Here is a 71,805-nt window from a genome sequence, read left to right as displayed (position 1 = left end):
TCCTCTAAAAGGACACAATAAGCTTAGTTAGGTCAAAAATGGCATAATTAGCTACATAAGCTCAAAAATGCCATTTTTCTTCTTATTTAGCCTATTTAGTCCATTTATGACATAATTTAGCCTATTTAGTCCAAGAAGAAGAAGAAGAAGAAGAAGAAGAAGAGAAACAAGAAGAAGAAGAAGAAGAAGAAGAAGAAGAAGAAGAAGAAGAAGAAGAAGAAGAAGAAGAAGAAGAAGAAGAAGAAGAAGAAGAAGAAGAAGAAGAAGAAGAAAAGGAAAAAAAAGAGAAAGAAGAAGAAGAAGAAAATCAAGGAAGAAGAAGAAGAAGAAGGAATAGGAAGAAGAAGAAGAAGAAGAAGAAGAAGAACTTCTTCTTCTTCTAGTCTTCTTCTTCTTCTAGTTTTCTTCTTCTTCTCCAAAATGAAGTTAGCTCTAAGTTAGCTCTAATATGCTTAGTTACCTAGGTTAGCTCAATAATGACCTATACTAAGCTGCTTTATATCAAAAATGGCATAATATGCTTAGCTCACTCAAAAATGGCATAATTAGCTAGGTTAGCTCCATTTTACCTAAGTATGCTTACTTCTTATTCTTCATCTTCTTCTTCTTCATTTTCCTCTTCTTCTTCTGATTCTAGTCTTCTTCTTCTAACTTTCTTGTTTCCCTTTTTGCAGATTTAATTCACTATATGGAAGCTTGCATGGATGGAGTGCTTGTTTCCCTCTTCTTCTTTTCATTTGTATCGATGAAAAATGTGGAACTTGTTATATGGATGCATGGAACAATGTGTTGGATGAACATTGTGATATTACTGTAATATGTATGGATGGAACTGTGTTTCTTATGTATGTATGTTTTCATGGATGGAGCTATGTGTTGGATACATCATATGTCTGTTGTGCCTCTGGAAAAAAATATGTATATCTATGTGTGAATTCCTGTGAAATTAAATGGATTCAAATAAAAACAGGGGATATATAGCCTCTTTGTCGTCTACTAGCAGACGGTAAAGAGGACACGTGGCAGCTACCTGTATAAACTGGGAACACTGGCTGCCTATTTGGTCACTTTGTCGTCTGCTGGTGGACGGCAAAGTGACCAAATAGGACTGGCAAACAGGGCCAGCTATGTCGTCCGCCAGCAGACGGCAAAGATTCAAACTTCTTTTCCGTCAGCCGGCGGACGGCATAGCTGGCCACGTGGCAGCTTCTCAGTGATGGCCGAGCTGAGCTCTTTACCGTCCGTCAGCGGATGGCAAAGAGCGTCGTTAACCCCCTAACGGCTCTCACCCTACCCCACTACTGTCCATGATTTTTTCCGTCTGCTGGCCTCGGACGGCGGACGACACAATCCTTTGCCGTCCATTTCTAAGAAGCAGACGGCAAAGAAGGCCTTTGCCGACAATCATTCAGATGGACAGTTTGCCGTCCGGCATGTATGCCTTTGTCGTCCGCCATGGCGGAAGGAAAAGAAGCTGATTCTAGCAGTGTAAGAGGTGTAAACCGATCGTTGATAATCCCCAAGTGCAAGGAATCATCATAGAAATTCCCAAAGGTGGAAGTGATAAGTATGGAGTGTCGAACCCACAAGGAGCTAAAGGTAAGATCAATATTCTCTCAAGTCCTATCTGCCACCGATACGACTCTACGTACACCAAATGTTTGCTTCCATCTGGAAACGAGAAATAAAACTACGTTGTGGGTATGAAGAGGATAACTTTGCATGATATCGGAGAACTAAAATATAAAAATAGGTGTTGTTATCATAAAGTTTGAATATGATACTATATATTATAAATGGCAAGTGTGGAAAAATGATGGGTCGGTGTGTGGAATTATCCTAGGCAATTGTTAACAAGATCCATAGTCGTCATTGCAATTTTGTATGAGGGAGAGGCATAAGCTAACATACTTACTCTTCTTGGATCATATGCACTTATGATTGGAACTCTAGCAAGCATCCGCAACTACTAAAGATCATTAAGGTAAAACCCAACCATAGCATTAAAGTATCAAGTCCCCTTTATCCCATACGCAACAATCCCCTTACTCGGGTTTAAGCTTCTATCACTCTAGCAACCCACTATAAGCGAATCATGAACGTATTGCAACACCATACAGCAGGAATCCTTCATGTGTGCGTGGCATGGAAGGCACCATTGGACAGCACCAAAATAAAACATACAACTCATACCAATCTAGAGCATCAATCAACCCAAAGACAAAAGAACTCTGCTCAAAACATCATAGGATGGCAACACATCATTGGATCATAATATGTGGCATAAAGCACCATGTTTAAGTAGGGGATTACAGCGGGGTGCGGGAGAGTGGACCGCGTAAGAGAGATGAGGATGGTGATTGATACATCTCCAACGTATCTATAATTTATGAAGTATTCATGCTATTATATTATCAACCTTGGATGTTTTATATGCATTTATATGCTATTTTATATGATTTTTGGGACTAACCTATTAACCTAGTGCCCAGTGCCAGTTTCTGTTTTTTCCTTGTTTTTGAGTTTTACAGAAAAGGAATATCAAACGGAGTCCAATTGACGTGCCAATTTTTGACGATTTTTTATGGACCAAAAGAAGACCCTGGAGTAAAAGAGTTGGGCCAGGAGAGTCCCGGGTCATCCACGAGGGTGCCCCCCCCCCCCCGGCACGTGGGCCTGCCTCGTGGACACCTCGGGCACCTCCTTGACATGAGACCGACGTCAAAAATTCCTATAAATACAAAAACCTCGGAAAATTAACCTAGATAGGGAGTTCCGCCGCCAGAAGCCTTCGTAGCCACCAAAAACCAATATAGGCCCTCTCGGGCACCCTGCCGGAGGGGGCCTTCATCACCGGAGGGCATGGAGGAGGATCCCGGAGGGGCCATCATCACCATGAAGGCCAAGGACCAGAGGGAGAACCTCTCCCCATCTAGGGGGAGGCCATGGAGGAGGAAGCACAAGGGGGAGAACCTCTCCTCCTCTCTCTTGGTGGCACCGGAGTGCCATCGAGAGGGGAATCATCGCCACGGTGATCGTCTTCATCAACATCACCATCATCATCATCACCCTCATCTCTTTTACGCGGTCCACTCTCCCGCATTCCGATGTAGGGTGTTGCAATACGTTCATGATTCGCTTATAGTGGGTTGGTGAGTGACTGAAACACAAGCCCGAGAAAGGGGGTTGTTATGTATGGGAATAAAGAGGACTTGATGCTTTAATGCTATGGTTGGGTTTTACCTTAATGATCTTTAGTAGTTGCGGATGCTTGCTAGAGTTCCAATCATAAGTGCATATGATCCAAGTAGAGAAAGTATGTTAGCTTATGCCTCTCCCTCATATGAAACTGCAATAGTGATTACCGGTCTTGTTAACAATTGCCTAGGACAATTCTGCACACCGATCCACCATTATTCCACACTCGCTATTTATAATATTTAGTAATATATTCTAACTTTATGATAACGGCACCTACTTTCATATTTTAGCTTTCCGATATCATGCAAAGTTATCCACTTCATACCCACAACGTAGTCTTATTTCTCGTTTCTAGTTGGAAGCAAACGTTCGGTGTATGTAGAGTTGTATCAGTGGCATATAGGGCTTAAGAGAATATTGATCTTACCTTTAGCTCCTTGTGGATTCGACACTCCATACTTATCACTTCCATCTTTGGAAATTGCTACGATGATTCCCTGCACTTGGGGATTATCAAGCTCTTTTCTGGCGCCGTTGCCGGGGAGCAATAGCGTGGGGTTGATATTCTCGTGTATGCTTGTTTGCTTTCTTCACTAAGTAGATTTTGTTTTTCCTTTTTCGTTCCAGTTTAGTTGTGGGTGAAACATACCCAAAAAATTAACAGAATGAAAATACAAAAAGAATTTACTTGCCTCTCATGCCTAAAAAGTTTTTCAAAAAAGAGAAGTGATTGGAAAGTTATGCATTGAAGAAGTGAGGGTCGACCTTGAGCACTTGTGTTCATGCTCACGGAAACAATGTAGAATTTTTCATGGAAGTTTATGTCTAAATAATTATCCCCTTTATATATATATATAGGACAACACTATTCTAACCCCAGGATTACAATAGTTATTTGGATCACGGCTTCCTTTTATAGGCGCGAGTAGATTCTCCCGAACTCCCGAACCGGCAGCGACAAAAAAAATTCGAACCCAGCTCGATCCGCCACCTTCCCCGACCCTGGTCCCCTACCTCCCGCATCTCCCGACCCAACCGGCGACATGCTCCCCGCCCCGCCCCCAACCAACGCCGCCGCTGCCACTTGCCCCCTTACCTGCGACGCAGTCGCCGCCCCGCCCCCAACCGGAGACGCCGCCACTGCCCCAGGATCCCACCACCGCCGCCATTGCCCCGGCCACCAACCGCGCCGCCTCCGCGTCCTTCCTCCCCCTGCTTCAACCGCAGCAACGGCCTCCCTTCCCCTTGATTCAACGACGGGGGCGTCTCTTCAACCCTGACGACGCGCGGCGACAGCTCTTCGTCCCGGACCGGCGCGGCGGCTGCCCCCATCCCGCCTGTGAGATCTGTAGCAGATGCCCCCATCCATCCAGCGGGATCAGCCGCCATCGGAGCCGCATGCACCCTCCTTCCTGCCCCGAGTTGCATCCCCCGCTTCGGCGCGTCGCTACCTTGGACCACCGTGGTGATTAAGGGCTTCGCCATGTCACCGACTCCTACACGGGGACCTCTGCCGATGGGTATGTAGATGCCTGGACAATGGGATGTAGCAGGTTAATGTAGCCCCTCCATGCCATTCAGCTCCTACAGCCAGTTCGCTCAAAAGCCGACAATGACCTCCATCGAGCGCCTGTGCTGCGTCCTCTCCTCTGCTTCCATCAACCTTGCTCCAAGCAGGGCTCCACCTCCCGCCGCCAACAATGGTGAGACTCCTTCCCTCATTGTCCTTAATCTGTTGCATCACTGATGAGCAACCGACAAAGAGGGTCACCGCACCTATCCTCATCCCGGTTTGCTCGGGGATCCAGCACCTCGACCCCCGTCTCCATCGTCTCAACTGATGAGAAGTTCAAAGACAGCGCCGCTTGCAGGAATTTCTCATCACAGGCGATGAGAAGTTCAAAGACAAGGTCGCGTGCAAAAAATTGCTCATCACAAGCGACGAGAAGTTTAAAGACAGAGTCACGTGCAAGAATTTCTCCTCGCCGGCGACGCGTTCGGGGCAGACTACCCAGACGCCGCCAGCTGCTGCACCAACAGCCGAGTGCACCACCAACTGCAGCGCCAATAGATGCACCCCTACAATCTCTCAATCACCTATGTTCCAATGTGCCGGTGACGCTTTCTGTCATCCAGTTCGTTTTTAAGTCGACAAGTGCTGGCCCATTAGTCTGATGAATTCCTAAACGGTTGTAGTTTCTGGAATCTGGATGGTGTTGATCAAGTGTGCAATTTGCCGAGTGTAGATGGTATTCAGGTGCGATCCATGTAGCTACATGGAATTATTTGTCAGTATTCTCTGCATTTGCTATCTCGCTCCTTGATAAAACTGATGCAGGTGATGAGTAAAATTTGGTAACGCTAGAGTTGCTTTGGCATAGTGTTGAGTATATGCATGCAGCGCATACCCTAATGCATTGACCAAAAATGTTGGATGGCCTTAAGGCCCATTTATTTAGCGTAAAATAAATTAGTTGCAAAAATTTCAAGAAGTTCTACACAGCAAGTCTAGAGACGTATAGTGAAGTTCTACTAAAAAAATATGCCACGTACTATGGCTATGCGTTGGTGAAGTTCTACTACGGCTATGCGCCAAGCTCAACTACATGTATATGCTAAAAGACATCATTAGACAAAAATGCAGGATGCAACCGTGCCCCTCCGCAGCACAGCCCATCGTTATGCCCGTACACAGCCAGCCACCAGGCAACTCCTCCAGCACAGGTGCAGCACCACTGTTGCTCACATCCTCGGCCCCATCCTTGCCGTCTTCCAAACTCTGGGTGTTGGTCGTGGCAGGCAGCGAGAATTATGCGCTACAAATGTTTGGAAATTTAGAGAAGGAATTGAAAGAAAAGTTCAATTTTTAAGTGGATTTTCCCTGTTTCAAAAAAAATCTAGTGGTTCAAATTTAAATAACGGAGAAGTTCAATATTCATTACAAAACCAAGATGGTTAAAAAAGAACAACGCATCTCAATATTTATAAAAAACCGAGGTCAAAATTTTCAACAATCAATTCAACAAAGTTTATAAAAATGGGGTTTTTCGAGGTTGATTATAAAACCAGAGTTCAAATTTAAATAATTGAGTGCTTCGATGTATATTACATAACTTATATTTTCCATGTTACTAAAAGAATAGCCCAAGGAAGTTTGAATTAAAAATATAGCAGTTAAAAAACTTAAATGCATTTCCCTTTAAAAAACTGGAGGTTCAAGATTAAACAACGGAGAAGATTAAATGTTTATTACAAAACCAAGAAGGTCAAATTAAAAAAAAGTGTAGTCCAACATGAAAACAACCGGAAGTTTTGCTACTACACAGTGTGTGTATCATATTAGAAAAAATAGGACAACACTATTATGGTCATGAGATTAGAATAACTATTTGTTGCTATCAGAAGTTCAACGTGAAAACATGAGGAAGTTTAACTACTACACTGAATGAATTTCTGATGAAAAACTTTTAAAACGGTCGCTAGTATGAAAAAATGATCAGAAGTTCAAAATTTGGGAGCAATTTGATTTCAAAAAGCAAATAAAAAACTCAAATTATAAAAAGGAAAAAGTTGTACTACATGGTGTGTGTTTAATATGAGAAAATGAATAAAAAGGCAAGGTCCAAATTTTTTGTTGTTATAAGTTCAAGTCCTCGGTCAGAGAAAGTTAAAAAAAATTAAGAGAGGTTTGTACAAAAGAAATACCATTAAAAAATATGGAGTTCAAATTAAAAACAAAATCTAAAATAAGAAGTTCAAATTAAAAAGACGAAGAAGTTCAATGCTTGTTACAACCCAAAAAAAGGTAATTAAAAAAAGCATCTTCAACAATTTTATAAAAAAGTTTTTCTCTCTTAAAATAAACGTAGAAGTTCAAATTTTGAAACGGAGCGGCTCGATGTCTATTAGAAAGTAGGATTTTTTCTATTACTAAAAGAAATAAAAACAATAAGTCCAAATTAAAAAGATGGAGAAGTTCGATGATTATAGAAACTCAGATTTTCCTCATTATTAAAGAATAGAAACAAGAAGTTTAAAAATTAAATAACAAGAAGTTCAACATTTAATAATAGAGTGCTTCAAAATTTCATTAAAATGATGAAGAAATAAAACCAGGAAATCCATATTAAAAAGATGGAGAAGTTCGATGATTATAGAAAAATCAGATTTCCTTGCTATTAAAGAATGGAAAAAAGAAGTTCAAAATTAAAATAACAAGAAGTTCAACTTTTAAAAATAGAGCGCTTCAAAATTTCATAAAAAAGCATTAAGAAAATCAGATTAAAAATTCATAAAAAAACTCATATATTTTCACGTAACCAAGAGAAGTTCAGATTCATAACTGCCAGAAGTTCACGTACTACACAGTGCGCATTTTGTATTAAAAATGAATAAAAAAGCAAAGGATAAATTTGTTGTTGTTATAAGTTCAAGTCCTCCATCGGAGAAAGTAAAAAAATTATTATGAGAAAGGTTTGTACAAAAAGAATATCATTTGTGTAACACTGACAAATGGATAAGAACATTACAGTTGAAAATGCGTCACAGAAGTTCAACGTGAAAACAGCAGGAAGTTCAACTACTATAGTGAATGAATTTCAGATGAAAAACTTTTAAAATTGTCGCTAGTATGAAAAAATGACCAACACGGGAAAGTTGTGTGTTTACAGTAGCTTTCCACTGGTATATTATTTGCTCAATTCCGATGAGTGTTCCGATGAGTGGAAGGAGAGCTACGGAAAAAAAAGCACGTGAAAAACAGAGTGAAGTTCAAGTAAACATGCCGAGAAGTTCAAGTTCTTCACGCGGTGCATTTTTGAAGAATCTGTTTCACGATAAAGGCAGAACGAATGATCCTGCTATTTTCGAAATTACTTGAAAACGGCTAGGAATCAGAGAAAACCATCAACATGAAAAAGTTTTGCATTTTCCATAGCTTTTGAACGGTAGATTATTTGCCCCATTCTGATAAAGTTTGTAGAAATTACGGCAAAAATACGTTTTTAACCATTTTCGAAACTGACATAAAACCGTAATGAATTAGGAGAAACAATATATACAAAAAAATTCGCATTTCTTCAAACTTTCCAACGCCATATCATTTGCTGCATTTGGATGTACGGTTAAAAAATTAGCTCGAAAATACGAACTCGGTGGATCTTGTACCATTTTCTAAATTACTTTTAAACCGTTCAAAATTAGAAAAAACTTTTAACATTAAAAAGTAGCGCATTTTCATAATCTTTCCAACGCCATATTATTTGCCTCAATTGGATTAGCCGTTTAGAAATGGCATCGAAAATACAAACTCGGCTGTTCGGCTTGCAAAATTCTACGATTTTCCAAATTACTCTTTAACCGTAGGGAATTAGAGAAAACTTTCAACATGTGAAAGGAGCGGTTTTGCATCAGCTTTCCAACGCCATATTATTTGCCTCATTCCGATAAACGGTTTAAAAATGCGATCGAAAATATGATTCACGTTTTTTGTATGAAGAAAAAACGGTTTTCAAAACTGCTTTTAAACCGCTTACATTTTGCCAAAAATTTAACTTGGGTCATGATACTGATGTCAATAGCTATCCAATGATATATCGCAAGCCCCATTTGGACACCTTTTAGCTGAAGTTCAACCTAGTACTCGGGGAAGGTCAGGCGCGTGACTCGGGAAGTTCATGTTGTGATCAGAATATTATTCTGATCCCGTGAACAAAAACATTTTGGAGTGGTTTTACATTTTGGAGTTATAGAAGTTTACTAAACCTTCAGATTACTACAGACTGTCCTGTTTTAGACAGATTTTGTTTTTCGTGTGTTGTTTGCTTATTTTGATGAATCTATGAGTAGTATCGGGGGGTATGAATCATGGTGAAGTTGGAATACAGTAGATATAGTTCTAATATGAAATTGGAAATAGTTTGCAATAGTACCTAAAGGTAGTGATTTGCTTTATTATACTAACGAATCTCACAAAGTTTTTGTTAAAGTTTTTTGTGGATGAAGTGTTCGAAGAACGAGGAGTTACCGATGTGAGAAGAATAAAGAGAGGCAAGAGCTCAAGCTTGGGGATGCCCAAGGCACCCCAAGTAAATATTCTAAGGATACTCAAGCATCTAAGTTTGGGGATGCCCCGGTTGGCATCCCATCTTTCTTCTTCAACAATTATCGGCATACCTCGGTTTTTGTTTCGTTCACATGATTTGTGTCCTTTGTTTTTTTATTCTTCCTTTATGAACCATGATAGTATGAGATATCCCTTCATTGATTTATAGAATGCTTCATGTGCTTCACTTATATCTTTTAAGTATGATCTTATAGAATTGCTCTTTGTGCTTCACTTAAATCTTTTGAGTATGGTTTTATAGAATGCCTCGTGTGCTTCACTTATACATTTTGAGCTTGGACATTGGTTAGTTTATATTAATTGTAGAATGCTCCATGAACTTCACTTATATCTTTTGGAGTTTGAATAATACTATCATCTAAAGCGGGTTTGGAAGAGTGTCAACTCTAGGAACTAGTGATCCCGCTATTCTGAATGAGAAGAATTTTGCTTATGTGGGGAGTAGAAAAAATTCTATGCTTGTAGATCATGAAAAGAATGCTTTATGTGATGGTTATGTTGTTTAATTCATTCATGATGCTACTGAAAATTATTATGAGGGACGAATATATGCTTGTAGGAGTTGCAATAATATCAAGTTTCCTCTCTATGTGCTTAAAGTTTTGAAGTTATCCTTGTTTTTCCTTCCTATGCTAGTTGATTCTTGTTCCCATAAGTTGTGTACTCACAAAATACCTAGGCATAGTAAGTGGGTTAGGTTTAAATTTGCTAGTCATATTCTTCATGATGCTCTCTTTATGTTTCAATTCTTATCTTTTATGTGAGCATCATTGAAATCATCATGCCTAGCTAAAAGGCATTAAAGAAAAGCGCTTGTTGGGAGACAACCCAATATTTAGCATTAATGTTTTTGTGTGTTATCATGGTTAAGCTACTGTATTAATCATGTATTATAGCTTTTATTTCAATAAAATGCCAAGTAAGACCTTTGAGAAGACTTGGGTGAAAGTTAATGTGATCTTGCTATAAAAAACAGAAACTTTGCGCTCACGAGATTTGCTGCCATTTTTTATTGGAGAGTGCGATTAGGTTGATTCTTTTTGAAGAAGATTAATAGACAAATTCCTCACGTCCACCAATTTATTTCATAATTTTTTGAGTAGCAGAAGTATGGTTAGTGTTCAGATCATTACAGACTGTTCTGTTTCTGACAGATTCTGTTTTCATTGCATAGTTTGCTTGTTTTCTAGTTTCTATGACTTATATTCATCAATATAAATTGTAGAAATGATATGGTACAGTAGGAATTGTGTGATAATAATTATGATCTTTGTATTTGACAGTACCAAGGTGAATGGTTTACTCTTTATCATACTAACCTATCTCACGAAGTTCCGTTAAGTTTTGTGTGATTGAAGTTTTCAAGCTTTGGGTGAGATATCGATATGAGGAGAATAAGGAGTGGGAATACCCTAAGCTTGGGGATGCCCAAGGAACCCCAAGGTAATATTCAAGGAAGACTCAAGCGCCTAAGCTTGGGGATGCCCCGGAAGGCATCCCCTCTTTCGTCTTTTGATGCATAACCTTCCAATCACTTCTCTTTTTGAAAATGTTTTTAGGCATAAGAGGCAAGTAATTTTTTTTGTATTTTATATTTTGTAAAAAAAATTGTTTGTTTCACCCACAACTAAACAAGAACAAAAGGGAAAACAAAATCTACTTAGTGAAGAAAGCAAACAAGCATACACGAGAATACCAACCCCACGCTATTGCTCCCTAGCAACGGCGCCAAAAAAGAGCTTGATAATCCCCAAGTGCAAGGAATCATCGTAGCAATTCCCAAAGGTGGAAGTGATAAGTATGGAGCGTCGAACCCACAAGGAGCTAAAGGTAAGATCAATATTCTCTCAAGTCCTATCTGCCACTGATACGACTCTAGTACACCGAACGTTAGCTTCCATCTGGTAACGAGAAATAAAACTACGTTGTGGGTATGAAGAGGATAACTTTGCATAATATCGGAGAACTAAAATATAAAAATAGGTGCTCTTATCATAAAGTTTAAATATAATACTATATATTATAAATGGCGAGTGTGGAAAAATGATGGGTCGGTGTGCGGAATTATCCTAGGCAATTGTTAACAAGATCCGTAGTTGTCATTGCAATTTTATATGAGAGAGAGGCATAACCTAACATACTTTCTTTTCTTGGATCATATGCACCTATGATTGGAACTCTAACAAACATCCGCAACTACTAAAGATCATTAAGGTAAAACCCAACCATAGCATTAAAGTATCAAGTCCCCTTTATCCCATACGCAACAATCCTCTTACTCAGGTTTAAGCTTTTGTCACTATAGCAACCCAGTATAAACGAATCATGAACGTATTGCAACACCCTACATCGGGAATCCTTCATGTGTGCGCGGCACGGAAGGCACCATATAGGACAACACCAAAATAAAACATACAACTCGTACCAATCTAGATCATCAATCAACCCAAAGACAAAATAAATCTGCTCAAAACATTATAGGATGGCAACACATCATTGGATCATAATATGTGGCATAAAGCACCATGTTTAAGTAGGGGATTACAGCGGGGTGCGGGAGAGTGGACCGCGTAAAAAAGATGAGGATGGTGATGTTGGTGAAGACGATCACCGCGGCGATGGTTCCCTCGATGGCACTCCGGCGCCACCGAGAGAGAGGGGGAGAGATTCTCCCCCTTTGTGCTTGCTCCTCCGTGGCCTCCTCCTAGATGGGGAGAGGTTTTCCCTCTGGTCCTTGGCCTCCATGTCGACGATGGCCCCTCCGAGATCCTCCTCCATGGCCTCCGGTGATGATGGCCCCCTCCGGCAGGGTGCCAGAGAGGGCCTAGATTGGGTTTTCGTGGCTACAGAGGCTTACGGCGGCAGAACTCCCGATCTCTCTTCTGTTCTGGGGTCTTTAGGATTTATAGGAAGGGTTGGCGTCGGTTTCACGTTAGGGGGCCCCATGAGGCAATCACAAGGTCGAGGGGCGCGCCCTAGGGGGCCGCACCCCCACCCTTGTGGTAGCCCCGAGACTCCTCTTCCGTATCTTTTTTTTCCAGTATTTTTCATATTTTCCAGAAAAATTCTCCGTTAATTTTCAGCCTGTTCCGAGGACTTTTATTTCTGCACAAAAACAACACCACGTTAGTTCTGCTGAAAACAGCGTCAGTCTGGGTTAGTTCTAATCAAATCATCCCAAAATCATATGGAATTGTTGTAAACATGGCATGAATCTTCATAAATTATAGATACGCCGGAGACGTATCAACATTCCAAGCTTAATTCATGCTCGTTCTCGAATAGGTAAATGATAAAAGAAATAATTTATGAAATGTGAATGCCATCAAGTGCACAAGTTTGATCAATGAAAATTACAAATTTTGACTTTTGACGAATCTAATATGCGGAGTGGAAAAAAATGAGTACATGTGATGGCATTTATTTTGAAACAAAGGGAGTAAAGTTTAGGTGGGGACCACCATGCGCATGCATTGGGCGGCAATGGACAACTTATTACGGTTTTTGCCATTTTTGCCCAGCAATGCCATCAAAAAGTAGAGCTCCGCTTTTTAAAATGTATACAAAACAATAACAATGGCGAGAGAGAACAAGTAATATGCATTGAGAAAAGAATTGTAAAAATATACTATGAAAGAAAGAAAAGTGAAACATATAAATATATGCATCAAAGGTAAAGATATGTTGTGCAAGATAAGGACTTCAGAATGTGGATTGTATAGAGTTGAAGAAGCTCTTTGTGAAATTGAGCATTGAGCAATGATTTCATAATTTCGAAATGTTTGCCTAGCTTAGAGATAGACCAGGCAGGTCAAGTCAACCATACTCGGGGCACTCCGCTGGCTTTAAAACTCCCCTTGTCACGAGCAGCGCTAACACATCGATCCTCACATGCAAGGACAAGGCTAAACCTCCAAGAAAAACAAAATGCCCATCTCCCAGATCCCCTGGCAGTTCCTCCCTCAGGTCCAGCTGCCCCAACAATGGCAGCAGCTCCTCCCTCAGGTCCAGCTGCCCCAGCAATGGCAGCAGCTCCTCCTCGGCCTCGGCCTCCTGCTGCCTGTCCTGGTTCTGGTCGCGAGGGGCAGGAAAGGGCTCAAGCTGCCGCCGGGACCGGCGCGGCTGCCGGTGCTCGGCAACCTGCACCAGCTGGGCTCGCTCCCGCACCGGAGCCTGCGGGAGCTGGCGCGGCGGCACGGTCCCGTGATGCTGCTGCGCCTGGGCGCCACGCACATGCTGGTCGTGTCGTCGGCGTCGGCGGCGCGTGAGGTGCTCAAGGAGCACGACGCCGACTGCTGCAGCCGCCCGGCGTGCCCCGGCCCTAAGCGCCTGTCGTACGGCTTCAAGAACATGGCCTTCGCCCCCTACGGCGAGCACTGGCGCGAGATGCGCAAGATCTTCATCGTCGAGCTCCTCAGCATGCGCCGCGTCAAGGCCGCCTGGGGCGCGCGCCAGGAGCAGGTGGACAAGCTCATGGCCGCCCTCGGCCCCGACCAGCCGGTGGCGCTCGGCGAGCACATCTTCGCCTTCACCGACGGCATCATCGGCACCGTGGCGCTCGGGAACGTCTACGGCGCCGACATGCTGGCGCGCAAGAAGCACTTCCAGCACGTGCTCGACGAGGCCATGGACATGCTCGCCACCTTCTCCGCCGAGGACTTCTTCCCCAACGCCGCGGGTCGCCTCGTCGACCGCCTCACCGGCCTCGTCGCCCGCCGTGACCGCCTCTTCAGCGACCTCGACGACTTCTTCGAGACGGTCATCGAGCAGCACCTGGACCCCGCGAGGCCCAAGCCGGAGAACGGCGGTGACCTCGTCGACGTCCTCATCGACCTCTGGAAGCAGGAGCACCGTGGCTTCACCAAGGACCACGTCAAGGCCATCATCATGGTACGTCCTCCGGCCTCGTCTTGTGATCCAGAGTCCCGATTCCAATAGAAAATTTCTACTAGTTGACAGACACTGATCGGCTCGCGGGCCGCACTTAATTGTCTGCTCCTCTCATACTCTCTCTAATAATCATTGAAATTCGGTTAGGACACTTTCGTGGGTGGCATCGACACGAGCTCCGTGACGATCCTGTGGGCGATGTCGGAGCTGATCCGGAACCCGCGGGTGCTGAAGAAGGCGCAGCAGGAGATCAGGGCGGCGGTCGGCGAATCGCGCGCCCGGGTGCAGCCGGACGACCTGCCCAAGCTTAACTACCTCAAGATGGTCCTCAAGGAGACCCTCAGGCTCTACCCGCCGGCGACGCTGCTGCTGCCGCGGGAGACGATGCGGCACGTCAAGATCGGCGGTTACGACGTGCCGGCGACGACGAGGGTCGCCGTCAACGCGTGGGCGCTCGGGAGGGACCCGGCGAGCTGGGGCGAGGACGCCGACGAGTTCAACCCGGACAGGTTCGAGGCCGGAGCGAGGCACGGCGCGGTGGACCTCCACGGCGCCCACTTCGAGCTGGTGCCGTTCGGCGCCGGGCGGCGGGTCTGCCCGGGCATGGCAATGGCGCTCATGAACGTGGAGTTCGCGCTGGGCAACCTGCTGTGCGGCTTCGACTGGGCGCTGCCGGAGGGGGCGAAGGCGGAGGACCTGTGCATGGAGGAGGCCGGCGGGCTCACCTTCCACCGCAAGACGCCGCTCGTGCTCGTGCCCACCCCGTACGTGCCGCCGTCCGCCGCTTCCCTTAATTAATTCCGCGTCAACTCCATCAGCTGCCAATCAGTTTGTCTGGCCATATGCCGAATATCCCAACGACGGCTCAGTTTCAGCACAAATTTGTTGCTTTATCTTGCTGCAAGCATTTTGTTTGTTTGTTTGTACTTGTCTCGACCTGCGTTGCAAAATGTATTGAAGGAATAAAATTGTCAGCTATATTATCTGGACCCACTTATAATTATACAACGTATCCTGTCCCTGTCTATGGCTGGCGAAATGAACTTTTATCTTGGTTCGGTTTTGCCGGCCAGAGTTGGAATATTGGTAAACTGGCAATCCGGGAGCACCCAGCTGAGCATGTGTTCGAAATGTTCTGCTTCGTGCAGCTCTGGATGCCTTGAGCGGAGAGGGACCGAGAGCATCTACAACCAAGCAGTTTTCAAGCAAACCAATACGGCAGAATCGGTACCAAACCAAAACGCGCGAGAGAGAGCTATCCTAGAAGTTCACGATCAAGACGTCGTCGTGTGTCCTGCACTTGGTCACCACTTCAATATTATCGTCGTTGAAGGCGATCACTTTGAGCATGTTAGGAGCCAGAACCAATATTATATGTGAGATTTGATCAGAGGTCACTTTTTTCTAAAAAGAAAACTAACAAAAATATTTTCCAGCGCCGTCCAAGAGGACGAGGGTTGTCGTCAACAGGTGGGGCATCGGGAGGGAGCTAATATTGGTGTCTGATAATTACCCGACGTTCGGTCTGGGAGCTAATAGTGTGCTCGAACTTTACCAACATCGAAGATATGCACTCTGATGAGTGGATTTTATGTGAAACCCTCTATACTATGTTTCTTTAGCATTTTTGGTCCATCATTTTTTTAGGAGTGTTCCTTCACGCGACTGTTCCGCACAAATCATTCCAGCAACAAAAAAGAGTATATATATTTTCTAGGGTAGACGGTCGCGCCAAACATTCAAAGTCCTAAGTCCACACGAACACACGCTTAATAACTATGTGCAATGCTCGATGTCTTTGTGCGCTCTTAGCATGTATTTCCAGAGCTATGGGAGGCTTGCCCTTATAAGAGCATCTCCAACAGCCGCGGAACACGCGGCACGTTAAAAAATAGTTTGCGGCGCGTCCATCACCAGGTTTGGCGCGGGGCACAGCGCTGGCTCCAGCAGCCGCGCTAAAATACAGCGCGCGCGAGCAGCCCATATTTGTTGAGCCCGCGCATTCCATATTTGTTGCATTTTGGACATAAAATAAATTTCACATAGATATAAAAAACGATACAAAGATATTTTACATAGTTCATAGCATAATAGATAAACAAGTTCATAGCATAGATAGATAAAACCGAACTATGATGCAACTACACAAAATTAAACTACGGTGCAACTAGATAAAACAACGATGCAGCTAGAACTACTCCGAGTCCTCATCATCATGCTCATCCTCGGAGATGTTGTCCGAGGTATCGATCTATATATCCTTCCAACGTTCATCGCCTGACGTGAAGATCGACCTCCCACCTGCTTCAACGCTGCGATACCGCCAAAGCCTTCCGCCGATGCCGGTCCGCCCGCTCCGCGCGGCGACTTGCCATCCTCTCTGCCCAGTAGGCTTGCTCGTTGGCGACGTCCTCCAGGTGGCGCCGGCGCCACTCCGCCATGGCTCGCTCGTCCTCCTCGACGACGAGGAGGCGGCGCTGTAGCCGAATGTGGTCCGCACGGTCCTGTTCCGTGATCAGACGGGGCGGAGAGGCGACGGCCTGCGCCTGTTCGCGCGTGTGGACGTCTTGAAAGTTCATCCGCGACGGAGGTCTCTCTAGGCACCACGCTGCCGCGTCGTACGCGCGGGCCGCCTCGTGCGAGGTCCGAAACGTGCCGAGGCCGAGCCGAACGTCGCCGGACCGGATCTTGGCGGAGTACCAGTCATTGGGGCGCTCGCGGACGCCGCGGTAGCCTGAAGATCCCCGGCGGCACAGCGACATGATGGCGCGGTGGTGGCAGGGCGCTGGAAGCGGCGAGAAAGAGGTGAAAGCGGCGAGGTGGCGAGGGAATGGGCGCGTGGCAACGTGAAGCGCGTGGCGAGCGCCGCATTTATAGGCGCGCGCAAATCTACCGCGCGAGCTGCCGCTATCTCCCGCGCGCGCGCAATCGCTTCCCGCGCGCGGTAGTTTTCCGTCTCCGCCGGAGCGCGTGAAAACTTGTCGCGCGCGCTAAAATGCCCGTCTACCGCGCGCACACGTCTTTTGACGCGTCCGTTGGAGATGCTCTAAGATTGTCTTCTCCTCCCACCACAAGCGGCATGGGACCAAAAATCCTCTTCGAACCAATGCTAGCCGATGGGCTGCATCTGACAGACCTATGTGCAAGCAAGAGCGATAGGCAGCCCGACAAGTCTGTGTGCAAGCAAGAGTGATAGGCAGCCCGACGTGCATGTGTATCACCGCTATGGTAGGCTGGACCACGTGCATGTGTGCCATAATTACGGTAGCAGAAGGTGCATCTAGACCATTGAATGTTTGTACTGCTGCAGTACAACTACATCGTAAATGAACACATCTTTTTCTGATCATCAAAAAATAATGATTCAACTCTATAAATCCTTTTTTTTCATTTCATTTCAACTCCCGAACCGGCAAGGCCCACCGCACCCTAGATCATACAAACGAAAAGAAAACCATCGTAATTCCTCAAGCAGCATATTTCTTTTAATGTAAAAGGTATTTACCAATAACCCTTGATGCAATTAATCAAGAAAATTTTGCCTATATTGTACTCCAATTTGATTTGTACGGAAGCTGCGTTTGATTAACCCGGTGTCAACTCCCGCAGCTGCGTGCTCTAAAGCGGCCAATGAATTTGTCGTTGGCTAGGTTTACCCGGTAGCCCGAATATTCCAACAACGGCTCAGTTTGAACCCAAATTTGTTGCTTTATCCTACTGCATGTTTTTCTAGGGGATTATCCTACTGCATGTATTTCCTATGTTTTGTTTGTTCGAAAACTGTTGTTTGTTTTGAGTTGTCCTTGTCTGGGCCTCAGAGGCAAATTGTATTGAAGGAAGCTTCCATATCTAAATAGTTAGTCCCCACTAAGATATTTCAAGCAAACCACCTTATCATTCAACATGCATAAAAAAAAGTCCACCTCAACATGCAACTATGCATATTAAAAATCCACTAGAACATGCATGCATGTAAAATTCCATTTTATTATGCTATTTACATTTAATTCTTATATACTTTCAAAAACTATTGTTTTAAAAATTCGTATTTTATATAATCAGAATCTCATTGAAATATTGCAAACATTTCCGCAACAACGTGCGGGACATCATCTAGTAGTAATAAATTGGCAGCTATTTTATTTGGATTGGACCTAATGACGGTGAGTATACAACCTAATCTGTCCCTGTCCACTATTTTATTTGGATTGGATCTAATGACGGTGAGTATACAACCTAATCTGTCCCTGTCCATAGCTGGCTAAATGAACTTGACCTTGCTTCGGTTTCGCCGGCCAGATTTGGAATATTGGAATCAAGCTGATGTAATGCACGAGCACCCAGCTGCGCGCGTCCAAATGTTCTTACTCATGCCTGCAAGCCACGAAGATAGCACTGAGGGAGCTTCACGCCGCATGACTAGGGAGCAGCCGAATCTTCAGTTAGAGCAATTTTAATAGGGCGATCCATTTTATTCACTCCTGTTCATTTGGGTTGGTGTGGACATAAAAGTCGGCCCAATGCGTCAATCTAAACGAACGCATGTCTGCTTGGCGTTTGCCTGTCGACCCATTTCAGATCCATTTTTCAGCCGGATTTGTGTCGGCACGGACACGAGACGGACGTGCACGCGCGCCTTTTTCTCCCGGGCCCGTTGGTCGGTGGTAGCCTCCATCATTTTCCTCCATTTCTCCTCAAAACCCTTCCTCCCGCGTGCGCTCCCATCCCATCCCCGTCATGGACGACGACCTCGACCTCGACGCCGCCGCCGGCCTCGCCTCCCTCGCCTCGTCCGGCATGACGACCGCCCCCTCCGGCAAAGGCAAGCCTCGCGTCCCACGCAAGACCGCCGCCGCGCCCAAGCTGAAGAAGGCGCTGATGCCCAAACAGCGGGCAGGGGAGTCAGCCAAGAGAAAGGGCCGAAGGCACGCCGCGAACGCGAGGGATGAAGGCACCGCGGCGGCCGCGAGCGTCGCCGCCGCGCAGCAGAATGTCAAAAACGCCCGCGTCGCGGCGTCAACGAGGGAGGTGCTCTATATGGTAGGGTTAAACCCTAGCCAACACGGCCTCGTAAACGCCGTCGTGGCCGCGGCCAGCACCGGCTCATCCGCGTTCCCTCGGATGGTGCTGCCCAACTCACCCCGCGCGTCGACTTGCACCCCGATGCCCCGCTTCAACGTCTACCCGCAGGCCTCCCGCCTCTCCGGGGAGTGCTCGCCCGAGGTGAGCGTGGTGGCGCCTTCCATGCCTGTGCCCGCGTCCATCGACCTCAACGCCACACCTGTGGCCGGTGGCTCGTCATCCGAAGGCGCGAGGAAACGCACACGTCAGATGCCAGCCGACGTGCTGCCGGCCGCACGCAACCTCTTGGACGGAATGTCGGCCGCCAGCGACAAGGACTACATGCAGAACCTGATCTTCGAGGGTGGTGCACCGGCCGCTGGCTACGATCCCAACGAGACACAAAGCCAGGACGGCCGAGGGGTGTTCACGCCGTCCGCTAGCTATGATCCTGATCATGCGGCCTTCATGCGCGATCAGGTCGGCATGGACCTGGACGGCTTCTCACTTGACCACGAGTTCCCGAAGGACTATGGGCAAGAGGAGGAGGACGAGTGCCACATCGAAGGGGAGCCTTTGTTCGAGGACGAGCTCGCCAACTAAGCCGTCGGGCCGAAGCCGAAGCGCAAGAGAAAGCGGAGCAAGGCATACACGGCGGTCGAGGACAAGCTTCTTTGCGAGTGTTGGAGAGACATTGGGCAAGACCCCAAGACGGGCGCCGAACAAAAGCATTCAACTTTTTGGATTCGTGTCCGCCATGAGTTTCATGAGCGCAAGAAGTTTCCGCCTTGTCAAATAGTGAGCACGCGTGGGTGGGTGTCCATTTTGAAGCGATGAAGGGTGATCCAACAAGAGTGCAACAAGTTTTGTATCACTCTTGAGAGCGTCTAGGCCCGCCCCGTGAGCGGCGTCGACATGCAAGACATGGTGTGCTAGCAAACCGTCCTCTTTTGTGTCATCAAGTTTATGCTTGCATGTTCATTTGCATATCATTTTAGGGCGCTGGCATGGTGTCGGCATGAGACATGGCCGTTGGCAATGATCTATGGCCGCAAGCTTTTTTTAAAAAATTCAGTGCAGATATGAAATGGATCGGCGCGTCGGGCGCACTGCCGATCCAAATCTAAAAAAAAGCAGATGCCGGGCTGGCGCCGATTCAAACGGACAAAAAGTGAACAAATACGCTGTCCGTTTAGATCGATTCGTTGGAGTTGCTCTTATAACTGGAAAAAATATCATTCAACTTCCTCTCTTGTTGCCTTTGTCTTCCTCCAATTCATGTCGACCTGCCCTGCCACCCACGAGCTACGCGCGGCGTCACCGCATGTGAAAATGTATCTGGTGCACTGGTGCACCGGACGTTGTATTGCGTTTTAAAATGTTTTAGAAAATCTGAAAAAAAAATCTAGCATATTGGGTCAAAATTTTATAATAAAATTCAAAATATTGCACAAGATACAATTTTTTTTGCCATCAATGCACGTTATTTACTGGAAAATTTTATCAAAAAATAAAAAGAATAACATGGAATCAGAAATAGGAAATTATGTTATTTAAACTAGCCAAGTTGCCCCTTGCACTTCACGCGACGCCTCCTACGGATCTACTGCATGCAACGAGATCTCCTATAGCGCGCATAGAGCACTGGTTGTCCCGCAAACGCGACCCCAGAAGCTCCACGACACTCTTGCCGCCGGCCCATCTATTACTTTGCTACCGGTCTGACTGTATACAGTGCATGCAGTTCCCCTCAAAAAGAAATTTATAGTGCATGTGATTTTTTTGGTGCCTTATCGTTTTAGCTGGTTTTAGTATTCAGTCGTTTTCTATAAAAAATATTTTCTAAACATTTGAAAAATATGTTCAAGAATATATATTTTTTCAAATTTGTCAAAAACATTTCAAAATTAATTTTATAGATCAACTTGAAAATCGTGATTTTAATATTACCACAAATTAAAAGCATGTTCGCCAATTGAAAAATGCCCTATTTTTAGAAAAATCATGTATTCAAAAAATATTCACGAATTAAGAAAATATTCTTGACTTCCAAAATATTGTTTCTGAATTTAAAAACATTCAAAATTCCAAATAATATTCACGGATTCAAAAAATGAATGTGGGCATAAAAATGTCCACGAATTTGAAAAATAATGAATTTTAAGAAATTTTCAGAAATAAAAAATGATCAGATTTTAAAACTGTTCAGGAATTTCAAAAAATATTCAAAAATGAAAAAAATATTCGCCAACTAAAATAATTTTCATAATTTAAAACAATTTTCCACAAAATGTAGAAATAATTCATGAACTGAAAACAATTAGAAAATTATTTAAAACCCACGAATTCAGAAATTGTTTAGGGATTATCATATTTATGAATTTAAAAAATGCTTGTAGATTTAAAAAATCATGGTTTCAAAAAATGTTCATGAATTGAAAAATTGTTCATAAATCATGAATGTTTCAGGAAATAAAAATATTTGCGAATTAAAATGTTTTTTATTTAGAAAATGCTCGTGAATTGAAAAGTAGAAAAAATAAAAAGTTGTAAGAAAAAAAGGAAAGCGGGAGAAATCATGAAGAAACCCAATAGAAAAAACAAAGAACAAATGGTCTAGGGAAGGTTTATAGGAAAAATAACACTTTCCCGCAATGGATGAAAATCATAAACAAAATGGGTCGGCCCAATATGGCAGTAAAGCAACTTACTGGGGGGGGGGGGGTATCGATTCTAAAAAACTTCGGGGGGGGGGGGGGGGTGTCAGGATCACGCAAAGTTTTCTTTAGGGGTTGTCCTCGCCGCCAAGAAATTTTTGGTCCCCTCGCCTTTGGCTGCCATCTCGGCGTTCAGAGGTGGGGGTGGGGGGATCTCATCTTCAAGAGTTCTACGTTCTTCATTATTGTCTAGCGATCATTGTATTTTGTGCGGATCATTTACTCTCGTTCTTTTGGCGGCGCCATGAGATTCATGAGCTTTCTGTCCTCGCATATCTTTGGTGAGTTTATGTTGGTGTGTCAAAAAAAAACTATTGGTTTGATTATTTGTGGAGTTGAAATTTTTCATCAACACCATGATGAAGATATTGTGATTCGACGGCATGCACTTGTAGTGGATCATCCACAACCCAAGTACATTCATCGATCAAGGCTTCCCATGTGTTTAGATGGGCAACTTAATGTGCTTTCAAAAATCATTATTGGTAATGTTCGTGCGGGTGAAAGAGCGACACAATTGTTGCTCGAGTCCAATTGTAGCCTTTTCAGCAAATTCTTTGAACTATTTCTTCTAGCAGAGACTGATACCGTGAAGGTGTTTCCAATAGATTTCATTGTAATTTTTAGTCATAAGAGTTATTTTGTATTTTCTTGGATCTTAAATTCAAATCGGTGTACCTGTAATTGTTATTAGTATGAACAAAACTGCATGTGTTTCTCAAAATAACTTAGGGGTACCTCTTACGGGAGCCCCTCAAGGGTCACTTTTTGTGGGCTGGGAGCGCATCACTTGGAGCGCTTTCAGCCGCCGCCATGTGTCACGTGCTGGACGCTCTATTAGAATTTTTTTTCAAATTTTTTGTGCTCGTTTTTGGGCTTTAGATGGCTTTTGCGGGGGGTTTTCAGCTTCTCGGTTTTCACCCGGTTTTTATGAGTTTTTGGAAAAAAGAAAATTCAAATTTTTGTGTGCGTATAAAATATTTTTTATCCTTTTGCAAGAGGTAAAAATTTGGTTCTCTTGGGGGGGGGGGGGGGGGGGGGCATGGGTTTGCTTAATTGTGCCTCGTGGGAAGGGGAAAACGCGTTTTCTCTTCCAGGAGAGACGCAAATTTGCTTTTTATGAAGACACAAATTTGCTATCGCTAGAGGCATAGTTGTGCCTCTCAAAAAAGAAAAAGAAACGCATTTTTTTGCTTTTCACCCACATATTTGCTCCTCATGGATGCACAAGTTTGCTTTCGCGAGAAGCACATATTTTGCTCATCATGGAGGCATAAATTTGCTTCCGCAAGAAACACATCTATTAAAATGGGATGTATTTTCAAAGATCTCGACGTGAGAAATCCAATGTCGTAAACGGTTTGGGATTTGAACACACGGTTTAAAAGATAAGATTGTTTTAAATAAAAGAATTGACGAAAAAGAGAAATCTTCCGGGTTACGACAAATGACGCACATCCAGTGCAGCACTTGTTGCAACCTAGGAAGATAGGAGTGATCTTTGTAAAGGATACCCCTTAACTAGTGATTTCAGGGCTTGTTCAACTCATTCAGCACCACAGCCTCGGGTAGCTGCTAGTGCTCACGTGCCTGTAAGCGTGCCGCAACCCATTAAAATGCTTGGTTGCCTCGCCCGATCGACCGCTCGCTCGTCTCAATCCAAAAAAAAAGCTTAGGGAAGAACTAGATCCATCTTAAAGGGTTTAGAAAATCTATATATTTAACATTTTTTAGAAGTTCTCAAATTTGAAAAAACTAGAATTTCTAAAAAATAATGAGTTTGGAAAATATTCAAGAATTTATTAAAAATCAGACATTGAAAAAAATATTCATGAATTATTTTTTTCATGAATTAAAAAATGTTCATATTATTTGAAGTGTTCGTGGATTCAGAAATGTTCATAAATTTACAAAATCTTCACTCATTCAAACAAAATGCACAAACAATTTATGACTTTTTTCTTGTTCTTTGCTTTATAAGGTTCTTAACAAGGAACCAATTTCTAAGTATGTGCAAAATAGGACAAACAAAGTATGGTTTCCTATCTTGCAAATTAAATCCTTGAAAGCACCGCCCCCCCCCCCCCCCCACCACCACCTTGTGACATGAGATTGCGAAGTCTAAGTTAGATGGTGTTCTTCCTAGTAGTGTTCCTCACTACAAGGCGTATGTTGTAAGGAATGACTGTATGAACATTTTAATTGATTGATATATGTGGAGGATTTTGTCAAGAAAAATGTTGCACGTATCTTCAACATCATGGATGACTCAATATTCACCTTTCACTTCAGCAGCTTTCTAGATGACACTCATCTGTCTATTTAGCTTATATGATGCTACTTTTTAAAGATTTTAGATGTTACATGTGAAATTTGATGCTTGTGTACCGTGGTGTATGAGCTATATGGTACTGTGATGTCAATTATGTAATCCTGGTACGCATTTGTTGGATATAAAGTATATTGTGCGTTGAAAATGAAATCATGGTGTTTATTACAAGGCCAAATAATAGGGTAATAATAAGCCTGCTTCTTAGGTCATTGAATTGCAGATGGTTCCATACCAAGTTGCATGGGCAATGGCCACATGTAATACAAACTCTATTGCTACAAACTAAGCATGTGGGAATTGGAATGGATGAACCACTACACATATACTGTTGTTGGCAACATGTACAATGGGCAAAGTAACTCACACGGTCCCATCATCTCATCGTATATCGTGTGTGATGGATGACCCCAATCTGCACGATTGTGCTTCTACAATCATCCGTGATACGAACCGAGCCACAAATGTTTCATCTGCTAAATCATGCGCGATGGAGGACCCCTATCCCGACAATTGTTACAGGCAAACCGTGTGTGATACCTTGTCTGGAAGTAAACATTTATTTCCTGTTGGTCATGTGGGATGTATGACAACTCTCACACGTTGTGTTCTTACATATCGGTTATGATTGCTCATCCCATCGCACACGTTTGCTTCAAACGGATCGTGTGTGATATGTGGAAGCATCTCACACGGTTATCCCATAGTGTGTGCGATGCACACCCCTCTATCACACACTATTGCAATGCGACCGTTCAGGACAATAATTGTGATACGGAAATGCTAAACCTACGAAGAGCGTACCAAAGCTCACGAAACATGCCAAACTAATGTAAACAGCCCCACCTATTTTCAGGGGGCTGGTCCCCACCCTGCCCTAAAAACCAATCCTAATCTTCCACGTTGGCTATTACGTAAACGCAAGTAGCTTCCTTACGCAAGTCTAACGTTGCTCATTGCGATATGGGGTTTTAACCGTGTGCGGCGGACAGCTGCACTAGCGCCTGGTAATCATGGAAATCATAGACCAAGATTTGGAAAACAGTTTACGTAACCTTTAGTTTTACAAGGCTCATGATGTTCATTATTACTGCAGTCTTTTTGATCTGATGTGTTATCAAACGGATGCCAAAATCACACGACTTCCCTTCCCTAGTTCGCGGCAGTTCTGGCCCGTGCTTGCTGGAACGTTGCTCGCCGTTTGTTTGCTTCCCGATTCAACAGCCTCCCCGCAGCCCGTGGCGAAGGCTGAGCCAGAGCAACCGGCCGATCCGTGCATGGCTCCCGAATTCAAACCCGCGATACGGACACCTGAGCGGCGACCATACGGGAGGGCTCATTCAATGCCACCTTCGTAGGGAAATGCTTCGGGAGCCCGTCTCCCATCTCCGTCGCATCGTGATAGCGTCGATCGACAAGAGCTCCGGCTGCTCTCATCCACGCACACGTACCGAACACGTGATGATCGATCTCAGACTTCCAGCAAAAGAGAACTCTCGGTGCCGACTTGCCGTGCGGAGGAACTCGACTGCACGACGGAGCTAAATGTTACAAAGAGAGCGCAAAGTTGCCACTAAAATTTTCAAGTCTTCTTTTCTGCCAATAAATTTTAATTAAAAAGAATTTCTCACCGCATTTTTTAAAAATCTGCGCACTGGAAAATAATTGGGTTTGAAACAAGCAAGAAAAAGATCAGAAGCACAGAATTAAAATACTAAAACTAAAGACTAGAGAACTTAAATGGCTTTTGCTACCGCGAATATATGTTTTAGAACGCCGCCGTTTGAAAATTGGAATGATGGCACACAGAACGAAGAAAGCACGCAGCAATCCGACTATCCAAGATGATTCTCTTCGGGAGCTGCACCCGCTTGCGTTGCGCGTACTACGAGAAAAGCTGATCAACCAGACGGCCGGGGTCAAAAACTGCAAAAGAGCAGCTGCCTCGCATCGCACACCCAATCTTCAAAAGCAAAAGCAAGCACAGAACATGTAAATCCGCACCAAACCATTGAACAAAATTTATCTGAAATTTATTTGCACTGTTCGTAATCGACCGATCACTCACATTATGCCATCATGGAGACGCGATTACGTAAAGGAAAAAGATAATACGATACTCAAATTACACGGTGAATCTTGAAGCTGCTTTCGTATTTGAATTCCACAAACCGCGCACAAGGGAAAGTAGACGTTGATCCATACATGCATGCACGGTTGCTACACCTTCTCCACCTCCCGGTAGCCCGCGCGCCGCGGCCTCCGGCCGTTTTCAACGGCGGGGGAAACGGCCAGGGCGCCGCTGCATAGCTTCACTGCGTGCTTTCCCAGACGTAGCCGCGCCCCGCCGCCCGAGAGCTTCTTGGCAGGTGGTGGTGGCGGCGGCGCGGGTATAGCGTTCTTGGCACTGATCGTCTTCTTGTTGCTGTGGCGACGGGGACGACTGAGGCCGAGTATTTCCGCCGCGGCGTCGCTGCTGCTGGATGCCGAGCCCTCGCCGGCGTTCTGCTTGAGGAGGAGACTCTCCAGCTCCCGCCTGATGCAGTCCACCTCGAACGCGTCAAGGAGCGTCGACGTCGACTTCTTCGGTGCTGGCGCCGCCCGCGACGGGGCGGCGCTGGGCTGCTGCTTCTTCGGCTGGTCCATGACGGCGTACGCGCCGGGAGCCCGCGGCAACTGAGTGCCTCACGTGTATGAGTTTGGTTCGCGCAGGGGTGGGAGATGCCTGCACATTCTGCTATAAGAAGGGAAGCAGGTGACGTTTTCTGACAAGGTGGACCCACAAGTTTGTTCACCTTTCATCTACTTTCGCGTACTTGACTCAACTAGTCCTGCCATCAATTAAAACCGACGATCTTAATGGAGATTTAAGTTGACTTTTGGTTTCAGGGCAGAATTAAAGACGACTTTATCATATTTTTTTAAAAAGATGGCTTTATTCTTCTTTTTTGCGGGGGAAGATGACTTTATTCTTAAAATGAATACGGGTACGGGTCAGATCCCATAGTCAGAGGTGATCTAGGGTTTTCCTGCACCGTCATCCTCCTCTGCCAGTATACCGCCGGCCTCCGCCGGCTCTGCTGGTGGGGGTGTGCGAGAGGCCCTGATCTACAGGTGGGAGCCATAATTTTCAACTCTTGGGGCATGAGATAAGTCACCGTTCTGTGGGGTCGGGACCGCTGGTGTCGTCATCGGTATGGAATAAGGTTTGTGTGGAACTCTCGACCGCGTTGTCCCACAGTGCAGACAAAACGTCTTGGTTCACCGGCTCCAGTTCCGACTGACGAAGGTTGATTAGTCTCGGCTCATCGGAGAGCGTGTGAGGTTGTGTTCCACAACTCCTTTTGACTAGAACTGGGGTGTTCTACATTACCCTCGCTGTTGTTTCCTTCTTCGGGATGACAATTTTCTATGCAGATCACAGCCCATGGCATTGTCACATCCCAAATTTGGAATGTTTAAAAAATAATTAGGTTAATTAAAAATCTTCAAAATTGCTTGTGAGTGAGCGAACTTAGCTAGTTTAACTAGGAGTTGATTGAATTGATTGAAAATATGGCTCTCTTTTTAAAATTATTCAAAACCCTAAGTTGCCAATTAGGGATTATTTATAAAATCCGAAATTGAGCTCAAAAAATGTGTGTGATCTTTTACCGAGTCTATTGGGTTGGAAAAGTAATTTTGATAAATCCGAAATGTCAATTAAAACCCAAAAGTCAATTGAGAATTAAACTAACATGCAAAAATAGGGTAAATATCAATTATTTAATTTAGGGAGAAAATATTTTTCTTGATTCCCAAATAATATTTTGAGACATTGTTAATTTTCTCAAAGTGATTGGAGTGGATTTGATTTTTGAATCAATTCAAAAATTCAAAATAAAATAATTCAAATAGGGATATACATTTTATTTTGGAAAGAATACAATTTTCCTAAGTCCTAAATATTAGTTGACACGTTGATATTTTCCATAAAATGGTTTGGAGTGTATTTGATTTCTTTAACCAAATTCAAATCCAAAAAAAGAGAAAACCTGAACTAAACCTAACCTACGTAAAGACCCAGCCACAAAGCCTATCACTACCTAACGCTTAAGCGCATAGCAGCAGCAGGAGACAATGGGCCGAGGTCATTTAGCCTATTAAGTCGAAACAATACCGAGGCATGTCGGTCGTCCGATTTCAATGGTGACCAACGGAACCCAGTGCACCACCTCATCCCCCCCCCCCCCCCCCCCCCCCCCCCCCCCCCCCCTCTCTCTCTCTCTCACCCACTCTGTGTTGCTGACAGGTGGACCCCAACGCTAGGCTCCCCTCTGCAAAAGCCCTCTGCCACCATGGAAGCCCATCTTTGCTGCCTCTGATCGAGCCATGCCGGTCAAAATCCGATGGCCACCGTCTCCCTCAAGCAGTGGAGCCACACCTTCAAGAATCAGAGAGACAGTGGTATTCCCAATCCATCAGAGTTCAAGTCCTGATGCTTGCATTATTCCTGGATTTATTTCAGGATTTTCGACGATGCGCTTTCAGTGGAAGGAGATGTTCCCGTCAACGACGAGGCGCCTACGGTGACTCCCTAAATTTCAAGATGACATGGCGGCTCAGTCTCTCAAAGGTGCTCATAGAGATAGGGTGTGTGTGCGCGTGTGTGCGTTCATATGGGTGAGTGTATGTGCATATGTATAAGCGCTTGCTTCTATACTGATGTTCAAAAAAAATTATAAAAAGTTTGCAAATTTTAAAATTTCATGCTCATGAACTTTATAAATATTGATGAATTAAAAAATTGTGGATTTTTAAAATACATGTTTTCTAAGTGTTAACGAATTTTAATAAATTTTCATGATTTAAAATATGAAAAATAATAAACATAAAAAGAGAACAAAAGGGGGAAAGAGAACACAAACATGGAAAAAGGAGAAAAAACAAAAAAAACTATTAAAAATAGTAGAAAATACACAAAAAGTAGGCAATACCAACTCAAAACCGGGAAACTGGTCAGACACTACGGCTAGGTATGTGTTACTTTCAACGAGCGACACACACCGTTATAGGCGGGCCCCATAGCGACCCCGCAACCACCAAGGCACCAAAAGGCTTCAAATCTAGGAAGCCTATTCATAGAAAAACTGAAGCAATGCAAAAAAAATACACAAAACAAGACCAAAAACTATTAAAAACAATATGAAAACACAAAAATAAAGAAAATCAAATAGCAAAGCAATACCTTTTTTAAACCAGTCGTCTCACTATGGCTAGGTGTGTGTTACTCTCAGCAACCACATAAAGTCTTTCAAATGTAGAAGCTTAGTATATTAGAAGATTTGTAACAGTGCAGACTAATAGAGACATTTGAGAAGGCACGTTCATGTCGGTGTTTTTTTGTATAGAAAGTGATTCAATACCCGAAGGGACATATGAGGTGGATTATAAGAGGCGGATCCAGTCCAGCAGGCCACCGCGGGCCGCCTTCATATACTGTACCAATTGCTACATTATTTTGCTACCCGGCACCCGCCATGTCGAAGATCGTCAGAATGAAGTTTGGGGATGGAGTGGAGTAGAAAAGAGTGGAGTATAGTGGCTAGGGTTTCATCTAGGATGCGGATAGGCACGAATATATGTGGGGTCAGGCGAGCTAGTGTGCGCCGATCCGACGTGGCGGACGTGGCTAGGCGCGTCCAGACCTCATCATATCCACCCTAGATATGAGTGGTGTCGGTCGGTATGGACGTATAAGGCCGGTATGAGGGATGCTGCTATGTTGAGATTTTTTGAGATCACTGACCGGACCGGCCTCGATTCTCTAAGACGCTTGAAAATAAAATTAGGGTCATTCAGTTTCGATTGTGAAGGAATCAGGCGATGACGCACAGTATCGAGGCCACAGACGACAGTGCTTGGCCCGACAAGGACTCAGCCTGGAACGAGCTTCAATTGGTAACAGTCGGCGTAGATGAATAAGAAACTTGACGGTTCGGGGTTTGGGATGCAGGGTTCACCGGACAAATCTAGTCATTCGCCGGTTTAGAGGGATGGCCGAGGGGCTACGCGAGCGCAGGAGTGAAGGGAGGGGCGGGCGGCGAGGTTGGCGCGGGAGCACGGCCAGCCGTGCACAGTGGTGCCTGGCGGTTTGGGGAAGTAGGCTTTAGAAGATTGAAGAAGGCATTTGCCGTTTGTTTTGCGTCAGATGGCAAACGAATTGACTGGTGTAAATTATTTTTTCAATCAATTTGCCCCTAACTAGTCTTTAAATTTTGCCGACCTATATCGCCACTACCAACCAGGGGGCGAACGCATGGCGACAGGAATCGTCGTCGATGGGACGACGACTGCCTTTTCGTCCTGGAACATTCTATGTGCGCATGAAGTCTGGCGACATACTCGGAGAGCGGGCATGGCGGATCGCGAAGGGGGAGGGAGGGGTTGTCTACCACCATCATGCACAACATGTGCGGATCGGCTGGCCAGACCCACACGCAGGGCACACGAGCATCAGCACACACACGGATACCCTAAAAAAATGTGAGACTTAATCAAGTCTTCATCAAGTGACATATTAGTATATAAAAAGAAGAAAAAATCAAAAAAATAAATTGTTGTATGAATCTTCATACAAGATGAAAGGATAGTATCCGACTGAGTCAACGCAAAACTGATAAAAAAAAGCACGCACACATGCACGGGCGCGCATCACATGGCACACACCACTTTGACCAGGCACACGCACATGCGCACCCGCAAACCTCTTTTTACCGGTGCAGGGATGTACCGGTGCTAAATCCACCCTTAAATTCTTGGAGATTGGTGCACGCTGTCTACATGCATACTAGCATTCCTTTGTATTCTGTTGAACATCATCATGTATGAAACGTCTTGTCAACTCTTGTCAGCACTTTTTATCAGTACGATGCATGCATGGCTCAGACATACTCTCCTCCTCTGACTCCCATAACAAAGGTACCTATTTAAATTTCATTTGACATTTTCAACTGTTAATATCTTTTAAACCAAAATTACATATGTGAAATATTTTATATATTTGATCTCCGGGTGTCAAGACCTTTAGAACAAGATCAATTTTGGATAGATTTCAAATACATTTAATTTTCAACATTTCAGTTAACTTATTTCACTCTATATATTCTGTGTGAAACTGCTTATTTCAGTGTTCGAAATTTATTTCACTTTATATATTCTGTGTGAAACTGCTTATTTCAGTGTTCGAAATTTATTTCACTCTATATATGGAACATATGAAACATGTTATTTCACTCTGTGTGAAACTGCTTATGTCAGTCAGATTTAAAAATAACATGTTTCACACATTTCAAAAAGTAGCTATTTTCATATATCTCACTTAGTTCAAAAATCTAATTTCACTAATTTCATAGATTTTAATTACTGCCGAGAAATATGTGTTTGAATGATATTTTTTATATGAGTGAAATAGTTTTTTAATTTGAAATATTTTTTTGTGAAAAATCCTTAATTATTTATGTATATTGTGAGTGTAATGTGTTTTCTGAAACTAGTGAAATGAGCGGAATCTATCTTTTGTAACGAGTAAAATCACTTTTTGAAACAAGTGAAATATAGTATGTCAATTGACTGAATGTAATGGGTTTTCTGAAATAAGTGAAATTAGTTTCTTGAAACGAGTGAAACAAAGTTTGAAAATATTTTTTTTGTGGTGTGTGAAATAAGTTTTTTAAACGAGTGGAATATAGTACTTGAAATGAGTGAATCTAATGTGTTCTCTGAAATGAGTAAAGTAAGTTTTTTCAACTGAGTGAAATCAGTTGTTTGAAATAAATGAAATATTAGTTTGAAATAATAAAATTAATTTGTAAATGAGTGAAATCCGTATTTCAAATTAGTGAAATAATTTTTTCGGAATGAGTAAACTCTGTTTATTGAAATGAGTAAAATCGTATTTTTTATAATGTGAAATTAATTGAAACAGTAAAAATTCAATCTAGCCAAATTGTATCCAAGACCGGTCTTGTTTTAAAGGTCTTATCACGCTGAATTCAAATGTACAAAAAATTTCATTAATGAAAATTTGGTTCATAAGCTGTTAACCATTCAAAATATGATCAGCAAATAAAATGTAACTACTTTGTTTGGGGGAGAGAACCCATGCGCCGTCCTTTTAATCAGTCATCCACCAAGTCACATTTAAAGCTGCCACACATCTGACATGCACAGATGTATTTCTTTGTCTACTGCTTGTATTGCATAGTAAATTATTTTTACTTTATACACAAAAAGCTGGCACGAATCTTAGAGAAAGCAATTGAACGGCAGATTCTCCACCGGTAGCTCCCGGCTCCGGTAAAAAAACTTAGTCGCATGCGCACCACGCACAGCGCAGGCTCGCCACACACATCCGTGCCAGGCGCCCGCTCGATCAAGGCCCGTCCTGGCCTGCTGCCACGGAGGAGCAACATAACACGGGAACTGAAGCGCGTGCCATGGCGGGAGCGCAGCACAAGGGTGACGGCGACCGGCGACGTCACACACCAAGCAAGCGCAGACGCACATTACGTACGGCTGGCGACGACCACGGCGAGGTAGCAGCAGGCCGCATCGCAACGGTGAGTTAACAGGCCTCCGGTGGCGTGGGCGGCAGGGGCCGGGGCATGGCGGTCCATGGATGCAAGGCGTGCGCGTCAAAGTTGGCAGGCTCGTCGGTGGCGGTGCCGGCAAGACCGCAAGAGCAGTTCTCGGAGGCATCGGTGGACGGGCTCTTCTTAACGGGAAGACGAGGGGTGGATGGACGCGCACAGCGCCGCCGCCTCAAGCACTGCGGGCAGCGCACACTCCCGCCGGCAACGCGCCCTCGAAGAGATTCCCGGCGACGTCGACCCCACACGATGTATGATTTGACACCTCGACAATTCGCCATGACCAGTTTGTCAAAACAAGAACAGCAGGAATTTCTGACCATAATTCAGAGCAAGAATCTTGATCATAATTGGGAGCAAAGACACACATCGACCGTAAATTACACACATCTCAGGCTACTCTAGAGTACGATTGAACACGAACTAGAGCGTAAGCGTGAGACGGTAACAGGACGCATCGCCGTCGGGCCGGCTGTAGGGGACGGCGCGCGCGGCGAGCCTGCCCTTCCTCTTCTCCATGAACCGCTGCAGGGACGCCTTCCTCGCCATGGGCAGGTCGCCACCTGTTGCGGCAGCCGCGACACGGAGCAGCTCGGCCGCCCTGTCAGCCGGGACCTCGTCGAGCACCAGCACCTGCCCGCCGTAGAAGATAGTCATCTGCGCGTGCTCCGGCGCAGGACCCGCGTGCTCGTCTTGCGCGGGCACTTCCGCTCCGGGCATGAGGGGGAGGACGACCGTGGGCGCCGGCCGCGCGTCCGCCGCCTTGATGCAGCGGCTGAGGACGCCGCACGCTGCAGCGAACCGGAGGCCCTTAGCGCTCCCTGTCGCCGCCATTGCTTGCCGGTGGATCGATCGATCGGCCACCCTGTACGCTCTGGAAGCCTGGCGAGCTCGCAGTGCCTCTGCTAGTTGATCCGGTGTTGGTTGCAGGAATGATAATGATAAACTGATGGATTAGGAGGTGGTGAGATGGGTTTGATTTATAGGAATCGCGCGGCCTGTGGGCTGTTGCTGTCAAATGGGGGGGCCCGGGTTGCTTCTTTCTGGTCGACTTTGGCACCAAGAACACGTGCTGGTCGAGGGACAGCACGAAAATTTCAGCGTGGTGGATGGTATACTCCCCTCGTGCAGCACGTTGAGTTGTTAATTCGGCGGCAGGCAGACAGATTAGAAATTGATGAAGTAGATCATTTTCCTGCTGCCGACTCCGGTGCAGCGATCATAGACACAAGAGGCCGAGGCCCCTCTGCTAACAACTAGAGTATGAACTAAAACAATGTCAAACTACAGTACATGGACATAAATAAAGCAAATAGTGATCAAGCACATCCTGAACAGCTAAGAGCGAGCCACTGGCCAGCTAATCAGTCCATCTAAACGTTCTCTGCTCCTTGGAAACAAATGCTCACAAGAGGATGGACAGGAAGTAATAAATTTTTTGAATGTTGTGACTGTGAGTCTTGAAGAGAAATAACTAGGTTTGCCTATTCCAGAGGACGCATGGTAGAGGGTAAATTCAACCAACAAAAATAAAGTGAGGAAGAGAATGAATGATTGAACTGAAAAAAATATTCTTTCGATGGAGCCAAGGAGAACCAAATAAATCTGTGGTTGAGGCGGTCCTCACCTTTGCAACGAGTGTTTTTAAGTTTCCAGCAACCCTTTCTGAGAAGCTCATACACATGATCAGAGAGTTTTGTTGGGGAGATGATAATGATCACCGACATATCCACTCGTCTAGTTGGGAGAAAATTACAGATTGAAAAAACATGGAGATGAGCGATTCAAAGCCCTTAAAGTTTTTAACCATGCTCTCCTTGCTAGCCAAGCTTTTTTTTAGAAAAGGAGGAAGACCCCCGGCCTCTGCATCTGGACGATGCATACAGTCACTTTATTAATTATTCACACAAAACCTTATAAAGTAATACAACAGTAAGACTAAAGTCACCTTCTAGGCAATATCTGTCGCTACTCCTATCCAGTTGATGAAGAGATGCTCATAGTCTGGGCCTAATACTAAACAGACCTCGCAGCCAAACCTAACATCTAAGACCTGAGGCGCCAACCAGAACGCCTGCCGGGTATGGGGCATCCACCGGTCCAGCGCACACTTAGAGGCCGCCGCCGCCACCTGCCACCAATCCATCTTCAGAGAAGTACTGCTGCATCTACCTTGCCCGGTCTAGCTGCCGTCGACGCCACCACGACGCCAGACAGCTTCACCCTCCTGCGCGAGTCCATCACCGCACATCAGACCCCTAATCTCCAGGGCGCCATGCCATCGAGATCTGTCACCATCAATGTGTATGACGAAGCACCGCTCAACCAAAGACGTCGTCCACTGGTTCCTCGAGTCCGCGTACACCTCCAAGAAAGACGCCCCCAAGGTGGAAACGACACAATCGCGCTGCCATCTTCTGATCTATCGATCTAGGGTTTCCCCCGAAGGTAGCAGATAGTAGTCTAGAACTTCTCCATGACGATGCCTTCAAGAAGGGAACGACGCCATAGAGCGCCGCCACCGCCGGCTTTGGTATCTAGCCAAGAGCAGGTTTTCACCCAGATCTGTTCGAAGAATTCCATCCAGCTTCTTGTGCACGGACTGTCGCCTTCTCTGTCGGAGACTAGACCAAAAGGATCCAGCCGCCGTCGCCAGATCCATGCAGCCAAGCTTGGCGGCTTATTGTATATCCCGACAATTTGTTCGCGAGAGCGCTCAAGGCAAAATACTATCATGGGGCTGATCTACTGGACACGGCGTTTATTCATAAAGCGTTACCGGGTTGGCACGGCATCATGCATGGTTTGGAACTCCTTAAAAAATGATGTATTTGGCGCATCTGCAATGGAAAAAGTGTTAACATTTGGAGAGACAATTGGATCCCGAGAGTAAATATGGATATAAAACAAATATGGCGAACTCACAAATCCGTTGGGTAGTGGACCTCATCGACCTAGAGAATCATTCTTGGAAGGTAGATAATATCATGCACATATTTACACACCAAGATGCAAATGATATTTTGCTTATGTGACTCACAAATCATGATGAAGATGATTATATTGCTTGGCAACCAGAAAAGAACAGATTTTTCACTATCCACGGCGCGTACCGGCTAGCCATGGACGAAAAGATGTTTGAGATGATTGGGTCCAGCCACAATATCTCAGGGGATCGTAGTATTTGGAATAATATCTGAAAAACAAATGTTTTCCCCAAAAGCGTGTATTTTTACATGGAGACTAGCAATTGAATCCCTTGCAGTTCAAACTAACAGATATCGACGCATCCCAGGTCTTACTCCGATTTGTAATGTATGTGGTGCTGATGATGAGACGGGCTTCCATGGGCACACCGATGCAAGTTTGCAAGGGCCCTTTGGCATGAGTCAAAGGACGTGTGGAATCTCCCGCAAGCATGAAATAAACTACACTAGAAGGGATTGGATCCTGATCCTCCTAGACAAAGTGAGCGAAGATCCAAGACAAAAATTTATGCTATTCGAGTGGTGTGTGTGGCATCATAGAAGTGATGCGATCTTCGCAAAAGGTAAAGAAAAAATTTCCCATTCTGCTCGATTTATGCAAAACTACCTTGTAAACCTCTGCATGATTGTGGACGGAAATTCTGAGATAGATCGAAAAGGGAAAAGTCACATGGTTAAATTACCAAACTTGGAACAACATGATAATACAAAGAAAAACTATGGCAGGAACATAGTCTTGGTTGGGCCAAGGTCAACGTTGATGGAAGTTTCTTGGAGGAAAGCATGAGTGGAGCGTGGGGCGCTGTGGTTTGAGGTCATGATGGGAGAATTATTAGACTGCTTGGGACTATATACCGCGGTGCAATGGAGCGAACTATGAGGAAGCCATTGCTTGCCTAGAAGGATTGCAAAAAGCGGTGTTGGGTACTGATCTATCTTTAATCATCGAGACAGATTGCAGCTCGGTGAAGAAGGCACTCAACCCCTCGTCTGTTGGTAGGTCAAAAATTGGAGCAATTGCGAAGGAATTTCAAGCAAGGAAATAGAGAAGTTAAAGTTTGCAAAGCAGATAGAAGGGACAATAGTTTAGCTCATAGTCTTGGTCAGTTCGGGCGAAGAGTGTTGTATGGTGGGGTTATGAAAGGTATAGTACCAACCTATGTGTTGATTGTGGCCTTGCACGATTGTAAGAACAATGCTTCCCCTACTTAATTATACAACTCTATAAAAGTACTCTACTATGAGCTACTAGTAAAATGGAGAGAACGACGTGCTAGCTCATCGGCAGCTCCAATAGTTCCGGTGCATTAGACGACCTAACAAGGGGAATGTAGCGCGACCTCGTGCCTTCATCGAGGATGTGTCTGGTGAGCTCGAGTGCCTCCACCGTCAGTGATGAGGCAGCCAACTACGCTCCCTGCTGCCAGATCTACCGGATTAGGCCCAAGTTAGGCATGGTCGTCTCGTTGCACTAACACCATGGCCATCACGTGTAGTGGATTTCAAGGGCACGGCCGTAGTTGCCATCCTGTGTGTCGACTCTGCGGTCGTTTGCACACAGTGGAGGTGTCGTTAGATGTGTAGGTAGGCATATGTGGTGCTAGTGTGTGTGTGGGGGGGTGGGGGTGGGGTTCCAAGGAACGTAGATCCTTTAACTTAAGTCACCTCCCTTTGGTGTGACTTAAGCCAGATAATCCTGATGTGCATTTGGCAGGACATACAATCCTCTACTTCTATTCCAAAAAAAAAATCTCATTTCAAAAAAGAAAAACAGCCCCCTTGAGCATGACTTAACCATGCTCTATACCTTATGCTTGCATAAAATTCTGATGTTGTAGGTGTGTCTTGTGATACATATCTAATGCATAGCCTATTATACCCCACATGTTGCATATTATCATGTTACCTAGCATGTCATGTTGCTTGCCATCCTGCTTGGTGTAGCATGCATGCTTAGGTTGCAGCCACTGTCATGTTACATTCTTATGGCATGCTTATGTTGGGTTCACTTTAATTATGGATAATGCCATGCTTCTAGAGTTGAGGCTATGTTATGGTTAGTAATGTGGTAATAAGATAGAATGGCAACTATAGGAGACCATGCGTAGTTCGTGCATCGGTGTTTTGTTCCACTCGAACCGACTAGGAGTTCTTGGGAGCTTGATTCAAGATTGAGGCCCCCTTGATCGGTACCCAAAAATTACAAACATTTCCAAGGGCCGCATGCTGGTTATATATTTGCTTCTTTGACGATTTTTCTTGTGGTTCAAATAGTTGGCGTTTTCATACTCCATGCTAGTGGAGACTTCAAGCTACTAAGGTTCTAGGATCACTAACATCCCGGTTGGGAGTCCACAAAGGAACAAGCCCATGAAGGACTATCAACCACTAAGAAGGAGCAATCAACCTATGCCATCATGGTGCACGACCACAAAGATCTACCCTCACTTGAGGCAGATCTTTACAAAGAGGTGATCTTCAAACCCATAAAAAATTCTTGTGTTCTTCACAACTTGAAGACCCCCAATCACCTAGCCGATCTAGGAGGCACACACCCTCCAAAAGTAACAAGATTGAGGTTGCTTGGTGATGATTCCCTTGCACTTGTGCTTAAGAAGATAATCTCCTCCACACTCAATCTCTCTCAAGATATGGATTTTGGATTGGATAGGTAGGAGTGGAAAGCAAGGAGGGGATTAGAGATCAAAGACATGGCTTGATGGTTGGAGTAGAAAGCTCTTTGATTGGCATAACAAGGTGTTCTCCATCAGAAAATATGATGGGAGTGATGTTTGCTTTGAGTGAATTTATGGGGGTATAAATAGGCTGGACCAGAATCCTAATCATTACACACCTTTTAACATGGCTTAGAAGTTCCAAACAATGCTAAAGGTGATAACTTTCAAACAGCTTGGACAACCTAAGCTGGATTCGTTTGGAGGCTTTGCGTGAACTACCTCGCATGTGGCATACACTCTGGAACAACTTTGAAATTTCTGACAGGAGTCGTTCGGAGGTCCCAAATAATATACATAAGATTTTCCCAACTAGCTTGGTGGTTCCGGATGGAATACATTGGTAGCTCCGAACATCCAGGTTTAGCAATGGTTATATCTGCATAATAGATTGGAGGGTCCGACTGGAAATGCTCGGCGGCTCCGAAGGAATGAAACTTAGATAGATATAGTGGAGAAATGAAAGTCTTTAGGGACTTGGAGTTTGATCTTTCAGCACATGGAGAAAGAAACTCAGGTTAGCAACATCATTCCTCTTTTGATAGCATCGACATAACTATAAACTCAATGTGATCTTGGATTACTACTCCCTCCATTTCTAATTATAAGAAGTTCTAAGTTTTTTTTCTTCTGAATTTGATGTATATAAGAGTGTTTTAGCCTGTATGTTCACTCATTCTGGTCTGTATGTAGTCCATATCGAAATATCGAGAACATCTTGTATTAGTGAACAGATAGAGTATAATATAAAAGCTAAGTCCTTGGCTTGGCTAACAGTTGTCTTCTTGTAAATTTGTGGGGGCCACCTTTCATCTCCTTTGTTCAACCTAATGAAACTTCCTTGCTATAAAATAGTTACAACACTAGTTCATTTAGATATGGTGGCATTAATTACCAAAATCCACCAAGGGGACTAACTGAACTTTCACTTGAGGACAAGAAATATTTTGTGGGGCAGTTGGCACATCCGTAGTAGCAGAGGCAAATTGGGCTTGGTGGTCATGAGTCATGGGTGAGCTGCAATGGACTTGTTCTAACCAAGGAGGCTACAAAGTGGCAAGCAAGGGAGGCTACAAGAGGCAATCAATGACAAGCAAAGGAGGAATTAAACAAAATAGACCTGGCTTGGCCTTCCCTCCGCCCAGTTCTTCCTTTTGTAGCAGACGAGTGTACCATGTCTCGCTCCTCTACCTTTGACCTGTACTTTTCCATCCTTAACTCTCTTCTCTGGATTATACCTCCTCCGTGAACCTTGATTTGATGAATCTAACTTATACACCGAGAACATTATATCCTCCTATTTCTTTCGCTTTAGGACTAATTTGTTCCATCCTGATATATGACTATGACACCTCTTCGATGTTGCCGATTGTCATCACGCACATCAAGGGTGGGGCCTTGGCATATATTTTGTGCAGGCAAAGTAATCATTCGAAACATTTACTTTCTTGCTATAATTCATGCCACACCGTTTTCGTAAATATCAAATTTCCGCTCTATTGATAGATTTGGCAAATATAAAAAAATCCCTGATTCTAGAGGTCTCATCCCAAAAACCCGTGCTTAGAATCATTTGAATGAAGGATCGAAGGTTTTCAGAAGAAAAAAACTTGAATTGTTCACATGCCTTTTTACAAAGCTTTATACTGCAATGCAATAGTGTTACAACCCAGATGCAACAACATGGGCATTCCATAGCAGGGACACTAAAGTGGAACAAGCTAAGGAAAAACGGCGACTGACGATAGAGGTGTCTGATGAAACAAAACATGTATCAAGGGACACTTATTCACAAGGGACTATGCAGTCCAAGCGTCACATGCATGCTGCTGGGCCACAATCATATAAGTCAGCCATTGGGGCTGGTGAGCGCATCCGGTGGATCATACAACTGAATCAAAGGGAGAATATCTGATGCTACCGAGGCTCAGGTGCTCCCGTGATACGGCTCCTGAGCATCCGCACCGAGATATTCTTCCCCGAATCGAAGTACCCTGGAAGGGCGAACTACTTCTCCTCTCTCTCTCTCTATCTCTATCTCGCTTGAATTCATGTTCTCTCTGTAGTCGTTCCTGTTGGTTGTGAAATCTATTCCTGGAGATTGAGAAATCTGTTCCTGGACATTGTGACAGTAGTTCCTGTGATCTGTGTGTAGTGGGATCGTAAGTCGTAACAAGTACAGTAGTCCCATATGAACAGTAGAGTCAACGGTCATACTATGTATTTGCAGTATAAAGTTTTACTGGCGAGCCCCAATAAAACAGCTAAGCATAAACACTTGGTGAGCCTCTAAGCTTGAACACGAATCAGAAGAGCGTAAGCGTGAGACGGTTACAGGGGGGCACGTCGCCGTCGGGCCGGCTGCAGGGAAGGGCGCGCGCGACGAGTCTTCCCTTGCGCTTCTCCATGAACCGCTGCAGCGACGCCTTCCTCGCCATGGGCAGGTCGCCATCCGCCGCCGCGCAGCTCCCTCGCGGTGTGCCTGAGACAGCAGCGGCACGGAGCAGCTCGGCCGCCCTGTCGGCCGGGACCTCGTCGAGCACCAGCACCTGCCCGCTGTAGAAGATGGTCATCTGCGCGCTCGCCGGCGCAGGACCCGCCTCGTGGTCGTCTTGCAGCGCGGGAACTTCCGCTCCGGGCATGAGGGGGAGGACCACCGTGGCCGCCGGCCGCGCCTCCGCCGCCTTGATGCAACGGCTGAGAACGCCGCACGCTGCAGCGAACCGGAGGCCCTTAGCGCTCCCTGTCGCCGCCATTGCTTGCCGGTGGATCGATCGATCGGCCACCCTGTACGCTCTGGAAGCCTGGCGAGCTCGCAGTGCCTCTGCTAGTTGATCCGGTGTTGGTTGCAGGAATGATAATGATAAACTGATGGATTAGGCGGTGGTGAGATGGGTTTGATTTATAGGAATCGCGCGTTCCTGTGGGCTACTGCTGTCAAATGCGGGGACGCGGGCTGTTTCTTTCTTTCTGGTTGCCTTTGGCATGAAGAACACGTGCTGGTCGACAGCACGATGGTTGCAACGTGGTGGATGGTACTCCCCTCGTGCCGCACGTTGAGTTGTTAATTCGGCGGCTGGCGGCAGGCGGCAGGCGGACAGATTTAATTGATGGACCGGATCCTTTCCCCGCTGCCGACTCCGGTGCAGCGGTCATCGATACAAGAAGCCGAGGCCCCTCTGCTAACAACTAGAGTACGTATGAACTAAAACAGTGTCAGTATAAGGACATACTGTATATAAGTAAATACAGCGGAGTAAACGACGAGTAAATCTTAGTGGAGTTTTTTCATACACTAAGTTTTGGTCGTTTCTAGCCGATTCCTTAAGTACAACGGATTTTTTTATTACCAAATTCATTCCATTTTCGGATGCCAAACTATTTTTTTTCATTTTCTTGAACGGCACATGGTATACTGAAATATACTATAATTCATCAATTCTTCGCTAAGAGAACTTATCTGAAGAAAATTACAAGAAAAATTACACACTTTAATAGAAATCCAGCTTTCATAACTGTTTCCACTAGTTGGATTAATACTTTATCTATGTCTTTATTGTCCATGTTGTTAGGTTTCTCAATTGGCTTTTCGAGGTTGCACACTCCTTCCTTCTCTCCTCCACATAATTGGACATTACGTCGTCTCGGGTCTCATCTCTAGTCTCTAATCTAGTAAATAGTGCACGAACATCTAGCAAATTTCTCGCTGGTCAACAGATTGATGTACTCTTCTTATTAATACCAAAAATTGCATCTATCCCACACACAATTTTAAGCAACAATAAGCTACGAATTGCGCCGAATCCGAAGAACAACCACACAAATAAACACTCACCCCGTCCTTTTTGCACTTGAAGAACACCCATCTGGAACGTTTCAGCGCGCTTAAAACTCAGTGTTGCACTAGTCGTGGCCATTCGTCACACTTAATGACGGATATCGGGGAGCCGACGAGCTCCTGAGCTAGTACTGAGCTTGGCTGACGGCAGCAGTGCGTGACTGTGCCGGTGGCCAGTCGACCAGTGATATCCGAGCACCTAGAGGAGGAGGCCATACCAAGATGCGGCGGAGAGTCATTGCAGGGGCTGCACGAGTCTGTACCTGTTGAATCCATCCAAAACACGACGGTGCCGGTGGCCGGATTCGTCGAATCCGACGTCGATGGCGAGGGACGTAGATCTGCCGATTTCGCCAACCTGTGACGGCAAGAGAGGCCTAAATCCAGGTGGGTGAGAGGCGTGGAGGGTCATACGGAGTGTCGGCAGTGGCGAGTGGTTCTGACGAAGGCGGGAAGGAGGCATCGAAGTAGATGCGCTGTGAGGGTGGGCTTGGTGTGGACGAGAGGGAAGATTTGCTCGGGCGGGTGGGCAGACGAGTAAAAATAGGCATCCATGAAGTCGAGAAGTACATTTTTTCACTCTTCTAACCGGTTTAGAAGATCGGTTAGATGGAGATTAAAGAAGTAAAATTAAAATTTACTTCTCTATGATTTTTTAAAGGATCGGCTAGAGATGCATTAAGAGGGAGAGAACGTTGTGCTTGCTCACCGGCTTTTTTCGTCCCTTTTCTCTTGTATATAACAGGCCTTGCACGTGGTAATGGGCCAGCCAATATGCTGGTCATGACGTCTCCTGTTTTTTCCTTTTTTCCTTTCTTATTTTTGTTTTTGCTTTTCCTTCTTTAACTTAGTCTGGGGTTTCTAAAAAGTCCAAATTTGAAAAAGTTGCAAGTACTAAAAAATATAGATACATCATAAAATATTTGTGAATTCAAAAAACATTCGAGAAATCATAAAATCTTCGTGATTTTTAAAAACTGTTCGCATATTATAAAAAATCACGATTTCAAAAACATGAATCAGAAAAATGTTCATCATTTTTAAAATACGATCGTGTATTCAAAACATATTCAGGAATTTGAAAACAATGTCCATGAAATTTTAGAAGATGTAAAAAAAAAACTAAAACCAATTCGGAAGTAACGAACAAAACGAACCATCTCTTAGGTAGATGTTTTATTAGGGTATCTGTAGAGGTTGTTTTTTGATTTTATTTAGTCCCTCGCACATTGAGTAAAAAAAGGTTTTTGTGTTCTATATAGTGCCGAGCCCCCCAAAAATTGACACATCTTGCTATGGGTTAGTTTTTGTAAGCTATATGAAAATGACTAAATGTCTATTTTGCCTTCATACACAGCTATTCTGGTACCACAGTTCTACTGGTTATGGAAAACACCACTACGCTAGATCAGGACGAGACACATCATGCATCAGTCTAGCTCAGGCAAGGGTCCATCAATGTAGTTTGCTCAACAAAAAAATATTTCATTGTGGCGCCTTAGGAAATCAAATCGTGAGGAGACCGTCATATTTTCAGTTCTTGAAATGACTTTTTAAAAGTGCCTTCTCATTATGACATCACTCAGATATAGTTTGTGAAATGACATACCGAGAATCCTTATCTCATCCTGCCATTTGATTCTGACTTTTTTTTTATCTCTACCACATCTACATAATCTGATTGTTTTAATCTCATTGCAATGCACGTGCATATTTACTAGTAATAATTCAGATCAACTCTTGTTTCAAAAAAATAATAATTCAGATCAACAAGTTGGGCTCCAACAGTAGGCACACATTTGCTTGGACCGTATCCCAAATTACAACAGCCATAATTTCTGTTCATGGTAATTTAGAGCGACGGGAACAGGCGAGTGGGTCAGCAATTTGGACTTCAACAGCAGCCTCGTATTTACATGGACCGTAATTTACTCAGGCTACTCTACTAGTACTAGTACGCATGAACACGAATCAGAGGGTAAGCGTGAGACGGTTACAGGAGGCCGCGTCGCCGTCGGGGCGGCTGCAGGGGACTGCGCGCGCGGCGACCCTTCCCTTGCGCTTCTCCATGAACCGCTGCAGCGACGCCTTCCTCGCCATGGGCAGGTCGCCATCTGCCGCCTCGCCAGTCCCTCGCGTGGCGCCTGCTGCGGCAGCGACACGGAGCAGCTCGGCCGCCCTGTCGGCCAGGACCTCGTCCAGCACCAGCACCTGCCCGCCGTAGAAGATGGTCATCTGCGCGTGCCCCGGCGCAGGACCCACCGTGTGCTCGTCTTGCGCGGGCACTTCCGCTCCGGGCATGAGGGGGAGGACCACCGTGGCCGCCGGCCGCGCGTCCGCCGCCTTGATGCAGCGGCTGAGAACGCCGCACGCTGCGGCGAACCGTCGGCTCTGAGCGCTCCCTGACGCCGCCATTCTTGGCGCTCGATCGATTGACCCCGCTGTACGCTCTCAAACCCCCTGTCGGCTACTCGGCTCTGCCTCTGCTAGTGCTAGTTGATGGGGTGTTGTGTTCGTTGGAGGAACCGAGGAAGGAGATTGATGGACTGGATCACTGGAGACGTGAGATGGGTTTGATTTATAAGAATCGCGCGCGTCCTGTTGGCTGTTGCTGTCAAATGCGGGGACGCGGGGTGTTTCTTTCTGGTAGTTGGAGGAAGGAAATTTCTGGCACGAAGAACACGTGCTGGTCGACCGCAATATAGTTTCAACGTGGTGGCTAAATGGTCCTAGTGGTGGCCCTCATGCTGCAGCGTTTAGTTGTTAAGGGCATGCACAATGAAGGCATCACCATGCAGCCTGCCCCATCTGCCATGTAGGTTAAGATCATTGTATAATTTTTCTTTTCCCAAAGCAGTCCCGAATAAGATCACGGACATGACAAGGAGTCTCGAAATGGTCGAGAGGTAAAAATTGATATATAGGACGATAGTATTCGGAACGCCAGAAGTGTTCCGGGGGTACCGGGTACATATCGAGTCACCGAAAGAGGTTTCGGGCACCCCCCCCCCCCACCCCCCGGCAACAATATTGGCCTAATGGGCCAAGGGGACAGACCAGCCCCTAAGGGGCTGGTGCGCCCCATGTAGGCTGAAATAGAAGCAAAAGGAAAGAGGGGATCCTCCCCTTTCCTTCCCTTCCCCTCTCTTTCCTTTCCCCTCCGATGAATAAGGAAGGGGGGGGGGCGAATTGGGGAGGAACCCCAAATAGGATTCGGCCTACTTGAGGCGCCCCGCTTGGCTGCTCCTTCTCCCTCCCACCTATATATATAAGGGAGGGGGGAGACGTCTGGAACACGCAACAACATCTGTTAGCCGTGTGCGGCACCTCCCTCCATAGATTACATCTCTGATCATATCTTCGTAGTGCTTAGACGAAGCCTTGCGCGGATCACTTCACCATCACCGTCAGCACGCGTCGTGCTGACGGAATTCTCCCTCGACACTTTGCTGAATCAAGAGTTCGAGGGACGTCAGCGAGCTGAACGTGTGCAGAACTCGGAGGTGCCGTACGTTCGGTGCTTGATCGGTCGAAATGAGAAGAAGTTCGACTACATCAACCGTGTTATCAAACGCTTCCGCTTTCGGTCTACAAGGGCACGTGCATTTCCTAGATAGATCTTGCGTGAGTGTAGGATTTTTTTTGAAATTGCATGCTACGTTTCCCAACACAGTTTGTGAGGATTAGGTGTCGTCGGGTATTCGCCCCATAGCAGGTGTCTCGTACGTGAGTTCCGGTGGTGGATTTCCCGGCGATGCTTTGAACTCGCTTTCCTCTTTCCCGTCCCGTTCTGATTGGTTCATGATGTATTTTCGTTATTCAGTTAGTGGAAAGGGGTTATTCCTAGTTCAAAACAAACCGTATTAGATTACTTCCTTCGTCTCAAAATAAGTTGTTTGCTAAATTAAGAAATATTATTTTAAAGATATAAAAGGTCTTATATTTGTTTATAAAGGGATAATTGCCAATTGCCGGTGTCTACCAGCAAAGCGTGTCCAGCTGTCAACACGGCCAAGTGGGAGCTCGATGGGGGGTCGACAGAAATGAATTACGCACGCTTGCCAATTGCCAATTGCCAACTGCAGGTGTCGACATTTTCAAAAATAAAATAAAAAAATTGCAGGTGTCTACCAGCTACCGCCAACACGGCCAAGTGGGAATCAAAGGCAGGCGTGCGCATGATGTATAATTTTAATTTGAAACGTCGTCAGTTCGCCATGATCAGTTCATCAGAAGAACAACAGCAATAATTTCTGATCATAATAAATCAGAGCGACGGGGACAAGCGAGTGTGTCAACAATTTGGACTCCAACAGCAGCCACACATTTGCGTGGACCGTAAATTACTCAGGCTACTCTACTACGCATGAACACGAATCAGAGGGTAAGCGTGAGACGATTACAGGAGGCCGTGTCGCCGTCGGGCCGGCTGTAGGGGACGGCGCGCGCGGCGAGCCTCCCCTTGCGCTTCTCCATGAACCGCTGCAGTGACGCCTTCCTCGCCATGGGCAGGTCGCCGTCCCCTCGCGCGCTGCCTGCTGCGGCAGCGACACGGAGCAGCTCGGCCGCCCTGTCGTCCGGGACCTCGTCGAGCAACAGCACCTGGCCGCCGTAGAAGATGGTCATGTGCGCGCTCGCCGGCGCAGGACCCGCCGCGCGCTCGTCTTCAGCGGGCACTTCGGCTCCGGGCATGAGGGGGAGGACCACCGGCCGCGCCTCGGCCGCCTTGATGCAGCGGCTGAGGACGCCGCACGCTACAGCGAAGCGTCGGCTCTGAGCGCTCCCTGACGCCGCCATTCTTGACCTGACACCGTACGCTCTCGAATCCTCTGTCTGCTCTGCCTCTACTAGTTGATCGGGTGTGGGTTGGAGGAAGGAGATTGATGGACTGGAGATGGTTGGATGGGTTTGATTTATAAGAATCGCGCGTGTGCTGTTAGCTGTTGCTGTCAAATGAGGGGACGTGGGGTGTTTCTCTATGGCTTTTGGAGGAAGGAAATTTCTTGGCACGAAGAACACGTGCTGGTCGACAGCAAAGATGGTTTCAATGTGCTGGCTAAGGGTCCTAGTGGTGGCCCTCGGCGCCGCAGCGTTCAGTTGTTAATTCGGCGGCGGCGGCAGGCAGCAGGCATAGGACGGACGATGCTTTGGTGCTTTAGAGCATTTTCAACAGCCGCGCTAAGCGCCGCACGTAAAAAACCTGTTTACCGCGCGCGCTGCGGCTGGTTTTGTGTGCCCGCCTGCGCTGGCTTCAGATGCAGCGCGCGCGCCGCTCCAGCAGAGCGTAAAAATACAGCGTGCGACTCGCCAGACATTTTGCATATATGATATTTTGGAAAAAAATAAATATGTGAAATTTGACAAAAACAAGTTGAATAATAAAAGTTCATGCCCACAAGTTCAAAATCATGCCCACAAGTTCATCCAACCAAATTCAAATGCAAACTAAAGTTCAAGACATGAAAGACACATCAATCTTCATCTTCCTCGTCTTCGTCTTCGTCCTCATCTTCCGAAGACGACTCTTCCGCCTCCGAAGATGAATCTTCCTCCCTCTCCTCATCACGCACCGCATCATGTGAAGCTCCGACGGTGTTGGCAAGATCTTCAACGGCATTTTCATGGGAATGTGTGTGAGAAGGCACATCGAAAGACATTGCACCCATGGCGGCCGGAGGTGCACCCATGCCTCCCATGAGAGAAGCAAAACTCATGCCTCCCATGGCGGCCATAGCGTCGGAGGGTGCTCCAAAGCCACCCATGCCTCCCATGGCGGCCGGAGGTGCACCCATGCCTCTCATGACGGCCGGATGTGCACCCATGCCTCCCATGGCTCCGAAGCCACCCATGCCTTCCATGGCGCCGAGGCCACCGCCACCCATGGCGCCGAAGCCACCGCCACCCATTGCACGAACCAAGGCTCTTTTTTGGATCAAGACTTCTTGTTGGGCAAGATTGACATACTATTTTTGCGCCGCATTGAGGTTAGATGTGTCCAAGAAGAATAAGTGCTTCTTCCATTCCAACAACTTAGCTCGCTCCTTGTTGCTCACTTTCCTCTGCTCCAAAGCCACCTTTCTCTTGCCGTCATCACTTGATGCATCATCCTCCTCCTCATCATCATTCATCTCAATTGCTCGCTTCCATTTGTTGCTCAAATGCAAATCCTCCAAACCATCACGTTTCTTCCATTTCTCATCATCCTTTAACACTTCATAGCAATGAGGCAAGGTAAAGACCCTGCCTTTCTTGATCTTCCCCTTCTTGGTTGTCCTTGTCTCTTCTTTGAACAAGTTTTGTGCAATGTTGTACTATAAGAAAAACAAAACAAGTTAGCACTTCGGTCACCAAAAACAAGTATGATGAACATATATGAGATGCCACTTACTCGATCATCCTCATTTGTGCCACTTGGGTTAATCTTGTCAACTGCCTTTTGTACGGCCGCCCACTTTTGACAATCCGAGTTGATTGTCGACCATCGGGACCGAAGTGATCTCTCGGAGCGGTCAATTCCACTCAAGTTGTGAGCATCAAAGTGTTCTTTCATTCGCCCCCAATACACGTCTCTACTTTGATCACCTCCAATGGATGGATCCCTCGACACTTGCAAATAAGTATGGCATAGTAACTTGTCATCGTTGGTTGAGTAATTGCCCGCTCTTCCTTTCGACGCCTCGACAATTCCCTCACCCTCCTCGTCCACCTCAAACTCATGGTCTTCGAAATGGATGTCATTGGTTTGAGACCAATGCGAATTGTTGGACCCAACACCCATAGTGGACATGTATGCATCATCGTTGAGACTACAAAGTTTTTTGAACAATGCAAATAAGCTATCTATATGTGATGATGATGCATTGAAAAAATAAGAAGAAAATAAAAGTTGGAAATTTTTTCACCTTGGGGGCATTTCGTCGAACACGTGGTGCGCGTCGACGGCCGGCTCAACGAGTGAGCTCGCCGGCGCTTCGGTAGCCGCCGCGGCCGTCGAACGCCCTGCAAGCTTCTTTCCCCTCGCCTTCGTGGTGCCGGAGCCGTCCGCCGCCTTGTTTTTCTTCGCGGATGTTTTGCCCTTCTTCGTCCGCGCCGCATTGGGGACCTTCTTCGACGGTGCGGCGGCGGCACGGGACGGCGCCGGCGCGACGCCACCCGGCGCCGTGGTCATCCGCGGCGGCAAGAAGAGGCTGCGCGTGAGGCCGACGCTCGGTGGAGCTCCGGCGATGGCGACGCCAGCGCTTCCCGCGCTAGGGTTTTCGGCGGCGGCGGGGGGGGGGGGGGGTCGCAGCTATACAGCGGGGTGAGCGGGGCGCCGGTGTGCGCGTCCATGGGTGGGTGGCAGGGCGCCGGCGCCGGCGCGCGCGGGGCGTAGGACGAGGAGAGGAGAGAGTGCGGCGCGAACGCTCGAGTGTGCCGCGCGCTGTAGCTGGCGCCCGAAATACGCCGCGCGGGTAAGTGTTTTCAACCGCGCGCCCAACCCATTATAGCGCGCGCGCCGTTTTTGCGCGCCCGCTGGAGCGACCCGCCGCGTTGCGCGCGCGCTAAAACAGCCTAATTTGCGGCGCGGCACTAGTTTAACGCGGCTGTTGGAGATGCTCTTAAGACATCTATCTTTATGTCTATGACATGTGGGGCCCAACAGGTGACTGACTCACATGTCAATGACCCAAAGGCAGGTGTCTTTAAGACACCGAAGCTGCGTCCCAGGCATAGAGATTAAAAATTAATTAAGTGGGTACTTTTTCGTCACGCACTTTAGGAAGACTTGCATTAGATCTCACATTTAGTTGAGGTCGTAAGATTAATCTAAAATATTATATTTTGACATTTAAAAAAATCTGAAACTATTTGATAACATCCATGTGGGATATGTCTACAACTACGAAAAAAATCAGCTCAAAATCTAATGTACATTTAGAGATTAAAAAGAGAAAATTTTGAGTGTGAATACTGGGAGCTTTGGATGAATAGTAATTTAACACTATTCACATCGGATTTTGTCATTTTTTTGCTTCTATTTATGTAAGTCGAATTAGAAACCAAAACTTTCTAAGGTTGTATATCAAACATTGATGTATGTCCAATTGAAAATGTTTGAAAATATATATTTTTTAATGATCTCATTGATCTCACCTAATATGAGATCGCACACAAGTTTGTCCAACTCCGGTGCAGCGATCATTGATACAAGAGGCCCCTTGGTAAATGTATCCGACGTTCAGTTGCTAACTTGAGTATAAACTAAAAGAACGTCAAACAATCGGAAAAGGCTTCACACCTTGTTTTATAAATAAAATTATAAGGGAATCTCCAACGCCAACCTTCAAACCGCCTGCATTCGTTTGAACTGCGCGGTCTAGACCTTGCCATCCAGTGCGGTCTTGTATCGGTCTGCTCGACGGTCTGGACATGTTTTCTCCCGCAAAATTGAGACAATGTGGGGTGGGGGGAGTGCAAGAGTCGAGACAGCAGCCACATTGGACTCTGACACCCAGGACCACTAAATCAGCCCTCCCGGTTCCATGTTCTTCCACTCCGCCACTTCTCCCCTCCTTTTGCATCTGCACCCTCCACCTCCTCCGCCACCGATATACTTCTTCGACCGCACACAGGCATTGCCGGACGTTCGCAACCACCACCGATGCACCCGTTCGCCTTTTACGACGGCGATGTCTACCCTGGAGCCATTTGTACCCAAGTACACTCCACCACCCTGTCCACAACCTCCATCGCGGCCACCACACCTGGGAAGTGTTCGATCAAATGCCATTGAGCTTATTTTCGGACGCCATGTCGTTTTTTCAGAGTAAGAAGGATGGCGGGGTACTCGACCATGGAGGATGAGTTATTGCGCAATGTGTGGTTGGTTGTATCCGTGGTTTTCTTAGGCAGGAGCCGAGGAGAGACCTTCTGGCAGCAAGTGCATTAATTGTTTCACACACGAAAGCACATTGCACCCTACGACATGCACATCATCCATGATCGCATGTGAGGTCATTGTCGTATCGATGGTACGCCATCCAGACCATCCTCACCAAGTTTTGTCACGTACTTGCTCAGCCGAAGGCAAGGTTGCCATTGCACATAATAGAGAAGGAGATCGTAAGTTTTGCTTCTTCTTCCTCAACTAGTTGATTGAATCATTCATTCACTCAATGTTGCCCGTACATGCTGTCGTGATGTACCACGGAAAAGAGGGGCGACCATTTACATACACACCGTTGGATGGTGCTGAAGGGGCAGTATCTGTGGGACGACATGATTCGTTGAAAAACTTGTTGGACATCGAATCTGAGGCAGTGTTGTACTAGACTTATTTGCATGCTCTATATGGACGATTTCTGCTGTTTTTCTGAACTTTGATAGACATCAGCCAGTTTGCATGAATTTCGTCCACTAAGTCGAAACCCCGCTTGAAATGTATGCAGGCAACGTTGGATGGCCGTCTCACGCAACCGTGTCAGTGGACTTGTCCCACCCTATCCGTGGACGGATGAGGGGGAAATTTACAGGTCGCCGTTGGAGATTCCCTAACCACGATAGAACGACAATAGAAATTGGAGGTCCACAAAGAACAATAAAAGAGGAGGAGATAAAGAAAAAGTTCACGATGGGGCAACAACACAACCCGCAAAAATAACAAATAGTCTCAAGGAGGATAAATAACAATAATAATGGATGACGCCAGCTCCTTGTACTTCCTAGTCAACTTGTCAACCGCCAACCTGTCTGCCGCTTGCAGAGAGGTTTCCACAGCTGCATGAAATGGCACATTTTATAAATCACATTACTGGCCCTAATGGGTATACTTGCTCAATACAAGCCTATTCCTAGTACACCATAGAAACCACGCCAAAGTCCCGAAATTCAATCACATCATTCTGCGGGCATGTACAGAGCAAGAGGCTATGAGCTGATAGAACACAGGGAAATCGATAGGACAAAACCCATTGCCCCATTCTCTAAGGCAACCCCACAAAAATTGTGCGAAAACACAATAGAATATTATATGATTAAGTTCCTCTTCAATGCCATAGAGTGGGCACATGCCATCAACATGACCATTCATTTTAAGAACATGGTCACCCGAAGGGAGCCTACCCTAAACAAGTTGCCACACAAAAATCTTAATCTGAAGAGGGAGTCTAGTTTTCTAAATCTCCGTTAATTTCTCATATCCATGAGCCATCACCAAGTGCGCATAAAGGGATTTGGTGGAGAGCCTACTTGAGGGACCAAGCCACCACGACGTGGTATCCGGTAACTCCGCCGTACATTTTTGAATGGAGGGAGTAGGAAATAAATAAAAGTCTATGAGCTAAAAGGAGAGAGTGGCGTGCTAGCTCTCTAGCTGCAATTTTGGCGTATTTCACGCCACAGTGGAGGAGAAGTGTCATCGGAATTTTGCAATAATACTTGTAATTTATGAATTTTAGCTGTAAAGATGCACATTGATGATCTAGGTACATGATTCACACGAGAATTTTACCTAGATTTTAACCCTCGACTTGAGAGGTAATACCTACCCCTGCTTATTGTTTTACCTAGCCATGTATGAAGTGAAGGAAATATGCCCTAGAGGCAATAATAAAGTTATTATTTATTTCCTTATATCATGATAAATATTTATTATTCATGCTAGAATTGTATTAACCGGAAACATGATACATGTGTGAATACATAGACAAACAGAGTGTCACTAGTATGCCTCTACTTGACTAGCTCATTGATCAAAGATGGTTATGTTTCCTAGCCATAGACATGAGTTGTCATTTGATTAACGGGATCACATCATTAGGAGAATGATGTGATTGACTTGACCCATTCCGTTAGCTTAGCACTTGATCGTTTAGTATGTTGCTATTGCTTTCTTCATGACTTATACATGTTCCTATGACTATGAGATAATGCAACTCCCGTTTACCGGAGGAACAGTTGTCTGCTACCAAACGTCACAACGTAACTGGGTGATTATAAAGGTGCTCTACAGGTGTCTCCGAAGGTACTTGTTGAGTTGGCGTATTTCGAGATTAGGATTTGTCACTCCGACTGTCGGAGAGGTATCTCTGCCCACTCGGTAATGCACATCACTATAAGCCTTGCAAGCATTGTAACTAATGAGTTAGTTGCGGGATGATGTATTAAGGAACGAGTAAAGAGACTTGCCGGTAACGAGATTGAACTAGTTATTGAGATACCGACGATCGAATCTCGGGCAAGTCACATACCGATGACAAAGGGAACAACATATGTTGTTATCCGGTTTGACCGATAAAGATCTTCGTAGAATATGTGGGAGCCAATGAGCATCCAGGTTCCACTATTGGTTATTGACCGGAGACGTGTGTCGGTCATGTCTACATAGTTCTCGAACCCGTAGGGTCCGCACGCTTAAAGTTAGGTGACGATCGGTATTATGAGTTTTTGTGTTTTGATGTACCAAAGGTAGTTCAGAGTCCTGGATATGATCACGGACATGACGAGGAGGCTCGAAATGGTCGAGACGTAAAGATCGATATATTGAACGACTATGTTCGAACACCGGAAAGGTTCCGGAAAGTTTCGGACATATACCGGAGTACCGGGGGTTACCGGAACCCCCCCGGGGGCTTAATGGGCCTACATGGGCTTTAGTGGAAATAGAGGGCAGCAAGGGAAGTGTGGGGCGCGCCCCCAAGGCCCAAACCGAATTGGTTTAGGGCAAGGGAGGGGGGCCCTCTTTCCTTCTCCTCCTCTCCCTTTCCTTCCCCCTCTCCTACTCCTACTAGGAAAGGGAGGAGTCCTACTCCTAGTGGGAGTAGGACTCCCCCTCTTGGCGCGCCTCTCCCTGGCCGGCTGAAGCCTCCCCTTGCTCCTTTATATACAGGGGCAGGGGGCACCCCATAGACACAACAATTGATCATTGATCTCTTAGCCGTGTGCGGTGCCCCCCTCCACCATAATCCACCTCGACCATATCGTAGCGGTGCTTAGGCGAAGCCCTGCGTCGGTAGCATCATCATCACCGTCACCACGCCGTCGTGCTGACGAAACTCTCCTGTGAAGCTTTGCTGGATCGGAGCTCGCGAGATGTCATCGAGTTGAACGTGTGCAGAACTCGGAGGTGCCATGCGTTCGGTACTTGGATCGGTCGGATCGTGAAGACGTACGACTACATCATCCGCGTTGTGCTAACGCTTCCGCATTCAGTCTACGAGGGTACGTGGATACACTCTCCCCTCTCGTTGCTATGCATCACCATGATCCTGTGTGTGCGTAGGGAAAATTTTGAAATTACTACGTTCCCCAACAGTGGCATCAGAGCTAGGTTATTGCATAGATGTTATATGCACGAGTAGAACACAAGTGAGCTGTGGGCGATACAAGTCATACTGCTTACCAGCATGTCATACTTTGGTTCGGCGGTATTGTTGGATGAAGCGGCCCGGACCGACATTACACGTACGCTTACGCGAGACTGGTTCTACCGACGTGCTTTGCACACAAGTGGCTGGCGGGTGTTAGTTTCTCCAACTTTAGTTGAACCTAGTGTGGCTACGCCCGGTCCTTGCGAAGGTTAAAATAGCACTAACTTGATGAACTATCGTTGTGGTTTTGACGCGTAGGTAAGAACGGTTCTTGCTCAGCCCGTAGCAGCCACGTAAAACTTGCAACAACAAAGTAGAGGACGTCTAACTTGTTTTTGTAGGGCATGTTGTGATGTGATATGGTCAAAACATGATGCTATATTTATTGTATGAGATGATCATGTTTTGTAACGGAGTTATTGGCAACTGGCAGGAGCCATATGGTTGTCGCTTTATTGTATGCAATGCAATCGCCCTGTAATTGCTTTACTTTATCACTAAGTGGTAGCGATAGTCGTAGAAGCAATAGTTGGTGAGACGACAACTATGCTACGATAGAGATCAAGGTGTCGTGCCAGTGACGATGGTGATCATGACAGTGCTTTGGAGATGGGAATCAAAGGCACAAGATGATGATGGCCATATCATATCACTTATATTGATTGCATGTGATGTTTATCCTTTATGCATCTTATTCTGCTTTGTTTGACAATAGCATTATAAGATGATCTCTCACTAAATTTCAAGGTAAAAGTGTTCTCCCTGAGTATGCTCCGTTGCCAAAGTTCGTCGTGCCGAGACACCACATGATGATCGGGTGTGATAAGCTCAACGTTCATCTACAACGGGTGTAAGGCAGTTTTACACACGCAGAATACTTGGGTTAAACTTTACGAGCCTAGCATATGCAAATATGGCCTCGGAGCACTGGGACCGAAAGGTCGAGAGTGAATCATATAGTAGATATGATCAACATAGTGATGTTCACCGTTGAAAACTACTCCATTTTACGTGATGATCGGTTGTGGTTTAGTTGATATGGATCACGTGATCACTTAGATGATTAGAGGGATGTCTATCTAAGTGGGAGTTCTTAAGTAATATGATTAATTGAACTTAAATTTATCATGAACTTAGTACCTGATAGTATTTTCCTTGTCTATGTTATTGTAGATAGATGGCCCGTGCCGTTGTTCTGTTGAATTTTAATGTGTTCCTTGAGAAAGCAAAGTTGAAAGATGATGGTAGAAATTACACGGACTGGGTCTGTAACTTGAGGATTATCCTCATTGCTGCACAGAAGAATTACGTCCTGGAAGCACCGCTGGGTGCCAGGCCTGCTGCAGATGCTGCTGATGACGTTAAGAACGTCTGGCAGAGTAAAGCTGATGACTACTTGATAGTTCAGTGTGCCATGCTTTACGGCTTAGAACCGGGACTTCAACGACGTTTTGAAGGTCATGGAGCATATGAGATGTTCCAGGAGTTGAAGTTAATATTTCAAGCAAATGCCCGGATTGAGAGATATGAAGTCTCCAATAAGTTCTATAGCTGCAAGATGGAGGAGAATAGTTCTGTCAATGAACATATACTCAAAATGTCTGGGTATCATAATCACTTGACTCAACTGGGAGTTAATCTTCCTATTGATAGTGTCATTGACGGAGTTCTTCAATCACTGCCACCAAGCTATAAAAGCTTCGTGATGAACTATAATATGCAAGGGATGAATAAGACAATTCCCGAGCTCTTCGCAATGCTAAAGGCAGCGGAGGTAGAAATCAAGAAGGAGCATCAAGCGTTGATGGTCAACAAGACCACTAGTTTCAAGAAAAAGGATAAAGGGAAGAAGAAGGGGAACTTCAAGAAGAACGACAAGAAAGTTGCTGCTCAAGAGAAGAAACCCAAATCTGGACCTAAACCTGAGACTGAGTGCTTCTACTGCAAAGGGACTGGTCACTGGAAGCGGAACTGCCCCAAGTATTTGGTGGATAAGAAGGATGGCAAGGTGAACAAAGGTATATGTGATATACATGTTATTGATGTGTACCTTACCAGAGCTCGCAGTAGCACCTGGGAATTTGATACTGATTCTGTTGCTAATATTTGCAACTCGAAACAGGGACTACAGATTAAGCGAAGACTGGCTAAGGATGAGGTGACGATGCGCGTAGGAAATGGTTCCAAAGTCGATGTGATCGCCATCGGCACAATACCTCTACATCTACCTTCGGGGTTAGTTTTAGAACTGAATAATTGTTATTTGGTGCCAGCGTTGAGCATGAACATTATATCCGGATCTTGTTTGATGCGAGACGGTTATTCATTTAAATCTGAGAATAATGGTTGTTCTATTTATATGAGTAATATCTTTTATGGTCATGCACCCTTGAAGAGTGGTCTATTTGTGTTAAATCTCGATAGTAGTGACACACATATTCATAATGTTGAAGCCAAAATATGCAGAGTTGATAATGATAGTGCAACTTATTTGTGGCACTGTTGTTTGGGTCATATTGGTGTAAAGCGCATGAAGAAACTCCATACTGATGGACTTTTGAAATCACTTGGTACTTGCGAACCATGTCTCATGGGCAAGATGACTAAAACTCCGTTCTCCGGAACAATGGAGCGAGCAACAGATTTGTTGAAAATCATACATACTGATGTATGTGGTCCAATGAATATTGAGGCTCGCGGCGGGTATCGTTATTTTTCTCACCTTCACAGATGATTTGAGCAGATATGGGTATATCTACTTAATGAAACATAAGTCTAAAATATTTGAAAAGTTTAAAGAATTTCAGAGTGAAGTGGAAAATCATCGTAACAAGAAAATAAAGTTTCTATGATCTGACCGTGGAGGAGAATACTTGAGTTACGAGTTTGGTCTACATTTAAAACAATGCGGAATAGTTTCGCAACTCACGCCACCCGGAAGACCACAACGTAATGGTGTGTACGAACTCGTAATCGTACCTTACTAGATATGGTGCGATCTATGATGTCTCTTACTGATTTACCACTATCGTTTTGGGGTTATGCTTTAGAGACGGTTGCATTCATGTTAAATAGGGCACCATCTAAATCCGTTGAGACGAATCCTTATGAACTATGGTTTGGCAAGAAACCAAAGTTGTCGTTTCTTAAATTTTGGGGCTGCGATGCTTATGTGAAAAAGCTTCAACCTGATAAGCTCGAACCCAAGTCAGAGAAATGTGTCTTCATAGGATACCCAAAAGAAACAGTTGGGTACACCTTCTATCACAGATCTGAAGGCAAGACTTTTATTGCTAAGAATGGATCCTTTCTAGAGAAGGAGTTTCTCTCGAAAGAAGTGAGTGGGAGGAAAGTAGAACTTGATGAGGTAACTATACCTGCTCCCTTATTAGAAAGTAGTTCATCACAGAAACCGGTTCCTGTGACACCTACACCAATTAGTGAGGAAGCTAATGATGATGATCATGAAACTTCAGATCAAGTTACTACCGAACCTCGTAGGTCAACCAGAGTATGATCTGCACCAGAGTGGTACGGTAATCCTGTTCTGGAGGTCATGTTGCTAGACCATGACGAACCTACGAACTATGAGGAAGCGATAATAAGCCCAGATTCCGCAAAATGGCTTGAGGCCATGAAATCTGAGATGGGATCCATGTATGAGAACACAGTGTGGACTTTGGTTGACTTGCCCGATGATCGGCAAGCCATCGAGAATAAATGGATCTTCAAGAAGAAGACAGACGCTGATGGTAATGTTATTGTCTACAAAGCTCGACTTGTTGCAAAAGGTTTTCGACAAGTTCAAGGAGTTGACTATGATGAGACCTTCTCACCCATAGTGATGCTTAAGTCCGTCCGAATCATGTTAGCTATGGCCGCATTTTATGATTATGAAATTTGGCAAATGGATGTAAAGACTGCATTCCTGAATGGATTTCTGGAAGAAGATTTGTATATGATGCAACCTGAAGGTTTTATCGATCCAAAAGGTACTAACAAAGTGTGCAAGCTCGAGCGATCCATTTATGGACTGGTGCAAGCTTCTCGGAGTTGGAATAAACGCTTTGATAGTGTGATCAAAGCATATGGTTTTATACAGACTTTTGGAGAAGCCTGTATTTACAAGAAAGTGAGTGGGAGCTCTGTAGCATTTCTAATATTAAATGTGGATGACATATTGTTGATTGGAAATGATATAGAATTTCTAGATAGCATAAAAGGATACTTGAATAAGATTTTTTCAATGAAAGACCTCGGTGAAGCTGCTTACATATTGGCCATCAAGATCTATAGAGATAGATCAAGACGCTTAACTGGACTTTCACAAAGCACATACCTTGACAAAGTTTTGAAGAAGTTCAACATGGATCAGGCAAAGAAAGGGTTCTTGCATGTATTACAAGGTGTGAAGTTGAGTAAGACTCAATGCTCGACCACTGCAGAAGATAGAGAGAAAATGAAAGATGTTCCCTATGCTTCAGCCATAGGCTCTATCATGTATGCAATGCTGTGTACCAGACCTGATGTGTGCCTTGCTATTAGTTTAGTAGGGAGGTACCAAAGTGATCCAGGAGTGGATCACTGGACAGCGGTCAAGAACACCTTGAAGTACTTGAAAAGGACTAAGGACATGTTTCTCATTTATGGAGGTGAAAAAGAGCTCATTGTAAATGGTTACGTTCATGCAAGCTTTGACACTGATCCGAACGATTCTAAATCGCAAACCGGATATGTGTTTATATTGAACGGTGGAGCTGTCAGTTGGAGTAGTTCTAAATAGAGCGTCGTGGCGGAATCTACATGTGAAGTGGAGTACATTGCTGCTTCGGAAGCAGCAAATGAAGGAATCTGGATGAAGGAGTTCATATCCGATCTAGGTGTCATACCTAGTGCATCGGGTCCAATGAAAACTTTTGTGACAATACTGGTGCAATTGCCTTGACAAAGGAATCCAGATTTCAGAAGAGAACCAAGCACATCAAGAGATGCTTCAACTCCATCCAGGATCAAGTCCAGGTGGGAGACATAGAAATTTGCAAGATACATACGGATCTGAATGTTGCAGACCCGTTGACTAAGCCTCTTCCACGAGCAAAACATGATCAACACCAAGGCTCCATGGGTGTTAGAATCATTACTGTGTAATCTAGATTATTGACTCTAGTGCAAGTGGGAGACTGAAGAAAATATTCCCTAGAGGCAATAATAAAGTTATTATTTATTTCCTTATATCATGATAAATATTTATTATTCATGCTAGAATTGTATTAACCGGAAACATGATACATGTGTGAATACATAGACAAACAGAGTGTCACTAGTATGCCTCTACTTGACTAGCTCATTAATCAAAGATGGTTATGTTTCCTAGCCATAGACATGAGTTGTCATTTGATTAACGGGATCACATCATTAGGAGAATGATGTGATTGACTTGACCCATTCCGTTAGCTTAGCACTTGATCGTTTAATATGTTGCTATTGCTTTCTTCATGACTTATACATGTTCCTATGACTATGCGATTATGAAACTCCCGTTTACCGGAGGAACACTTTGTGTGCTACCAAACGTCACAACGTAACTGGGTGATTATAAAGGTGCTCTACAGGTGTCTCCGAAGGTACTTGTTGAGTTGGCGTATTTCGAGATTAGGATTTGTCACTCCGATTGTTAGAGAGGTATCTCTGGGCCCACTCGGTAATGCACATCACTATAAGCCTTGCAAGCATTGTAACTAATGAGTTAGTTGCGGGATGATGTATTACAGAACGAGTAAAGAGACTTGGCGGTAACGAGATTGAACTAGTTATTGAGATACCGACGATCGAATCTCGGGCAAGTAACATACCAATGACAAAGGGAACAACGTATGTTGTTATGCAGTTTGACCGATAAAGATCTTCATAGAATATGTGGGAGCCAATATGAGCATCCAGATTCCGCTATTGGTTATTTACCGGAGACGTGTCTCGGTCATGTCTACATAGTTCTCGAACCCGTAGGGTCCGCACGCTTAAAGTTCAGTGACGATCGGTATTATGAGTTTTTGTGTTTTGATGTACCGAAGGTAGTTCGGAGTCTCGGATATGATCATGGACATGACGAGGAGTCTCGAAATGGTCGAGACGTAAAGATCGATATATTGGACGACTATGTTCGGACACCGGAAAGGTTCCGGAAGGTTTCGGACATATACCGGAGTACCGGGGGGTTACCGGAACCCCCCCGGGGGCTTAATAGGCCTACATGGGCGTTAGTGGAAATAGAGGGCAGCAAGGGAAGTGTGGGGCACTCCCCCCAAGGCCCAAACCAAATTGGTTTAGGGCAAGGGGGGCCGGCCCCCTCTTTCCTTCTCCTCCTCTCCCTTTCCTTCCCCCTCTCCTACTCCTACTAGGAAAGGAAGGAGTCCTACTCCTAGTGGGAGTAGGACTCGCCCTCTTGGCACCCCTCTCCCTGGTCGGCCGCCTCCTCCCCTTGCTCCTTTATATACGGGGGCAGGGGGCACCCCATAGACACAACAATTGATCATTGATCTCTTAGCCGTGTGCGGTGCCCCCTGCTACCTCCTAAGCACGGCGTTGGTTTTCTCATTGATCTCATTGATCTTCTCTCACCCCTCCCACACCATGAAGGCCATGAACTAGAGGGGAAACCCTTCTCCCATCTAGGGAGGAGGTCAAGGAAGAAGAAGAAGGAGGGGGCTCTCTCCCCCTCGCTTCCGGTGGCACCGGAGTGCCACCGGGGGCCATCATCATCACCGCAATCTTCACCAACAACTTCATCGCCATCATCACAAACTCTTCCCCCCTCTATGTAGTGGTGTAACCTCTCTCTTACCCGCTGTAATCTCTACTTAAACATGCTGCTCAATGCTATATATTATTTCCCAATGATGTATGGCTATCCTATGATGTTTGAGTAGATCCGTTTTGTCCTATGGGCTATTTGATGATCGTGATTGGTTTGAGTTGCATGTTTTATTATTGATGTTGTCCTATGGTGCTCTCCGTGTCGCGCAAGCGTGAGGGATCTCCGCTGTAGGGTTTGCAATATGTTCATGATTTGCTTATGGTGGGTGGCGTGAGTGACAGAAGCACATACCCGAGTAAGTAGGTTGTTTGCGTATGGGATAAAGAGGACTTGATGCTTTAATGCTATGGTTGGGTTTTACCTTAATGATCTTTAGTAGTTGCAGATGCTTGCTAGAGTTCCAATCATAAGTGCATATGATCCAAGTAGAGAAAGTATGTTAGCTTATGCCTCTCCCTCAAATAAAATTGCAATAATGATTACCGGTCTAGTTATCGATTGCCTAGGGACAAATAACTTTCTCGTAACAAAAATATCTTTATTGAAACTAATTTAGTTGTGTCTTTATCTAAACAGCCTCTACCTTTTATTTACGCGCTATTTATTATCTTGCAAACCTATCCAACAACACCTACAAAGTACTTCTAGTTTCATACTTGTTCTAGGTAAAGCGAACGTTAAGCATGCGTAGAGTTGTATCGGTGGTCGATAGAACTTGAGGGAATATTTGTTCTGCCTTTAGCTCCTCGTTGGGTTCGACACTCTTACTTATCGAAAGAGGCTACAATTGATCCCCTACACTTGTGGGTTATCAAGACCTTTTTCTGGCGCCGTTGCCGGGGAGCAATATGATGGCGGGGTGAATATTCTCGTGTGTGCTTATTTCCTTTATCACTAAGTAATTTTTATTTGCTATTCTTAGTTGTTATTTATCTTTAGTTATGGATATGGAACACGAAATACCAAAAGAATTAGGTGTACTTGCTGCTGATGGAGATGAGGAACCTCCTAAAACCCTCAATGCTCGTTATGTGACAAATATTATGTACTACTTTGATAATCCAGAGAAAACCCCATTCAATTTGGTAATGGGAGACACGTTGGATCAACGTGAATACTTTAGGGATTATCGCTTGACTCAAAAAGGGAAACTATTATGGGATCAAATTTATATGTTGTATTGGTATGCTAGGCAACTATGTTTGAAATATGATTATACTTGTTGCTCTAGGATGAAGGCTCCACACCTTCCCTTTTCATGTGAATTTAATGATAATGAAACTTTGGCTTCTTATGCTAGAGGTATATATGACTACTATGATGTGGAACAAATAGAAGAATTTGTTGCTTTTATGGGTGCTTATGAAATTGAATCTATGTTCAAAGAATATGAAAATCTTTATGATGCTGTCTACAGACCTGAAAATTTAGCTATCCTTAAATATTGTTATGGGAATTATGAATACAATTCCGATATTGATGCGTTTATTGAGAAAGTCTCCGTTGTCCCAGAAGAGACTAATATTTTGAGGAATCTATGAAAGAAGAAATTGATGAAACTGTGAGCTCATTGGATGCAAAAGATGAGGAAGAGAGCGAATAACAAAAGGAGGAAGAGCGGATTGATCACCCGTGCCCACCTTCTAATGAGAGTAACTCTTCAACTCATACATTGTTTAATTTCCCTTCATGCTTACCGAAGGATGAATGCTATGATAATTGCTATGATCTCGTTGATACTTTTGAAATATGGCTTTTTGATGATGCTTGCTATGCTTGTGGCCAAGATGCCAATATGAATTATGCTTATGGAGATGAACTTGCTATAGTTCCTTATGTAAAACATGAAATTGTTGCTATTGCACCCACACATGATAGTCCTATTATCTTTTTGAATTCTCCAAACTACACTATACTGGAGAAGTTTGTGCTTATTAAGGATTATATTGATGGGTTGACTTCTACTACTACACATGATTATGATTATAATATGCATGTGCTTGCTGCTCCAACTTGCAATTATTATGAGAGATGAACTATATCTCCACATCTCTATGTTTCCCACACTATAAAATTGCAAGAAACTGTTTATACTATGCATTGGCCTTTACTATGTGTGCGTGAATTGTTCTTTTATGACATGTCGATGCATAGGAAGAGAGTTAGACTTCATCATTACATGATATATGTTGCTTTGTGCTCACTACTAAATTACAAATCATTGCTAATTAAAAATTGGCTTTGATATACCTTGGGATCCGGGTGGATTCACTACTTGAGCACTATATGCCTAGCTTAATGGCTTTAAAGAAAGCGCTGCCAGGGAGACAACCCGGAAGTTTTAGAGAGTCATTTATTTCTGTTGAGTGCTTTCATATAGTTTAAAAACAACAAAAATAAAGAGGAACCCAAAACTTTTTCAAAAAGGAAAGTGAAAGTGAGAGAGACAAGCATGGTTGAAGTGGGAGCTAGCCTTGAACTTTGTTCATGCTCACGGAAACTTTGTGAATCTTGATTACAGAAACTTTTCAACAAAAATAATTATTCCCTTGTACAATTCCATTGTATTATAAAAATAATGTGCCAAGGTTTGCCTTTAGGATGTTTACTTTGCTTGTTGGTTTTATGGTGCAGGACAGAAACTTTGACTGTAGTGCGCGATTTTACATTTTTTTGCTGGAACGTCAAATGGTTCTGATTCTTTTTGCACTGTCTTTATATAAAAATTGTTTATTTTTCCTAATTTTGGAAGAATTTTTCAAGTATCAGAAGTATGGTGAATGTTCAGATTATTACAGACTGTTCTGTTTTAGACAGATTCTGTTTTTGATGCATAGTTTGCTTGTTTTGGTGAAACTATCGAATTATATCAGTGGATTAAGCCATGGAAAAGTTATACTAAAGTATCTATAATGAAAAAACAAAATATGAATTGGTTTACAACGGTAATTAGAGTATTGATTTGCTTTATTATACTAACGGATCTTACCGAGTTTTCTGTTGAAGTTTTGTGTGGATGAAGTGTTCAATGATCGAGAAGGTCTCGATATGAGATGAAGGAAGAGAGGCAAGAGCTCAAGCTTGGGGATTCCCTAGGCACTCCAAGTAAATATTCAAGGAGACTCAAGCGTCTAAGCTTGGAGATGCTACGGAAGGCATCCCCTCTTTCTTCAACAAGTATCGATATGTTTTCGGATTCGTTTCGTTCATGTGATATGTGCAGATCTTGGAGCGTCTTTTGCATTTAGTTTTCATTTTTCTTTTATGCACCATGCTGGTATGAGATAGTCCTTGGTTGATTTATAGAATGCTCTATGCACTTCACTTATATCTTTTGAGTATGGCTTTATAGAATGCTTCATGTGCTTCACTTATATCATTTGAAGTTTGGATTGCCTGTTTCTCTTTACATAGAAAACAGCCATTTGTAGAATGCTCTTTTTCTTCACTTATATTTGTTAGAGCGTGGGCATATCTTTTGTATAAAGAATTAAACTCTCTTGCTACACTTATATCTATTTAGAGAGATGACAGGAATTGGTCATTCACATGGTTAGTCATAAAATCCTACATAAAACTTGTAGATCACTGAATATGATATGTTTGATTCCTTGCAATAGTTTTGCGATATAAATATGGTGATATTAGAGTCTTGCTAGTGGGTAGTTGTGGATTAGTAGAAATACTTGTGTTGAGGTTTGTGATTCCCGTAGCATGCACGTATGGTGAACTGTTATGTAACGAAGTCGGAGCATGATGTATTTCTTGATTGTCTTCCTTATGAGTGGCGGTCGGGGACGAGCGATGATCTTTTCCTACCAATCTATCCCCCTAGGGACATGCGTAGTAGTACTTTGCTTCGAGGGCTAATAAACTTTTGCAATAAGTATGTGAGTTCTTTATGACTAATGTTGAGTCCATGGATTATACGCACTCTCACCCTTCCATCATTGCTAGCCTCTTCGGTACCGTGCATTGCCCTTTCTCACCTCGAGAGTTGGTGCAAACTTAGCCGGTGCATCCAAACCCCGTGATACGATACGCTCTATCACACATAAGCCTCATTATATCTTCCTCAAAACAGCCACCATACCTACCTATCATGGCATTTCCATAGCCATTCCGAGATATATTGCCATGCAACTTCCATCATCATCATATACATGACTTGAGCATTCACTGTCATATTGCTTTGCATGATCGTAAGATAGCTAGCATGATGTTTTCATGGCTTGTCCATTTTTTGATGTCATTGCTACGCTAGATCATTGCACATCCCGGTACACCGCCGGAGGCATTCATATAGAGTCATATCTTTGTTCTAGTATCGAGTTGTAATATTGACTTGTAAGTAAATAAAAGTGTGATGATCATCATTATTAGAGCATTGCCCGCAAAAAAAAGGAGAGGCCAAAGAAGCCTAAATAAAAAAAGGGGGCCAAAGAAGCCTGCCAAAAAAATAAAAGGGGGCAATGTTACTATCCTTTTACCACACTTGTGCTTCAAAGTAGCACCATGTTCTTCATATAGAGAGTCTCTTGAGTTATCACTTCCATATACTAGTGGGAATTTTTCATTATAGAACTTGGCTTGTATATTCCAACGATGGGCTTCCTCAAATGCCCTAGGTCTTCATGAGCAAGCAAGTTGGATGCACACCCACTTAGTTTCAGTTTGAGCTTTCATATACTTATAGCTCTAGTGCATCTGTTGCATGGCAATCCCTACTCCTCACATTGACATCAATTGATGGGCATCTCCATAGCCCGTTGATTAGCCGCGTCGATGTGAGATTCTCTCCCTTTTTGTCTTCTCCACACAACCTCCACCATCATATTCTATCCCACCTATAGTGCTAATGCCATGGCTCACGCTCATGTATTGCGTGAGGGTTGACAAAGCTGAAGCGCGTAAAAAGTATGAACCAATTGCTCGGCTTGTCATCGGGGTTGTGCATGATTTGAATATTTTGTGTGGTGAAGATGGAGCATAGCCAGACTATATGATTTTGTAGGGATAACTTTATTTGGCCTTGTTATTTTGAAAAGACATGATTGCTTTATTAGTAGGCTTGAAGTATTATAGTTTTTATGTCAAATGATAGACTATTGCTTTGAATCACTCATGTCTTAATATTCATGCCATGATTAGATATGTGATCAAGATTATGCTAGGTAGCATTCCACATCAAAAATTATCTTTTTTATCATTTACCTACTCGAGGACGAGCAGGAATTAAGCTTGGGGATGCTGATACGTCTCCGTCGTATCTATAATTTTTGATTGTTCCATGCCAATATTCTACAACTTTCATATACTTTGGCAACTTTTTATACTATTTTGGGACTAACATATTGATCCAGTGCCCAGTGCCAGTTCCTCTTTGTTGCATGTTTTTTGTTTCGCAGAATATCCATATCAAACAGAGTCCAAATGGGATAAAAACCGACGGAGATTTTTTTGGAATATATATGATTTTTGGGAAGAAAAATCCACACGAGACGGTGCCTGAGGGAGGCACGAGGTAAGGGGGCACGCTCCTGACCCTTGTGGCCACCCCGTAAGGCAGTTGATGCCCTTCTTTTGCTGCAAGAAATCTAATATCCGGATAGAGATCGTGTTAAAATTTCAACCCAATCGGAGTTACGGATCTGCGGGAATATAAGAAACGGTGAAAGGGTAGAATCTAAGAACGCAGAAACAGAGAGAGACAGAGAGACAGATCCAATCTTGGAGGGGCTCTCACCCCTCCCACGCCATGAAGGCCATGGACCATAGGGGAAACCCTTCTCCCATCTAGGGAGGAGGTCAAGGAAGAAGAAGAAGGAGGGCGACTCTCTCCCCCTCGCTTCTGGTGGCACCGGAGTGCCACCGGGGGCCATCATCATCACCGCAATCTTCACCAACAACTTCACCGCCATCATCACCAACCTTCCCCCTCTATGCAGTGGTGTAACCTCTCTCTTACCCGCTGTAATCTCTACTTAAACATGGTGCTCAACTCTATATTATTTCCCAATGATGTATGGCTATCCTCTGATGTTTGAGTAGATCCGTTTTGTCCTATGGGCTATTTGATGATCATGATTGGTTTGAGTTGCATGTTTTATTATTGATGTTGTCCTATGGTGCTCTCCGTGTCGCGCAAGCGTGAGGGATCCCCGCTGTAGGGTTTGCAATATGTTCATGATTTGCTTATGGTGGGTGGCGTGAGTGACAGAAGCACATACCCGAGTAAGTAGGTTGTTTGCGTATGGGATAAAGAGGACTTGATGCTTTAATGCTATGGTTGGGTTTTACCTTAATGATCTTTAGTAGTTGCGGATGCTTGCTAGAGTTCCAATCATAAGTGCATATGATCCAAGTAGATAAAGTATGTTAGTTTATGCCTCTCCCTCAAATAAAATTGCAATAATTATTACCGGTCTAGTTATTGATTGCCTAGGGACAAATAACTTTCTCATAACAAAAAGCTCTTTATTAAAACTAATTTAGTTGTGTATTTATCTAAACAGCCTCCAACTTTTATTTACGCACTCTTTATTATCTTGCAAACCTATCCAACAACACCTACAAAGTACTTCTAGTTTCATACTTGTTCTAGGTAAAGCGAACGTTAAGCGTGCGTAGAGTTGTATCGCTGGTCGATAGAACTTGAGGGAATATTTGTTCTGCCTTTAGCTCCTCATTGGGTTCGACACTCTTACTTATCGAAAAAGGCTACAATTGATCCCCTATACTTGTGGGTTATCAGTATGATCATGTATATAGGCATCACGTCCACGACGAGTAGACCGAAACGATTCTACATCTACTACTATTACTCCACACATCGACCGCTATCCAGCATGCATCTAGAGTATTAAGTTCATAAGAACAGAGTAATGCTTTAAGGAAGATGACATGATGTAGAGGGATAAACTCATGCAATATGATATAAACCCCATATTTTTATCCTCGATGGCAACAATACAATACGTGTCGGTTCCCTTTCTGTCACTGGGATCGAGCACCGCAAGATTGAACCCAAAGCTAAGCACTTCTCCCATTGCAAGAAAGATCAATCTAGTAGGCCAAACCAAACTGATAATTCGAAGAGACTTGCAAAGATAAACCAATCATACATAAAAGAATTCAGAGGAGAATCAAATATTGTTCATAGATAATCTGGATCATAAACCCACAATTCATCGGATCTCGACAAACACACCACAAAAGAAGATTACATCGAATAGATCTCCAAGAAGATCAAGGAGAACTTTGTATTGAGATCCGAAGAGAGAGAAGAAGCCATCTAGCTTATAACTATGGACCCGTAGGTCTGGAGTAAACTACTCACACATCACCGGAGAGGCCATGGAGTTGATGTAGAGGCCCTCCGTGATCAATGCCCCCTCCGGCGGAGCTCCGGAAATGGCCCCAAGATGGGATCTCTCGGGTACAGAAGGTTGCGACGGTGGAATTAGGTTTTCGTGGTGCTCCTGGATGTTTGGGGGGTACGTGGATATATGTAGGAGGAAGAAGTACGCCGGTGGAGCAACGGAGGGCCCACGAGGGTGGAGGGCGCGTCCAGGGGGGTAGGCGCGCCCCCTGCCTCGTGCCTTCCTCCCTTGTTTCTTGACGCCCACTCCAAGTCTCCTGGATCACGTTTGTTGAGAAAATCACGTTCCCAAAGGTTTTGTTCCGTTTGGACTCCGTTTGATATTCCTTTTCTTCGAAACCCTAAAATAGGCAAAAAAAATAGCAATTTGGGTTGGGCCTCCGGTTAGTAGGTTAGTCCCAAAAATGATATAAAAGTGTAAAATAAAGCACATTGACATCCAAAATAGATAATATAATAGCATGGAGCAATCAAAAATTATAGATGCGTTGGAGACGTATCAAGCATCCCCAAGCTTAATTCCAGCTCGTCCTCGAGTAGGTAAATGATAAAAGAAGAATTTTTTATGTGGAATGCTTTCTAACATATTTCTCAATGTAATTTTTCTTTATTGTGGCATGAATGTTCAGATCCGAAAGATTCAAGATAAAAGTTCAATATTGACATAAAAATAATAATACTTCAAGCATACTAACTAAGCAATTATGTCTTCTCAAAATAACATGGCCAAAGAAAGTTATCCCTACAAAATCATATAGTCTGGCTATGCTCTATCTTCACCACACAAAATATTTAAATCATGCACAACCCCGATGACAAGCCAAGCAATTGTTTCATACTTTTGATGTTCTCAAAACTTTTTCAATCTTCACGCAATACATGAGCATGAGCCATGGATATAGCACTATAGGTGGAATAGAGTGGTGGTTGTGGAGAAGACAAAAAGGAAGAAGATAGTCTCACATCAACTAGGCGTATCAACGGGCTATGGAGATGCCCATCAATAGATATCGATGTGAGTGAGTAGGGATTGCCATGCAACGGATGCACTAGAGCTATAAGTATATGAAAGCTCAATAAAAGAAACTAAGTGGTTGTGCATCCAACTTGCTTGCTCACGAAAACCTAGGGCATTTTGAGGAAGCCCATCATTGGAATATACAAGCCAAGTTCTATAATGAAAAATTCCCACTAGTATATGAAAGTGATATCATAGGGGACTTTCTATATGAAGAACATGGTGCTACTTTGAAACACGAGTGTGGAAAAAGGATAGTAGCATTGTCCCTTCTCTCTTTTTCTCTCATTTTTTATTTGGGCCTTCTTTTTTATGGCCTTTCTCTTTTTTTTGTCCGGAGTCTCACCCCGACTTGTGGGGGAATCATAGTCTCCATCATCCTTTCCTCACTTGGAACAATGCTCTAATAATGATGATCATCACACTTTATTTACTTACAACTCAATACTTAGAACAAAATATGACTCTATGTGAATGCCTCCAGCGATGTACAGGGATGTGCAATGATGCATGAGTGACATGTACGAAGAATTATGAACGGTGGCTTTGCCACAAATACGATGTCAACTACATGATCATGCAAGCAATATGACAATGATGAAGCATGTCATAATAACGAAACGGTGGAAAGTTGCATGGCAATATATCTCGGAATGGCTATGGAAATGCCTTAATAGGTAGGTATGGTGGCTGTTTTGATGAAGGTATATGGTGGGTTTATGGTACCGGCGAAAGTTGCACGATACTAGAGAGGCTAGCAATGGTGGAAGGGTGAGAGTGCGTATAATCCATGGACTCAACATTAGTCATAAAGAACTCACATACTTATTGCAAAAATCTATTAGTTATCAAAACAAAGTATTACGCGCATGCTCCTAGGGGAATAGATTGGTAGGAAAAGACCATCGCTCGTCCCCGACCGCCACTCATAAGGAAGACAATCAATAAATAAATTATGCTCCGACTTCATCACATAACGGTTCACCATACGTGCATGCTATGGGAATCACAAACTTCAACACAAGTATTTCTCAAATTCACAACTACTCAACGATCATGACTCTAATATCACCATCTCCATATCTCAAAACAATTATCAAGTATCAAACTTCTCATAGTATTCAATGCACTTGTATGAAAGTTTTTTATTATTTCCATGTTGTTATAAAGGACTCTCAAAATAATATAAGTGAAGCATGAGAGAACAATAGTTTCTATAAAATAAAACCACCACCGTGCTCTAAAAGATATAAGTGAAGCACTAGAGCAAAAACTATATAGCTCAAAAGATATAAGTCAAGCACATAGAGTATTCTAATAAATTTCAAATCATGTGAGTCTCCCTCAAAAGGTGTGTACAGCAAGGATGATTGTGGTAAACTAAAAATCAAATACTCAAATCATACAGGACGCTCCAAGCAAAACACATATCATGTGGTGAATAAAAATATAGCTCCAAGTAAACTTACCGATAGACGAAGACGAAAGAGGGGATGCCTTCCGGGGCATCCCCAAGCTTAGGCTTTTTGGTGTCCTTGAATTTTACCTTGGGGTGCCATGGTCATCCCCAAGATTAGGCTCTTGCCACTCTTTGTTCCATAATCCATCAAATCTTTACCCAAAACTTGAAAACTTCACAACACAAAACTCAAAATAGAAAATCTCGTGAACTCCGTTAGTGAAAGAAAACAAAACACCACTTCAAGGTACTGTAGTGAACTCATTATTTATTT

At 44.5% G+C, this 71,805-nt stretch overlaps 6 protein-coding genes across 6 annotated transcripts; 2 read left to right on the top strand and 4 right to left on the bottom strand.

The window, feature by feature from the left end:
- Nucleotides 1-13,193: 13,193 nt before the first annotated feature.
- On the top strand, nucleotides 13,194-15,204 carry LOC125520908 (4-hydroxyphenylacetaldehyde oxime monooxygenase-like). Its single transcript, XM_048685947.1, has 2 exons — nucleotides 13,194-14,215; nucleotides 14,363-15,204. The coding sequence occupies exons 1-2, from the start codon at nucleotides 13,253-13,255 to the stop codon at nucleotides 15,011-15,013; spliced, it is 1,614 nt and encodes a 537-aa protein (XP_048541904.1). The 5' UTR covers nucleotides 13,194-13,252; the 3' UTR covers nucleotides 15,014-15,204.
- A 4,174-nt stretch (nucleotides 15,205-19,378) lies between these two features.
- Nucleotides 19,379-19,879, top strand: LOC125525835. Its single transcript, XM_048690842.1, has one exon. It carries the CDS (start codon nucleotides 19,379-19,381, stop codon nucleotides 19,877-19,879), a length of 501 nt encoding a protein of 166 aa, XP_048546799.1.
- A 13,395-nt stretch (nucleotides 19,880-33,274) lies between these two features.
- On the bottom strand, nucleotides 33,275-33,897 carry LOC125522431 (protein TIFY 11e-like). The gene has a single exon (XM_048687495.1). The coding sequence runs from the start codon at nucleotides 33,784-33,786 to the stop codon at nucleotides 33,376-33,378; it is 411 nt and encodes a 136-aa protein (XP_048543452.1). The 5' UTR covers nucleotides 33,787-33,897; the 3' UTR covers nucleotides 33,275-33,375.
- Nucleotides 33,898-40,866: 6,969 nt separating this feature from the next.
- Nucleotides 40,867-41,561, bottom strand: LOC125522239 (protein TIFY 11e-like). The gene has a single exon (XM_048687323.1). The coding sequence runs from the start codon at nucleotides 41,428-41,430 to the stop codon at nucleotides 40,981-40,983; it is 450 nt and encodes a 149-aa protein (XP_048543280.1). The 5' UTR covers nucleotides 41,431-41,561; the 3' UTR covers nucleotides 40,867-40,980.
- A 2,725-nt stretch (nucleotides 41,562-44,286) lies between these two features.
- Nucleotides 44,287-45,073, bottom strand: LOC125522000 (protein TIFY 11e-like). Its single transcript, XM_048687062.1, has one exon. It carries the CDS (start codon nucleotides 44,925-44,927, stop codon nucleotides 44,484-44,486), a length of 444 nt encoding a protein of 147 aa, XP_048543019.1. The 5' UTR covers nucleotides 44,928-45,073; the 3' UTR covers nucleotides 44,287-44,483.
- A 1,664-nt stretch (nucleotides 45,074-46,737) lies between these two features.
- LOC125521736 (protein TIFY 11e-like) lies at nucleotides 46,738-47,410 on the bottom strand. Its single transcript, XM_048686801.1, has one exon. It carries the CDS (start codon nucleotides 47,307-47,309, stop codon nucleotides 46,890-46,892), a length of 420 nt encoding a protein of 139 aa, XP_048542758.1. The 5' UTR covers nucleotides 47,310-47,410; the 3' UTR covers nucleotides 46,738-46,889.
- Nucleotides 47,411-71,805: the final 24,395 nt, after the last annotated feature.

The sequence above is a fragment of the Triticum urartu genome, chromosome 7, assembly GCF_003073215.2.
Source record: "Triticum urartu cultivar G1812 chromosome 7, Tu2.1, whole genome shotgun sequence".
Taxonomy (NCBI): Eukaryota; Viridiplantae; Streptophyta; class Magnoliopsida; order Poales; family Poaceae; genus Triticum; species Triticum urartu.
This window is presented reverse-complemented; position numbering and strand designations above follow the sequence as displayed.

Bases quoted from the DNA above. Each gene is read 5' to 3' on its own strand.
- LOC125520908 (XM_048685947.1), top strand. From the start codon at position 13,253: ATGCCCATCTCCCAGATCCCCTGGCAGTTCCTCCCTCAGGTCCAGCTG. The intron at 14,216-14,362 runs GTACGTCCTCCG...AAATTCGGTTAG, and splicing joins ACGTCAAGGCCATCATCATG to GACACTTTCGTGGGTGGCAT.
- LOC125525835 (XM_048690842.1), top strand. From the start codon at position 19,379: ATGCCCCGCTTCAACGTCTACCCGCAGGCCTCCCGCCTCTCCGGGGAG.
- LOC125522431 (XM_048687495.1), bottom strand. From the start codon at position 33,786: ATGGCGGCGACAGGGAGCGCTAAGGGCCTCCGGTTCGCTGCAGCGTGC.
- LOC125522239 (XM_048687323.1), bottom strand. From the start codon at position 41,430: ATGGCGGCGACAGGGAGCGCTAAGGGCCTCCGGTTCGCTGCAGCGTGC.
- LOC125522000 (XM_048687062.1), bottom strand. From the start codon at position 44,927: ATGGCGGCGTCAGGGAGCGCTCAGAGCCGACGGTTCGCCGCAGCGTGC.
- LOC125521736 (XM_048686801.1), bottom strand. From the start codon at position 47,309: ATGGCGGCGTCAGGGAGCGCTCAGAGCCGACGCTTCGCTGTAGCGTGC.